The 72,089-nt window shown below is 40.2% G+C and overlaps 3 protein-coding genes across 3 annotated transcripts in view; 1 reads left to right on the forward strand and 2 right to left on the reverse strand.

The window, feature by feature from the left end:
• Positions 1-27,201: 27,201 nt before the first annotated feature.
• On the reverse strand, positions 27,202-28,148 carry LOC138909969 (uncharacterized). The gene is made up of 2 exons (XM_070201186.1): positions 28,089-28,148; positions 27,202-27,624 (listed from the first exon to the last, which is right to left on the reverse strand). Exons 1-2 carry the CDS (start codon positions 28,146-28,148, stop codon positions 27,202-27,204), a joined length of 483 nt encoding a protein of 160 aa, XP_070057287.1.
• An 18,513-nt stretch (positions 28,149-46,661) lies between these two features.
• Positions 46,662-47,129, forward strand: LOC104118280 (protein SRC2-like). The gene has a single exon (XM_009629496.1). It carries the CDS (start codon positions 46,662-46,664, stop codon positions 47,127-47,129), a length of 468 nt encoding a protein of 155 aa, XP_009627791.1.
• A 22,187-nt stretch (positions 47,130-69,316) lies between these two features.
• The window catches only part of LOC138909970 (uncharacterized), a 6,455-nt gene continuing 3,682 nt past the window's right edge, over positions 69,317-72,089 (reverse strand). The window contains exons 5-6 of the mRNA XM_070201187.1: positions 71,821-72,089; positions 69,317-69,652 (exon numbers count right to left, since the gene is read on the reverse strand). The exon at positions 71,821-72,089 is cut by the window's right edge and continues 476 nt beyond it. Coding sequence (XP_070057288.1) covers positions 69,317-69,652; positions 71,821-72,089 — 605 coding nt within the window. The remainder of the gene's footprint in view (positions 69,653-71,820) is intronic.

The following is a 72,089-nucleotide window of genomic DNA, read 5'->3' on the forward strand; positions in this document are numbered from 1 at the left end:
GTTAATACTTGTCTTATCTCTTTCTTGCTAATTGCCTTTACATGCTTAGTTGAAGTATTGTTCTCTCAATTTCTTATTCATTATTTAACTGTTGAGTTTCTTTACTTGAAGTTGTTATTGCTTGGAATATCTTATTGTTGAATTATGGAGTTGAAGTTATAAAGGCCGTGATTCACATCGAGGCAAAGTTGTAAATTTGTGGAAATACCATTCTTGTTGAGTTATTCACTTTCGGTTGCTATTGTTGAGACTCTTGTTCTTGTTGTGGCTGAGCCATGGGCTATTTATTGTGGAAACACTATTATTATTAACTTTTTTGGCAAGTCGTGTTATTGGGCACTTGAGGTATGATTTGTGTTATGTTGTGATATTGATATGCATGCGGTGGTATAAAGATAGGGTTTGATACGCATGCGGTGAGATAAGGTGGGCTCGATACGTGTGTTGCTACTAAGGAAACAACTTGAAGCCACGTGGTATGATAAGGTGGGCTAAAACGCGGGTACCTAATTCGGAAAAATGATTTTCAAAACTAAATGTAAGGCTCCCCCGGTGATATAAGAAAAGATTGTGATTTAATTTGTGAAATGAGACTACGAAGCGGTACCTCGGTAGTGATTCTTGTTAGTACCTTTCATTTACATCACTTGTGATTTGGTTGCATCATTTCTTTTGCATTCTTATTATGTGTTTCTTTTGTGATGTCTTAATTGCCTTAGTCTCAGTGTAGCTATTCTTGTTATCTATCTTCCTTGTATCATTTCCTTTGTTTTCATTATCATACTATTCTTTACCTGCTCCATTTCTTTACTTATTCCAGTAGGTGTCTTGACCCGACCTCGTAACTAATCTACTGAGGTTAGGCTTGATACTTAATGGGTACCAATATGGTGTACTTATGCTATGCTTCTGCACATTTGTTTGTGCAGATCTAGGTATTTCATATCAGCCTAAGCACCAGTGAGTCAAACTTAGATCAGAGACTTCAAGGTATACCTGTTAGCGCCCGATGGCCTTGGAGTCACACTCTATCTAGTTCTATTTCATTCTCCTTTTATTAGATATTGTTGTATAGGGATGTTCAGTATACTCATGTAGAGCTTGTGACTCGGTATAACCGAATTTTGGGATATTGGTTCAGTTGAGTTGCGGATTCCTTTTGTGATAGCTATTGGTTAAATTGAAAGTTTGATTACTATTTCAGTTAAATTCTGCATGTATGCTTGGCTTACCTAGTCTTAGAGACTAGGTGCAATCACGACATCCTACGGAGGGAGTTTGGGGTCGTGATAAGTTCGTATTAGAGCTCTAGGTTCATAGGTGTTATGAGTCACAAGCAGATTTAGTAGAGTCTCGTGGATCGGTACGGAGAAGTCTGAACTTATCCTCGTGAGATTATGGAACTGTTAGGAAACTTCACTTCTTTGATTCCTTATTGTGTGTATTTGTTGACTTCGAATTATGAAATTTTGTCTTTCTATTCTCTCACAGATCGTGAGGACAGGCACCACCGGATCCGACGATCAGACACCCGCGCCCCCTGCTAAAGCCGCGAGAGGCGGGGCCTGGGCAGAGGCCGATGAGGGTCACGTGGTGCAGCCAGAGCACCTGCCCAAGCTGCGACAAAGGAGTCACTAGTAGCTCCAATTGGGAGCAGGCACCTGAGGCGCCTGTTGCCACCCTTGCACTTTAGGAGACCCTCGCACAGTTCCTGAGCATGTTTGGTACTCTAGCCAAGGCAGGGTTGATTCAACTTGCACCAGCCACATCTCAGGCTGGGGGAGGAGCACAGACTTTCGTGGCCCGTATCCCAGAGTAGTGGGTCCATGTTGACCAGGTCCCAGAGGTTATACAACTACAGCCGGTTGTCCCAATTCAGCCCGAGGTTAGGGTAGCAGTATCTGAGGAGAAGCAACTTTGACTCGAGAGGTACAAGAAGTACCACCCTCCTACTTTCAGTTGCCTAGCTGTAGAGGACGCACTGTGATTTTTTGAGAAGTGCCACTGTATTCTCCGTACCATGGGTATAGTGGAGACGAATGGGGTTGCTTTCACTACTTTTCAGTTGTCAGGACCAGCATACCAGTGGTGGCGGGCTTATGAGGAGGGTAGCCCAGCCGAGGCAGCTTCACTCACATGGGCTAAATTTTTAGAGATGTTCCTGAGAGAGTTTGTTCCCCAGGGCCTTCGGGATGCATGGCATAGAGTTTGAGTAGTTGCACTAGGGTGCTATGACCGTATCAGAGTATGCTCTCAGATTCAGTGAGTTGTCTAGATATGCACCTGCCTTGGTTTTCACAGTCAGAGAGCGAGTCCGTCGATTTATCGAGGGCCTCATCTATGGTATTAGATTCAGCATGGCTTGGGAGTTGGAGACAAATACCCCATATCAGCAGGTGGTAGAGATCGCATGGGGATTGGAGGGTATGCTGGGTCGGGAGAGGGAGGCCAAGAGACCTCGTGATTCTAGCAGATGTAGTGGTGGCCATGCCCCAGTTGCAGCCCATCATGGTAGAGGCTTTGTGAGTCATCCAGTTCATTCAGCACTTCAAGTTTCTAGTGGTACTTCGGCAACTCTCAGGCCTCAGGTTGATCATTATGCACTGCCATTGTCTAGTGTACCTGCTGCACGGGGTGCTTTCAGCGGTCAGTCCGGCCAACCAGGCCGGAGCCAGTTTCAGCAGCTACGTCCTCCGAGAGCTTTCTTTGAGTGTGATGATACTCGTCATATGGTGTGGGACTACCCCAGACTCAGGAGGGGTGCACCTCCATAGACTACCCAGGCTCCACGTATTCCACATGGTCCCCAAACTTCTTAGGTCATGGTTACCGCACCAGTTGCTGCTCCACCTGCACAACTAGCTAAGGTAGAGGTCATGCAGGTAGGGGGAGGCCAGGTCAAATGTAATGCTTTTTCGCGTAGGACATAGGCGATTGCATCAGACATAGTTATCACAGGTATTGTTATGGTTTGTCATAGAGATGCATCAGTCTTATTTGATCCAGCCTCCACTTATTCATATATATCATCTTACTTTGCTCTGTATTTGGGTATATCTCGTGATTCTTTGAGTTCTCTTGTTTATGTGTCCATGTCTGTGGGAGATTCTATTATTGTTGACCATATGTATCGGTCGTGTTTAGTTGTTATTGGTGGTTTTGAGACCACATTCGGTCTATTGTTGCTTAGTATGGTATACTTTGATGTTATTTTTGGCATGGACTGGTTGTCGCCCTATCATGCTATTCTTGATTATCATGCCAAGACGGTGATGCTGTCTATGCCAGGTTTACCACGATTGGAGTGGAGTGGTACTTTGGATTATGTTCCTAGCAGGGTTGTGTCCTTCCTTAAGGCAAAATGGATGGTTGGGAAGGGGTGTAATGCATATCTAGCCTTTGTGATAGATGTCAGTTTTGACACTCCTACAGTTGAGTCAGTTCCGGTAGTGAGAGACTATCCAGATGTATTTCTGGCAGATCTTCTGGGCATGCCGCCTGATAGGGATATCGATTTTGGTATTGACTTGTTGCCGGGCACTCAGCCCATTTCTATTCCACCATATTGTATGTCCCCAACAGAGTTGAAGGAGTTAAATGAGCAGTTGCAAGAGTTGCTGGATAAGGGCTTCATTCGGCCTAGTGTGTCACCTTGGGGTGCTCTAGTCTTGTTTGTGAAGAAGAATGATGGTTCTATGTGTGTTTGTATTGATTATCGGCAGTTGACCAAGGTTACAGTGAAGAATAGATATCCATTGCCCCGCATTGATGACCTACTTGATCAGCTACAGGGTGCCGGAGTGTTCTCAAAGATTGATCTGCGGTCAGGCTATCATCAACTGAAGATTCGAGATTCGGATATTCCAAAGACTACTTTTAGGACTCGGTATGGTCACTACGAGTTCCTTGTGATGTTATTCAGGATGGCCAACACCCCAATAGCATTCCTGCACTTGATGAACAGTGTATTCCAACCCTATCTTGATTCATTTGTCATTGTGTTTATTGATGACATCTTAGTGTACTCCCGGAGCTGGGAGGATGAGGAGCAGCACCTGAGAGAAATGAAGTTGTATGCAAAATTTTCAAAGTGTGAATTCTGGCTTAATTCGGTGGTGTTTTTGGGTCATGTGGTGTCCAGTGAGGGGATCAAGGTAGATCCGAACAAGATTGAAGCAGTGCAAGAGTTGGCCCAAACCGTCTTCAGCTACTGAGATCTGGAGTTTTCTTGGTTTGGCAAGGTATTACTGTTGTGTCGTAGAGGGTTTCTCATCTATTGCTGCACCTATGACCAGATTGACCCAGAAGGGTGCTCAATTCAGATGGACCGAGGAGTGTGAGGAGAGCTTTCAAAAGATCAAGACTGCTTTGACTACAACCCCAGTGTTGGTGTTGCCTATGGGTTGGTTGTCTTACACTATGTATTGTGATGTGTCAGGTGTTGGCCTCGGCATGGTATTGATGCAAGACGGTAGGGTGATTGCCTACGCGTCTAGACACCTGAGGGTTCATGAGAAGAATTATCCGGTCCACGACCTGGAATTAGCAGCTATTATTCATGCCTTGAAGATTTGGCAGCACTATTTGTACAGTGTCCCTTGTGAGGTCTATACCGACCACCGGAGCCTACAATATTTGTTCAAATAGAAGGAGCTTAACTTGCGGCAGCGGAAATGGTTAGAGTTGCTTAAGGACTATGATATCACTATTCTATATCATCCCGGGAAGGCCAATATGGTGGTTGATGCCTTGATTCAAAAGGCGGAAAGCTTGGGCAGTTTAGCATATCTACCGGCAGTGGAAAGGCCATTAGCATTGGATGTTCAGGCCTTTGCCAACCACTTTGTTAGACTGGATTTTTTGGAACCGAGTTGAGTTCTGGCTTGCGTGGTTTCTCGGTCTTCTCTATATGATCGTATCAGAGAGCGCTAGTATGATGACCCCCATTTGCTTGTCCTTAAGGACACAATATAGCACGGCGATGCCAAGGAGGTGTCTATCAGAGATGACAATGAGTTGCGGATGCAGGGCCGATTATGTGAGCCTAATGTGGATGGATTACGTCAGTTGATTCTTCAGGAGGCCCGCAGTTCAGGGTACTCTATTCATCCGGGTGCCGCTACGATGTATCAGGATTTGAGGCAGCACTATTGGTGTAGGAGAATGAAGATCATCGGAAAAGGCCAGCGCTCTAGCATCAGCTTCATGCTCTTTAGCCTTTATTATCTCGTCGGTAAGATCGAAACATCGAGCATGGATCTCCTCGAGGGTTTCCTTTCAAGATTGGCATTTGGCGAGTTCAGCAATCCAATGTGCTTGAGTTTGAGTGGTCTCGGATGCCTCTCTCGCTTGGACTTGAGCGGCTTCAGCATCGGCCCGGTAGACGGCCATGATCGCCTCTACCTTAGCCTTTGCCTTTTCGGCTTCAGATTTGGCCTTTGCAAGTTCGGAAGCCAACCGAGCCTCGAGCTCCTCTATTTTCTTTGCCTGAGCTGAGCTTTTCTCCTTCATGCCTCGAAACTTACTTTTAACCGATGACAATTGGGCTCGAGCAGCCTCTTTTTTAGCAATAAAGTGTTCTATACTTTCTTTCCACCCCAAGGTCTCCGCCTTCATCATGTTGACCTCCTCGCGGAACTGCTCGATCCTCTCGACCTTCTGCTGCAGTTGTGATTGAAATATTAGCCACCATTCCCGAATCGAGCCCATGAGCTTTTAAGATTTTCATTACCTGCTCGATCAGGTCGGTCTGATCTTGGTGAGCCTTGGCCAACTCGGCTCGAAGGTCCTTGATCTCCTCTTCTTTTTGCCCACTGAGAAGTTTAAGGGCATTTCTATCTTTCGTGAGCCCTCGGAGGTCGGCCTCACATCGGCTCAGCTCTGCTCGGTACTTTGAAAATACCTCCCGATGGAGCGCCAAAGCCTATACGGAAAAAATAAAGGAAATTAGACAGGAAGAGAAGAAATAAACTAAGTATGATATCGACAAAGGGAGTTGAGACTCACCCGATTCAATGCTTGTTGAGCCTCATCGAGTAGACTCGATACTTCACTCAGGTCGGTAGCATCCTCGACCCCGATAAAGTAACCACGGAAGGGATCCTCCCCTCCATGGGCCCCGTCTACTTCGGGAGTCCTCGTAGCTTGGGCCTCCCGAATTGCCTCCTTGAAAAATGTAGGGAGAATCGGTGAGTATCCAATATCTATTGCCCCAAGTGAGCCACTTGGGGCGTTCTCCTCGTTGCGAAGGGTCTCAGAGCTGGCCCCTTCAGACATACCCACCTTTTGCTCATCTCGGCGGGAGGCATCTTATATCTTTTATGACTCGGGGACTTTGTCCGTGTCCTTTTCCATGACCCCCTTGGCTCGAGGTGGAATCTCCTCAACCACCACCGACTCAGCGGCATTTGGGGCCTCGATGGTTTTCTTCACTCGGGCCGCTAGTTCCGAGCCATCGTCTTCATCTTCTTCTTTTTCCTCCCTTAGCCTTTGAATCACATCCATAGGTAGGGCAACGTTTCCTTTCTTTTGCTTACGAACCGAATTCTTCTTAGGCTTTCGATCCTCGGAGGTTGAGGTCCTTTTCCTCTTCTTATCCTTCACCATCTTCTGAACCGGGGTCGAAGTCTCCTTCTCACCAGACAGGGGCCTCATGACCGCATCCTTGCCCAGGATTGTACACGAGAAAATTGAATAAGTAGGAGAAGGGCATCTTAATCAAATCATCAAATACATAAAAAGTGGGCTTACCATGATTCTTGGCCTCTCATCGGCCCTTTTCTAAATCGCGCCATGAGCGCTCGGCGTATGTAGAGGTCGAGGCTAGGTTCCGAACCCAGCTCTCGAGGTCGGGAATCGCATGGGGCATCCAAGCGACCGCTACATCATGGAAAAAGACATCAATGAGAAAAGACAAAGGAACAAATAATACATTGAAGCTAATAGGGAGACAGTACTTACGATTCATGTTCCATTTCTCAGGAAATGGAATCTTCTCGGTTGGGATTAGGTCGGAAGTCCTCACTCGAACAAAACGGCCCATCCAGACTCGATCCTTGTCCCCGTCTATGCTCGAGAACAACACTTTGGTAGCCCGACATTGGAGTTTTATTAACCCGCCTAGATAGAGGCGGGGGCTATACAATCTGATAAGGTTATCGAGGGTGAAAGGGAGCCCCTCAACTTTGCTCACGAAGAATCATAGCAGAATAATATTTTGCCAAAAGGAAGGATGGATTTGCCCTAGGGTTATTTGATATTGACGGCAAAAATCAATGATGACGGGGTCAAGGGGGCCCATCGTGAAAGAGTAAGTGTAAACACTTAGAAACCCTTCCACATGGTTGGTGATGTCTTCTTCGGGGGTCGGGATTACCACCTCTTTACCCTCCCAATTGCAGTCTTTCTTTACCTACTTAAGGTATCCCTCGGTTATCGAGCATATATACATCGACATTGGCGCGCATCGACCAAGAATCGACGAGGCATTATCGGTCTTGAAATTGGAGTTTAGAGCGCACCCCCCAGGAATGCATTCCTCAAGATGGGGTTCCACCGGCGTTTTCCCGCCGACCGGTTGAGAAGATGAAGCAGCTTCTTTTTGTGATACCGTTTTTGATGTTTTTTCCATTTTTGTGTGAGTTTGAAGAAGAGGAAGATAATAGGACTTGACGTTTGAGAAAGGATTAATAGTAAAACCTGAAGATTTGTAAAAGGGAAGAACTTAAGAGATGTAAAAGCTTTGGAGATTAGAAGGAAGTGAAAGTAAAGTTTGAATCAATGAGGAAGGGGTCTATTTATTGGATTCACGGCGACGGTTCAAAGGCACTAGTGGCCGACCACCAACTAACACTCATTAATGACTTGGGGAACTGTACCGACGGGATATTTCGGTCCCTCCCGCTGCTTACATCACGAGGATGACGTCATGACAGGTCGAGGTAGAAAATCTAAGGCTCAATTCATTTCTTGTCATTTCACTCCAAAAAATGAGGGGACTATCTGTATACGGTTACAATTGGGCCCACCCGATTTTACTATTTGACCAAAACCGGGAGATTGCATCGAAGGATGGCCTCGTGTTGGAACAGAATAAATCACGAGGATAAGGTACCGAAATCAGAATGGAGATACGTATCGAGATCGAGGCTAGTAGCGATTGAAGCCAAATGAGACAGACATTGAGCAAGATCGAAGATAGCACAATAACAGAAAGGCGAGATAACCGTGACTGGTCGAGGATCATGGCGTAAATCTCGGAATGGATCAAATTAGAAACGGTTAATTAGCTAATCATGGGATTTCCTTCTGTAATTAGAATTATACCATAAGTGAAATTCCTCTACTATTTAAAGGGGGGGTTCTAATCATCTGTAACAGACATGGTTCACACATATCAAAGCAATATAATTTTCTTTCTCGTTTATACTATTGTTCATCAGCTTGTTATATTTTAATTGTTCTTACATCGACCAGTTTGAGGGTATCCAAACTCGAGGGCTGAGTTCCATTCTAACGCTGGTTTGCTTTACTTTATAGTTCATTTATGTTATTAATCTTCATATTTATCAATTGGTATTAAGTGAAATCACGTGTCCTTAGAACCACATTATAAGTTTAATTGTTATCCAATTTTAAGGGAAAACAATTCTATTTGAAAAGGATTTCTTATTTGTTTATCTCAATAATCAAGCGGGCATTTACATACATATACAGTTTGAAATTTTATTTTTTAGAAAATGAATAACTTAGAAGTCCTGACCTTATGGATGAAGTAGTACATAGGAATTTTCATCATGAAAGGGATTTGGAATTAAACGTATAAAATCAATTAGGAGACTTTAGCCTGAAAATTCTTTAATTTTAACCTGATTCGATGATTTTACGATATTCCATTTGATAGGAGACAAAATTTAACTTTATGTACTTTTCATGAGCATCTTTTCAAGATCTTTGTTACCTTTTTAAAAAGAAATTAGTATAATATATGTTACTTTGAACTAAAAAATTGATGAACTTGTATACGGTCGAAATAGATTTCGACCTTCCTACGTTCGATCGAGTTCGAGTGTTAAAAAGCCGGAATGAAGTTTTGGGAGTGAGCTCTGTGGTCGGTACTAATGAACCTCGATCCCGAAGGTCACTCGAGGAGGCGGCTCGATAATCCTATCGAGCCCGTGACCGAATCGATCCGCAAGGCACTGCTTCGAGGTCAAAAATACGCGACGTCCATCTCGAAGGTCGAACTCGATCCGAGACCAAAGGGCCCGACCCAGTAACGAGTTCGAGTTAGTATCGAGCTCACAGACAAGAGCCGTTGCAACCGCACCAAGAGAGAGAATCTTGGCGGGAATCGAAAAAGAGACAAGTCATCATGGGCCTTCCACTATATGTTTTATTATTTTTTATAATAATCCTCTCCTATAAAAGGGGGATCCTTGTAAGCCAAAAGGGGATAGAGGAAAAAGAGGAGAAAGGAAGATCACTTCTTATATTGATAGTTATCCCCTTATGTTTGTCTTACTTATTCATTCTTTTTTGATTATTATTTTCATTCTCACAGCCAACAATACATATATTTCCATTTTTATATGCGATTTATATCAAATTGTATCGCATATCCTTAGAACCATACACAAATCTAACGTTATCCGATTTTTTCAGTAAATAGTTTGGCCCCCACCGTGGAGCTAAAGGTAACAGTAATCGTTTGATATACATCTAAAGTACACGCCAGTTTGCAACTTCAAATCAGCAATGGCTTCATCTATCGACCACGAAGCCGGCCTTCAAGATGAAGCCAACAACTTAGCACCCGGGGCAGGAAGGTCACTCGATGATGGCAATAAGGCTCGAATCGAAGCACCCAAAATTCGAGCCGAAGTACCATTGGATTTTAATTCACAAATAGCTCTAGGGGCGAATCAACGTTCCGAACTGGAAAGAAGCATTCAGGGCGGTACTCGATCTGTAGCTCGAGACACCCATAACGTGGAGGAGATCGGAGTCAGCTTATGGATGATCTTCGAGAAGTTACAAGCCCAACAAATAGCGATAGCTCAGTTGCAAAGCCAAACTCAGGTACAAAGCAGGCCGGAGCCCAATCCGCTTCGAGAAGTAACCCACAGAACGGAACCAGCCATAGAGAAGTCAAATGAGCAAGAATCGGGGACTACTCCCGAAATTACTAAATTGCTCGAGGAACTCACAAAACGAGTCGAAGCCAACAATAAAAAAATAGAGACATATAATTCCAGGGTCGACCAAATCCCGGGAGCTCCACCAATAATAAAAGGTCTAAATTCGAAAAAATTCATTCAAAAGCCTTTTCCCTCGAGTGTAGCCCCAAAACCAATCCCCAAAAAATTCCGTATGCCCGAAATACCCAAATATAACGAAACGACCGACCCCAACGAGCACGTCACTTCTTACACGTGTGCCATCAAGGGCAATGATTTGGAAGATGATGAGATCGAATCTGTATTATTGAAAATATTCGGTGAAACCCTGTCAAAGGGGGCAATGATATGGTATCATAATTTACCATCTAACTCCATTGATTCTTTTGCTATGCTTGCAGATTACTTCGTAAAAGCACATGCCGGAGCCATAAAGGTCAAAACCAGAAAGTCGGACCTGTTCAAGGTAATGTAAAAGGATAACGAGATGCTAAGGGAGTTCGTAGCTCGTTTTCAAACGGAACGAATGGATCTGCCACCAGTCACAGATGATTGGGTTGTTCAAGCTTTCACTCAAGGTCTAAATGAGCGAAGCTCGAGGGCTTCACGGCGGCTGAAGCAAAATTTGATTGAGTACCCAGCTATTACTTGGACCGATGTGCACAATTGATATCAATTCAAAATAAGAGTCGAAGATGATCAATTGACTTCCAGGTCCATCACGAAAAAGCAAAAGTGGACCAGAGATCGATACCAGCCATATAGCGGAAACGATACTACTGCTGAGTATCCGAGGCCTCTTTAAAATCAACCTCGTACATAGGGAGGCTTTATCATTGAACGCATCTGTGATGATTATCAAGTTCGGTGCGAAGGAAGTTACTTCGTTATTTCATGACAAACAATGTCTCAACGGGAAACGTCGTAAGGGCCAAATGGTCAAAACGAACCATGCTTATACAGTTGGCCCGAGCCTTGACGCAAAACATGAACCCATGTATAATGACTTGCAAAGAAAGCTCTCTTCTTTACCGATATCCTATGTTCAAGATTTATTATGCAAACAGGATCGAGTTCGAATCATTCGCTCGACCGCCAAGCCTACGGGCTACCTTTATTTCGAGTTTGAACTCGACCATTATGCCTACGGGCTACATTGCATCGATTTCGAACCATTCGCTCGACTGCCAAGCCTACGGGATATCTTTATTTCGAGTTCGAGCAATCACTCACTCGACCATTAAGTCTACGGGCTACTTCGACTATTACGCCTACGGGCTACATCGCATCGAGTTCGAATCATTCGCTCGACTGCCAAGCCTACGAGCTACTTTGACTATTACAGCTACCGGCTATATTGCATTGAGTTCGAATCATTCGCTCGACTGCCAAGCCTACGGGCTACCTTTATTTCGAGTTCGAGCAATCGCTCACTCGACCATTAAGCCAACGGGCTACTTTGACTATTATGCCTACGGGATATATTGCATCGAGTTCGAATCATTCGCTCGACTGCTAAGCCTACGGGCTACCTTTATTTCGTGTTCGAACAATCACTCACTCGACCATTAAAGCCTATGGGCTACTTCGACTATTACGCCTACGGGCTACGTTGCATCGAGTTCGAATCATTCGCTCGACTGCCAAGCCTACGGGCTACTTTGACTATTACAGCCTACGGCTACTTTGACTATTATGCCTACGGGCTATATTGCATCGTGTTCGAATCATTCGCTCGACTGCCAAGCCTACGGGCTACCTTTATTTCGAGTTCGAACAATCACTCACTCGACCATTAAAGCCTACGGGCTACTTCGACTATTACGCCTACGGGCTACATTGCATCGAGTTCGAATCATTCGCTCGACTGCCAAGCCTACGGGCTACCTTTATTTCGAGTTCGAGCAATCGCTCACTCGACCATTAAGCCTACGGGCTACGTTGACTATTATGCCTACGAGCTATATTGTATCGAGTTCGATTCATTCGCTCGACTGCCAAGCCTATGGGCTACCTTTATTTCGAGTTCGAACAATCACTCACTCGACCATTAAAGCCTACGAGCTACTTCGACTATTATGCCTACGGGCTACGTTGCATCAAGTTCGAATCATTCATTTGACTGCCAAGCCTACGGGCTACCTCTATTTCGAGTTCGAGCAATCACTCGCTCGACTATTACGCCTACGGGCTACATTATTTCGAGCAAAACTACTCATTTCTTCGAGTTAGAACAAACACTTGACTATTTAAGCTGAAGGACGCTCGAGCCCGATAAAGCAAAGGGGACTACCCACGAGGCCCGAAGGCAACAAAGATTTAAATTCAAACTATCTATTTAGTTTGAAAGGCCATTTTTCTTCAAAAAGAAGAAAGATTTGTATTTACAAATTTTTTGTACAGAGGCGGTGAAAACGCCATCAGAAGTTACCCGATTCAAAGCATGTTGGGCCTCGTTGAAAAGACAGGCGGGCCCCATCGCATTCATCACTGATTGATCTTCTGCGGTCACCAAGGACCGAAGGTAACTGACAATTCCCACAGAGGAAGAAAAAATTCGGGTATCCTCGATAAAGTCGGGGACTGTAAAGACGCATAAGATGATCGAGCATTACATACGTCATGGTCGGATCGATAAAAACATCAGTGTATATCTGATCGAGCTGCTGGGAAATCATATCGTTTCTCGTCACATCCTTTTCCGAGAAACGAGGGGACTATCTGTATACGCTCGAAATAGATTTCGGCCTTCCTACGTTCGATCGAGTTCGAGTGTTAAAAAGCCGGAATGAGGTTTTGGGAGTGAGTTCTGAGGTCGGTACTAACGAACCTCGAGCCCGAAGGTCACTCGAGGAGGCGGCTCGATAATCCTATCGATCCCGTGACCGAATCGATCCGCAAGGCATTGCTTCGAGGTCGGAAATACACGACGTCCATCTCGAAGGTCGAACTCGATCCGAGACCGAAGGGCCCGACCTAGTAACGAGTTCGAGCTAGTATCGAGCTCACAGACAAGAGCCGTTGCAACCGCACCAAGAGAGAGAATCTTGGCGGGAATCGAAGAAGAGACAAGTCATCGTGGGCCTTCCACTATATGTTTTATTATTTTTTATAATAATCCTCTCCTATAAAAGGGGGATCCTTGTAAGCCAAAAGGGGACAGAGGAAAAAGAGGAGAAAGGAAGATCACTTCTTATATTGATAGTTATTCCCTTATGTTTGTTTTACTTATTCATTCTTTTTTGCTTATTATTTTCATTCTCACAGCCAACAATACATATATTTCCATTTCTCTAAGCGATTTATATCAAATTGTATCGCATATCCTTAGAACCATACACAAAGCTAACGTTATCCGATTTTTCGGTAAACAGAACTTCTTGTAGGAGTTCCTCCCCTCCCCCCCCCCCCCCCCCAAAAAAAAGCAAGTTGCATATATAATCATAAATGATATATTCAAATGTTCGAAATATTACACTTTGATTCATCTGGATTCTACTTGTTCGTATTTCCGTGAACCAACCAGGTGACAACTAAGCTTATATTATTCATCCATCTTTATTCAATAAAGTAGAAAAAAATACTATTTAGTTAAATGAGATACATAAAGTGAAAGTTGAGAAAATGTTTTTTGTCCCTTTTATATTAGGCGGCTTGTCAAGGAACTTTCTCAGAAGATTTTTCAAATTTACATTGAAAATCTATTGGATAGCTAGCTCAAAGTCTCCTCAATATTCCGTCATTGACCTTTACATATTAGTATACTAATTTATTTGCTACTTGTATCATCGCAGTAGAAGAATTTATACCTCCCTCTCAATGTGTTATCTGCCAGGTCGTCGACCTCGGGTCAAGATTTTTTAATATTTACAGATCAGGAGTAGTAAATGGTAATTCAGCACAATAAGAAAGCAAGCATTAATAATAAAAAAGTAAGCAAACATAAAAATGTGAAAAATAATATTTCTCTCTTTACCAACAACAACAACAACAAATTAGAAATGGAATAGTTGACTTGACCAAGTGCATTTTTTAGGACCCGTAGCGAGATGACAGCCGCTAAAGACTTTGTACCTATCCGTCAACTTAGTTTATTTCGTTAAGTCTTCCTTGATAACGTATAGAATTTCCGTGCAGTTTGGAAACTACACCGAACTTCAGAATAGTTGTCGTAATTTCAATGATGACCCATAAAAGTAACATAAAATTTACGGTACATATGTTAAACAAATAATTGAATGATTAAAAATTATCTTTCCAATTGAAATTAGTTGGTATGAGATGCTAGTAATGGTCACGTGGTCGCACAAATAACCAAATGATGAATAGAATATCGTATTCCATTTAAGCGACAAGAAACCAATCTACATATATAAAGGAAGGTCTAGAGAGGAGTGACCAAAAAATACATTTATCTATTATCTCAGTTTTTTCTGGCATTTTCCCTCTCATTTTAACACAACCAATCACTGTCAACTGTACCCTAATAAATATGGAAAGAGCAAAAAAATATGTCGTTTCAAAATCTTACCAACGCCAAAAATGATAGGATTTTCAATTTCTAGCCACCATAATAACTTCATTTGAAATTCTGAAAAGTTTTGGGATGGATTCTATGCCAGCTTCGTCTCTGCGGAGACTTGTGATTGGGGAATAAGTCAAGAAGATGTGAGTAAGAACGATCACTTCTGTTTCCTGTTTTACTTTGAATATATTTTGATGGTAACTTACGATAATTTTTCAATATATTCTTCATTGGCATGCGCCTGAATCAGGTATGAGTGTAATTTAATTTTCTTATTCTTTATTTACATGTGTTTGAGACGGGTATAACTGTAACTCAATTTCCTTGAAAACTAGATTTTGTGAATTCAAAAGGTGCACGAACCTTAATAGCTATGGTCTTCAAGTTAACAAATCGGGTGCCTAAGTTTCAACCTTATAAGTTTACAAGGATTTTTGACAGAGATAATATATAAATGCCCCCTATTGTAAAGCCCCGACTATTATAAAGTTTTCTGAAGTCTTGAGTAGACATTCAGACTATGAAATTTTATGGTAAGATTGATTTCGAAGTCTTAAGTTGGTAGAAATATTTAAATATGTGTTGAGCAATGATTTAGAACTAAGTTATGTGAGTACACTGGCCAAGAAGATAGGAGGAAAGTATTAGAGGCCAAGTATAGAAAACAACTCAGTTTCGCTTCGCTATGCGACTCCACGCGGTCGCCTATAAATACAAAATTTTCTTTTTCGGGAAAGACTATTCTTTTAGGGTTTTGAACATTGGGTCTTCTTCCACGAAGAGATTACGACCTTGGACGAGCTCCCTGTAATGATTCGACCAGTTATTTTGAGCATTTGTATTCCGTTCGGTGGTTTGAGGTCTTAAGTAGCTTCACATGATATATTATGACTTTCGTGTATGGTCGGTTTTAGTTTTTGAGTGGTTCGAGATTAGTTTGGAAGAATGATTCTCAATTTGGAAGTTTTAAGTTGGAAGAGTTGACCAAGTTTGACTTTTGTGTGTTTGACCTCGAATCAGAGTTTTGATGGTTCTGTTAGGTCCGAATGGTGATTTTGTACTTGGGCGTATGCCCTAATTTGCATTTGGATGTTTATAGAAGGTTTTGGCTCTAATTAGCGAAAGTTGGCAATTTGAAGGTTTGGAAAGTTTATACATTTGACTGGGAGTTGACTTCGATATTATCGAGTTCAGATTACTATTTCGAGAGTTAGAATAGTTTCGTTAAATCATTTGGGACTTGTGTGCAAGTTTGTTTGGATTCTGGATTAGTTAGGCTTCAATTAGACGCTTGGTTTGAAGTTTGAAGTTTATGAACTTAAGAGACTAATCATGATCGACGATTCGTGGTTTTGATGTTATATTGTGGGATTTGAGGCCTCGAGTAGGTCCATGTTATGTTTTAGGACTTGTTGGTATGTTCGGAAGGGGTCCCGAGGGGCTCGGGTAAGTTTCGGGGTGGTTTCACACCATTTTCTCTCATGTTTGCATTGCTGGTTTTCCCTGACTTCTGGTGCTATGTGCCTTCTTCGCGATTGCAAGAGGGAGAACACGATCGCGATGTGTAAACTAGAGTTGGGTGATTTTTCCTCCTCGCGTTCGCGACTGGAGGATCGCGTTCGCGGAGGTTCAGGGGGCTTGGGCATCACGTTCGCAGAGATGGTTTGCGATCGCAGTTCAGTGAGGGAGCTGGAGGAGTTTATCTTCGTGTTTACATGGACGAGGACACATTTGCGAAGGTCTATTACATGTGGTCATCACGTTCGCGAAGGTAGTGACGCGAACACGAAGTGTATTCTCTGCCAGTATTCATTTATTGCTTCGCGATCTCAAAGTTTTTTCTCGAGATCACGATGGATACACCTCAAGCAACTGTATAAGAATCTATTTTCGGGCTAGAAATGCATTTTATCACATTTTAAAATAGGGAGCACGGATATGGACGATTCTTGAGACGATTTTCATGATTGGGATTAGAGTAAGTAATTTTGACTCGGATTTAATTATTATACATGATTTCATCTTCGATTTTGGCATTTGATTAATGAATCTAAAAGAGAAATTAGGCGTTTTTGGTGAAACATTTCTAAAGTGAATCTTTGAGATTTGAACATCGATTCGAAGTCAAATTTGAGCGAAACTAGTGCGGTTTTACATGTATTCAAATGGATAGTTGAAATTTGTGGGTTTGGTTGGATTTCGGGGTGCGGGCTCGGGTTGACATTTTGGTTGACTTTGAGTATTTGATTAAAGATTTGTCCTTTCGCGTTTGGGTTTGATTCTTGTGGCATTATTTGATATTTTTCAGTTGCTTTTGGCTAGATCCGAGCCGTTCTGGGGCCGATTCATGCGGGAAGGCATTTTTTGAGTATCTTTTTGGCTTGTTTGAGGTAAGTATCTTACCTAAACTTGGTTGAGGCACCAGTTGCCAGAGTTATTTATGATAGCTACGTGCTATGGGTGGCGCGCATGTGTGGGGTTGAGCTCATGTGCGTGCACCAAGGTATTATTCATGATCGGGGTAGTGCTTAGACTATGATATACCTTGAATTGATTATTAAGATATCCATTGTTCATGTACGTGTAGTATTGTATATCTGCTTTTTGTGTGATATGGATTGGACTGATATCACGTAAACATGTCGTGCGATTCATAACTATGGTACGTGAACATGCCGTGCGGTTGATATTCGTCACGACCCCAAAATCCTACCTTAGGAATCGTGATGGCACCTAGTCTCTAAGACTAGGTAAGCCTAACATACATTGAAATTTTAGCAGAAATAACGACTAAGCTATTAGTTTAAACTGATAAATACATAATGAAACCAAAACGAAACAACAGTCATACAATTCCAAAACCGGTGGAGCTGAGTCATAAGCTCTACTGAAATATACTAGGAAATGTCTATTATAATACTATTTGGAAACAAAAGAAAATGGTAGCATAAGATCACTAGAAAGGGACTCCGAGGCCTATGAGCATCAAGCATGTATACTTTGAATTCTTCGCGAAGTCAGAAGAAACTCACTAGCATCCAGCATGGGCAAAAGTACCTGGATCTGCACAAACATATACAGAAGCGTAGCATGAGTGCTCTATAATGGTACCCAGTAAGTATCAAGCCTAATCTCAGTGAAGTAGTGACGAGGTTAGGTCAAGACACCTACAAGACATAGAAACCTGAACAGAATATTAATAAAATCTAACAACGAAAAATAAAAGCAATAAATGACAACAAAGTAGAATAATAATATAAGGCTAACAACGGAAGTAAAAGCGATAAATGACAACAAAGAGTGAACATATGATAAAAAAAATAAATGATCAATTATACTCAAAATACAAGTGAAGTGAATTAAGAAAAAAACAATAATCGTTCAAATCAACAAGCCGTTCCAACATAAAATGTACAACAAGAATCACACCGAGGTACAACACCTCATATTCAAAGTTCATAAGTCACAATCACAATCTTCCTTTGTCACGACTCCAAACTCCCTCCGTAGGATGTCGTGATGGCACCTAGTCTCTAAGATTAGGTAAACCTAGCATACATGCAGAATTTAACTCAAATAGTAAAAAAACTTTCAATTTAACCAATAGCTATCATAAAAGGATTCTGCAACTCAACTGACCAATCTCCCAAAATCCAGTAATACTGAGTCACAAACTCTACATGAGTATACTGAACATCCCTATATAGCAATACTTAATAAAATGAGAATGAAATAGAACTAGATCGAGGGTGACTCCGAGGCCTGCGGGCGCCGGCAAGTATACCTTGAAGTCTCCAATCCAAGCTCGACTCACTGGTGGTTAGGCTCATATAAAGTACCTGGATCTGCACAAAGAGATATGCAGAAGCGTAGCATGAGTACACCACAATGCGGTACCTAGTAAGTATCAAGCCTAACCTCGGTAGAGTAGTGATGAGCTCGGGCCAAGACACCTACTGGAATAAGTAAAGCAATGGATCATGTAAAGTATTGTATGATAATGAAAACACGGGAAATGATACAAGGAAGAGCTATAACAAGAATAGTTGCACTGAGACTAAGGCAATTAAGACATCACGGAAGAAACACATAAGAAGAATGCCAAGGAAATGATGCAACCAAAACACAAGTGATATAAATAAAAGGTACCAACAAGAATCACTACCAAGATACCGCCTCGTAGTCTCATTTCACAAATCAAATCACAATCTTTCCTTATATCACCGCGGAAGCCTTACATTTAGTTTTGAAAATCATTTTCCCGAAATAGCTACCCGCATTTTAGCTCACCTTATCACACCGCTTGGCTTCAAGTAGTTCCCCTACTAGCAACATGTGTATCAAGCCCACCTTATCTCACCACATGCGTATCAATACCTATTTGTATACCACCACATGCATATTAATATCACAACATAACATAAATCGCACCTCAAGTGCCCAATACCACAACTTGCCAAAGAAGTCAACAATAATAGTGTTTCCACAATAAATAGCTCATGGCTCAACCACAACAAGAACAAGAGTCTCAACAATAGCAACCGAAAGTGAACAACTCAACAAGAATGGTATTTCGACAAATTTACAACTTTTCCTCGATGTGAATCACGACCTTTATAACTTCAACTCCATAATTCAACATATGCCAAGAAATAACAACTTCAAGTAAAGGAACTCAACAGTTAAATAATGAATAAGGAATTGAGAAAGCAATACTTCAACTAAGCATGTAAAGGCAATAAGCAAGTAAGAGATAAAACAAGTATTAACAATGTCAAGTAAAGCATTTGAAGATAGACTAATGATGATGAATATAACATGTTATGGCAACTCAATTAAAGGCATGGAAAGAATCTACATAGCTAAAATAGGTCAGTTACCACATTTAGCCCGTGTATACACTTTTCACCTTGCGTACACGGCTTCCACATACCATAATTAACACAAAACAATACCAATACTACGGGGTAATTCTCCCACATAAAGTTAGGCAAGACACTTACCTCAAAACACGCTACGCAATCCACTAGTAAGGCTTTTCTACGATTATCCGACTCTGAACGGCTCGAATCTAGCTAAAATAACTTTATACCATAAATGCAAACCATAGGAAACTATTCCGAACAATAAAGTTACAATCTCTAAAGAAAAACAAAAAGTCAACTCAAAAAGTCAACCCCGGGCTCGCATCTCGAAAACCCGACCAAACTTACAAAATCCGAACACCCATTCGATAACGAGTCCAACCATACAAAAATTACTTAAATCCAACCTGAAATCGCCTTTCAAATCCCCGAAATTTGGTCTATGAAGTTTCACAATTTTTCCCCAAAATTTCCAACTCAAATCACTAATTAAGTGACAAAATAACGATGGATTCATGTATAATAGCTAAATCCGAGTTAGAATCACTTACCCCGATGATTTTCTTGAAAATCCCTGGACAAATCGCCACAAACCGAGCTCTCTAGGCCAAAAGATGATAAATGAGATAAAATCCTTGTTTTGCAAATTTAACATTGCTGCCCAGTTATCCTCTTTCGCGATCGCGTAAAACACTTGCGGTCGCAAAGGACAAATCTCCCCAGCTCATAAAACCTTCTTCGCGATCACGTGAAGCCAGTCGCGAATGCGATGACCAGCTTTCTCAACTTACGCAATAGCGTCCAAGGCCACGCGAACGCGAAGAACACTGCTTGCCTCAGCCCCAGCATCACTTTCCTTATATGCGAACGTGGTCCACCTCACGCGTTCGCGATTCACAATCTCCTAAAACACTATGATCACGACCCATACTTCGCAAATGCGAAGAGTAAATTTCCATCTGCCATAAACTACTCTACGCGATCGCGGCACCTCCTCCGTGAACGCGATGAAGGAAACCAGACTCAGAAAAACCAGCAATCCCAAATCAAGAACATTTGGTCCGAACTCAATATGAAACACACCAGGGGCCCTCCGAGACCCAGTCTGAATATACCAAGAAGTCCTAAAATATGATACAAACTTGCTCGAGGCCTCAAATCACATCAAACATTACTAAAACTATGAATCGCGCATCGATTGATACAACAGACCTATTCCAACTTTCAAAACCGAAATCCAGACCCGATATCAATAAAGTCAACTTTGGTCAAACTTCTTAGCCTTCCAAACCTTCAACTTTCTAATTTTTGCGAATTCAAGCCGAAACGTCCTACGGACTTCCAAATAACACCCGGATACACTCCTAAATCTAAAATAACCATACGGAGCTATTGGAATAGTCCAAACTCCATTTCAGAGTCGTCTACACAAAAGTTAAACTCCGGTCAACTCTTTCAACTTAAGTTTCCAACTTTGGGACTAAGTGTCCCATTTTACTCCGGAACTCAACCGAACTAAAACCAAACACCCCGGTAAGTCACATAACCACAATATAACATAAAGAAGGCAATAAATAAGGGAACAAAGCTAATATACTCAGAACTCCTGACCGGGTCGTTACATCCTCCCCCTCTTAAAACAAATGTTCGTCCTCGAACGAGTATAGAGACATACCTGAAGTGGTGAAAAGATGAGAATAATGGCTACGCATATCATGCTCAGTCTCCCAAGTCGCCTCCTCTACTGGTTGACCCCTCCATTGAACCTTCACTGACGCAATGCTCTTTGACCTCAAGTTTCGGACCTGCCTATCCAAGATGGTCATCGGCTCCTCAACATAAGACAAATCCTTATCCAATTGGACTGAGCTAAAATCCATTACACGGGACGGATCACCGTGATACTTTCGGAGCATAGAAACATGGAATACCCGATGAACTGCAGCTAGACTAGGTGGAAATGCAAGCTTATAGGCCACCTCACCAATCCTCTCAAGAATCTCAAAGGGTCCGATATACCTGGGGCTCAACTTGCCCTTCTTCTCGAACCTCATAACACCCTTCATGGGTGAAAATCGAAGCAAAGCCCGCTCTCCAACCATGAATGCAACATCACGAACCTTTCGATCTGCATAACTCTTCTGTCTAGATTGGGCTGTACGAAGCAGATCCTGGATCAACTTGACATCCTCCAAGGCATCTCCAACCAAATCCATGCATAATAACTTAGCCTCTCCCGTCTCAAACCAACCAACTGGGTAACGACATCGTCTCCCATATAGGTCCTCATAAGGAGCCATCTGAATACTTGATTCGTAACTGTTATTGTAGGCAAACTCTGCAAGCGGCAAGAACTGATCCCAAGAACTCTCGAACTCCATAACTGTTATTATATCCTCCAATATCTGAATAGTGCGCTCGAACTATCCGTCCGTCTGAGGGTGGAATGCTGTGTTCAACTCAACCCGTGTGCCTAACTCACGACGTACGACCCTCCAGAATCACGATGTAAACTGCGTACCCCGATCAGAGATGATGGATACCGGCACGCCATGTAGTCAGAAAATCTCGCGAATATAGACCTGAGACAGCTGCTCTGAGGAATAGGTAGTCACCACTAGAATGAAATGAGCCGACTTGGTCAACCTATCCCTAATCACCCATACCGCGTCAAACTTCTTCTAAGTATGTGGGAGCCCAACAACAAAATCCATAGTAACTCGCTCCTATTTCCACTCAGGAATCTCAAGCCTCTAAAGCAACCTACCTGGCCACTGGTTCTCATACTTCACCTGTTGATAATTTAGGTACCGAGCTACATATTCCACTATGATGATGGCAGCAAGAGCGGGTCCAAGAATGGGGAGGACCTCGATGGAGAAAAAGCTTCCCCTGAGGAAAATTAGGAATCTTAGGCTTTTTCTTTTTTGATTTTTTGTGCAAGACCCTGGTCGGTCCTTGTAAATATTTTCGTATAGATAAAACATCTTTTTTCCCTTTGACTTATCTTTATTCTATTTCATGCCTCGTGAAAATTCTATTTCATTCATGCCTTATAGAGATTTTTCTCACAAGTTTGGGACTTTAGGCAACTAGACCGAAGTCGCACCAGTGTAGTTTTTAAAATCGAGTGAGTACTTGCTCGAACTCAAAGTAGAGTGACCTTTAGGTTTTAGTTGAGTAAGGACGATTTCTCGAACTCAAAAAATAAAATGGCTCTTAGGCTCTTGAATTAGGTCGATATGGCCTCAAAATAATGGCTTTTCCCTTTTTCGGCTTGAAAAATTAATCATAAAAATTTTTCATGCCTTAGCACGAGATAAATTTGTACCCATTAGGTTTTTCGAGGATTTATCGAAATCCTTTGCTTTGTTATGCCTTAGCACAAAATTGTCCGGAAGTTCGAACAATTTGCTACCCCTTAGGATTTTTCGAGGGTCGATATTATCGAGACCATTAGTAATTCAGCCGAGGGTTGCCTTTTTTAACGAGTTTATGAGAATATTTGAAGGCATGTTTTATAACGGAATTCAGACGTCTCCGAACCGTGTTAATTTGGCTGTAGCCTTTAGTTTAGGATTTTCCCCTTAGGCTTGTTTCCCTGCTATACTTTGAACTCATTCGAAGTGTCAATCCCCGAGTGGGGTGGCCGTGGCCTATAAAATCGAGGATTGCCTTTTTAAGGTCTTACGATTTCGAGGTTTAGTAATTCGATCATGTCGATATTTTGGACGGCAGTCCCCGAGTATAGGGTAAATTGTTTGAACTTCAGTTCATAAGCCAGTTTGAACTTCCTTAAGCCAGTTTCCACAATAGATCATAAGTATGAAATTGTAAAGTATAATAGATCATAAGTATGAAATTGTAAAGTATAAATTTCTCAAAGGAATGGAACATATGGTAAGGAAAAATACTTCTTTCAATAGATTATACATGCGTTTAGGTTTTTTCCATTAAGGCTTCGAGTAATCTACATGGACACGAAATATTTTCCTTGTAATTATCCGAGGGTGATGCCCCCCAGTATTTGAGGTTAATTGTAAAGGAGCCTCGGATACTATTGAACTGCTCTAAGTTGGCACGAACAATGGTTGCCTTATTAAAAACCTCACAAGAAAAACCCATTTGGGACAAAAACCGGCCTAAGGGAAAAAAAGTGCAACGCATGCTTTCAGACCTAAGGACTTTGTGTTTGAAGAATCCTTTGGTGTCTTCGATGAAACACCTGCAAATGGTTAGTATAAAATATAAACGAAAATGGAGAAGGTCGTACCTTCGCAGTAATATCATTTGAGGAGTGATATGTTCCAATTGTTTGGTAATTGTTCGTCGTTCATCGTGCCAAGTTTATAGGATCCCTTTCCGATGATATCGAGGACCCGATATGGTCCCTCCCAGTTCGGGCCACGTTTTCCTTCGTTTGGGTCTCGATTATTGAGGGTGACCTTCCTCAGAACCAAGTCCCCGATTTTAAGATGTCGAAGATTGGCTCTTCAATTGTAGTACCTTTCGATCCGCTGTTTCTGTGCGGCCATTCGAACGAGGGTGGATTCCCGTTTTTCATCTAGCAATTCGAGGCTTGTATTCATAGCCTCGTGATTTGATTCTTCCGTTGCATATCGAAACCTGACGCTAGAATCCCCGACTTCAACCGAGATCAGAGCTTCGGCGCCATATAATAAAGAGAATGGTGTTTCCCCTGTACTGGATTTTGATGTTGTTCGATACACCCAAAGGAATTCGGCCAATATTTTTATCCATTTTCCCTTAGCGTCATTCAATCTTTTCTTTAGATTTTGAATGGTGGTCTTGTTTGTCGATTCGGCATGTCCGTTCCCGCTAGGATGATATGGCATCGACAGGATCCTTTTTATTTTATGATCTTTGAGAAACTTTGTCACTTTGCTACCGACGAATTTCTTTCCATTGTCGCATACGATCTCGGAAGGCATCCCGAATCGGCATATAATGTGGTCCCAGATGAAGTCTATGACTTCTTTCTCTCTCAATTTTCTCTAAAGCCTGTGCTTCAACCCACTTGGAGAAATAGTCAGTCATAAACAAAATAAATTTAGCTTCACCTAGGGCCGATGGTAGAGGGCCGACGATATCCATTCCCCATTTCATGAATGGCCATAGGAATAAGACTGAGTGGAGTTGCTCTCCGGGTTGGTGAATCATCGATGTATACCTTTGACATTTGTCACACTTTCGAACAAACTCTTTTGTATTATTTTCTATATCGGCCTAATAGTATCCTGCTCTGATGACTTTGTGAACCAATGATTCAGCACCAGAATGATTTTCGCAGGTGCCCTCGTGGATTTCTCGTAGGATGTAGTCGGTATCTCCTGGTCCCAAACATATTGCCAATGGTCCATCGAACATCCTTCTATATAGTGTTCCATCTTCGGCCAATGTGAATCGTGCGGCCTTCGTACGTAGAGTCCTCGATTCCTTAGGATCCGATGGAAGCTTCCCGTTCTTTAGGTACTCGATATATTTATTCCTCCAATCCCAGGTCAGACTTGTGGAGTTGATTTCGGCATGGCCTTCTTCGATTACTGACCTTGAAAGTTGTATGACAGTCCCCGAGCTAATCTCGTTATCTTCGACTGATGACCCTAAATTTGCAAGGGCATCGACCTCGCTGTTTTGTTCTCGAGGCACATGTTGTAGGGTCGATTCTTTAAACCGATGTAGAGTCACATGTAGGTTGTCCAAGTACCTCTGCATTCGATCTTCTCGAACCTCAAAGCTTCTGTTGACTTGGTTTACCACAAGCAGGGAGTCATATTTGGACTTGATGACCTCTGCTCTCAAACCTTTAGCTAGCTCGAGACCTGCAATCATGGCCGCATACTCGGCCTCATTATTAGTTAACTTGGAAGTTTTGATGCTTGTCTAATTGTATTACTCGTGGGTGGCTTCAAAACGATGCCTAGCCCGGACCCCTTCACGTTCAAAGCGCCGTCTGTGAAGAGGGTCCACACCCCCCGATAATGTACCCAATTTTAATAATAGTTCGTTTTTGACCTCGGGTACGAGGGCTGGCGTAAAGGCGGCCATGAAGTCCGCTATGATTTCAGACTTGATGGTCGTTCGGGGACGATACTCGATATCGTACCCACTGATCTCGATAGACCATTTGGCCAATCGGCCCGAAAGTTCGGGCTTATGCAAAATATTGCGAAGGGGATAAGTAGTCACCACACAGATCGAGTGACACTGAAAATATGGTTTTAATTTCCTAGAGGCGCTTATTAGGGCAAGCGTTAATTTTTCTAAGTGTGAGTACCAGGTCTTGTCCTCACTTAAAGTTCGACTAACATAGCAAACAGGAAATTGTGTACCTTGCTCTTCTCGAACTAAAACCCCACTTACCGCGATTTCTGAGACTGCTAAGTACAAGTAGAGTTGCTTGTCCGCTTTCGGAGTATGACGCAGTGGCGAGCTCGATAGGTACCGCTTTAATTCTTCCAATGCTTGTTGGCATTCCGGGGTCCATGCAAAATTGTTCTTCTTTTTGAGTAGTGAGAAGAACCTGTGACTTCTATCTGAAGACCTTGAGATGAATCGGCCTAAGGCGGCTATGCGCCCTGTTAATCTTTGTACGACCTTAACATTGTCCACGACTGTGATGTCTTCGATTGCCTTGATCTTATCGAGGTTCATTTCGATCCCCCGATTTGATACCATGAAGCCGAGGAACTTGCCCGAGCCTATCCCGAATGCACATTTCTCCGGGTTGAGTTTCATGTAGTGTTTCCTTAGTATATTGAAGGTCTCCTGCAAATGTGTCAAATGTTCCTCTGCTCGCATGGACTTAACTAGCATATCGTAAATATAAACCTCCATTGATTTACCTATTTGTTCTTCGAACATTCGATTTACTAAGCGTTGATAAGTGGCACCAGTATGTTTTAGTCCAAACGGCATTACATTATAACAATAGGTGTCGTACTTAGTGATGAACGAAGTCTTTTCCTGATCCTCCGGGTGCATTTGTATTTGATTGTACCCGGAGTAGGCATCGAGAAAACTAAGGATCTCGTGGCCGGCCTTGGCATCGATCATGCGATTGATATTCGGCATAGTAAAGGAGTCTTTAGGACATGATTTGTTTAAATCTTTATAGTCTACGCACATTCTACGTTTATTTCCCTTTTTTGGGACTACGACTATGTTTGCTAACCATTTGGGATATTATACTCCCCCGAATGGATCCTATTTTAAGAAGTTTGGCTACCTCGTCCTTGATGAATGCATGTTTTACCTCGGACTGGGGCCTTCTCTTTTGTTTTACCGGGCGGAACTTCGGGTCCAAGCTCAATCGATGTATAGTGATCTCCGGCGGGATCCGTGTCATATCTAGGTGGGACCAAGAAAAACAATCTATAATATTGATAAGAAATTTAATGAGTTTTTCCCTGAGCTCGGGGTTTAACCCCGTACCTAGGTATACCTTTCGATCGGGTAGATGCTCGATCAGTATGACTTGCTCCAGCTCTTCGACTGTCAATTTGGTGGCGTCGGAATCCTCGGGGATTATGAAAGATCGAGGGGTCCAGTAGTCATCATCCTCGTCCGTTCCCTGCTTCTCCGACTGAGTCAAGGCTGGTGGCTGTAGTTGCTATTTAGATTCCTGTTTTTCTTTGAACTCTGATCCCTTTGTTGATGAAAGCGCCAATACCGGTATTACTTCATCGACCGCAAACATCTCTTTGGCAGCATGTTGTTCCCCATACACTATTTTTACTCTATCCGGTGTTGGGAACTTCAACATTTGGTGTAGGGTTGAGGGGACCGCCTTCATGTTGTGAATCCAAGGTCTTCCGAGAAGTACGTTGTATCTCATATCTCCCTCGATCACATGGAACTTTGTTTCTTGAGTAGTTCCGGCTACATTTATTGGTAGGATGATTTCACTTGCCATGTTGAAGCCATTAAGAATCCAAGCTGCGGGTACGATCTGATCTTGTAGGCCGAGCTGATTCACGAACCTCGATCGAATAATATTGGCCGAGCTTCCTGGATCAATTAAAACACGTTTAACCTGAATTTTATTCATAAGGATGGAGATTACCAAAGCATCATTGCGTGGTTATGAGATCCCTTCTGCTTCCTCATCATTGAATGATAAAGTGCCTTCTTCCACATAGTCTCGAGTTCATTTTTCCCTGATTATTGATACTTTAGTGCGTTTGAACACGGGCCCTTGTGGAATATCGACCCCACCAACGATCATGTGAATCACGTGTTGTGGTTCTTCCTGCTTGATTTTCATATTTGCATCTCTGTCTCTGAAATGGTTTTTAGCTCGGTCAATCAAGAATTCTCGAAGGTAACCCTCGTTGAATAGACGGGCCACCTCCTCCCTTAGTTGTCTACAGTCTTCGGTTCTATGACCATGTGTACCATGGTATTTGCATATTTGATTGGGGTTTCTTTGGGATGGATTGGTTTGTAGGGGTCTGGGCCATCTAGTATCTTTGATTCTCCCAATGGCTGACACAATACCTGATGCGTCGATGCTGAAGTTGTATTCTGATAATCGTGGTGCTTTTGTGGGATCGACATGTTTATCGAAGCCACTTTTGCTCATAAGCCCTCGAGAGCTCTGTCCTCGCTCGTTCCTTCGATCATTTTGGATGGGATTGCATCCTGGGCCACTGTTTCTATGATCTATGTTGTATGGCTGATACCGACCTCTGTTCGACCAGGGTTCTCTGTCGATATCCCTTTGAGTTCTGCCGACGGTCCTGTTTGGATAAACGGAACCGGAAGGGGTCCCTAATTGATCATCCTCGACCCTGATCTTTGACTAGTACTGATTATTTACATCGGCCCAGGTTACCGCTGGATATTCAATTAAATTCTGCTTTAGATGTCGTGATACCACCGAACTTCGTTCGTTCAAACCTGGAGTAAAGGCTTGAACAACCCAATCGTCTGTGACCGGTGGAAGTTCCATGCATTCCATGTGGAACCGAGATACGAATTCCCTCAATATTTCGTTGTTTTTTTGTTTCACCTTGAAGAGGTCAGACTTCCTAGTCGCAACCTTTATGTTACGCCCCGCAGTATTACATCGATGTTACACTCTGCAGTATTATATTACGACGATGTTATACCCTGTAGTATTGTACGCTGAATTTGTCGTAAGATAATTGACATCAGTTCAAGGACAAGATTATTTGGAGATTATAAGTATTATGCTATTTCAACTAAGTGACGAGTAAATTCGTGAAGGTGAGAGGGTAAGCAAATCGAAGAAAATGAATTTCGTTGAAGTTTGACACTTTGAGATAAAATACGGTCCAAGCTACAATACCCCGTATTTATAGATTAGCGTCATACAAGGTACTACATGACCATGATAGTAAGGTGTATAAGGTATGTTAAAAGTGAGTAGTGTTTTAAATAAGTGCAGATAATTCTTAATTATGTGGGTAATTGGTTAATTATTGGGTAATGGGATATTACCTAATTAATTAAGGAATTAAATGGATAATTGTTGAGTGGGAATTTTCCCCCAACGTGGCAGCCATGTAAGAGCCATTAGGTGGCTCTTAAATAAATTTGCAAGATGGCAGCCTTTAAAGGGATAAGCACTTTATCTCATTTGGTTAAAAAATGTTATCAAGAAAGCCAAAAATGTTACGGCCATAATAATTTCCTTGCTTGTTTTAAGCAAACATTCCATTCCTACTTAATAATATTATTCATAAGCTTTAAAGAAGAATGCTTATATTTGCTAAGTTATGGATGAAGCTACAACAAATTCATACGAGATTTCATAAGGTAATAGCAATAGGATTTTGCGATTCTAATGGAGTATGGTGCAATCTTTCTCAAGAATATCATATGAATTTTTCCCTACTTCGATCTGTCGTTACATGTTGCTGCAATTGACGTGTGTTGGAAGGATTGTCAAGAGAATCGGCTCAGTTATGTTAAGGCTAATCCCTTCCTTCATTTTTGGCATGATCTCGTAATTACACGAGTTTGATAACGAGGCATAAAGAGAATTTCATATTCTTGAACTTATGTACATTATCCTAGTCTCATAAATTATAGTATTCTCCCTTATCGGGACTTTATATTCAATTAAGTATTGTCTTCTTCCAATCAAGAGAGAATAAGAACAAAGCCTAGTATGGTCGAGCGCCTATGAGCGAGCCTACTACGGCAGAGCAGTTATATATACCGAGCCCTATAAGGCCGGACAACTATTTTACTTACTATATTGAGAGAGTTGAGTCACTATCAGCAGATAAGCATATCTTTAGATTATCTTTGACTCCCAGTTACTTTCAGTTATTATATTATTAGTTCAATTTCAGCTTTCACTTATTCTGTTGCCTTACATACTCGGTACATTATTTCGTACTGACATCCATTTTATCGGGGACGCTGCATTTTATGCGTGTAGGTTCAGACAGACAGACGAATAGACCTCATCAGTAAGTGTTGCCCGAGTTCAGTTTGATCAGTAAGCTCCCCGTCCTTCGGAGTTGTCGGATCTAGAGTTTTATGTACATATTGTGTATAGATGTATATATATGTTATGGATAGGTCGAGGCCCTGTTCAGATCACAGTACATCCATCAGTAGAGGCTTGTAGACATATCCTGCCAGTTAGTGCAGTATGTTGGGCTTGTAAGCCTTGTATATATATTTTATTGGTTTGCAAGTTGTAATAGTTATGATTTCAGCCCAGCTTTATATTGATGTTTAGTCAGCGTTCACAAATTGTCTTGCAATGTGGCCCATGGCCAAACTATGATATTATATGTTCAAAGTCCCTTAGTCGCAAGTTGGTACGCAAGGATAGGTGAGGCATCGGGTGCTGGTCTCGCCCCCCAAGTTCGGGGCATGACAGAAGTGGTATTAGAGCAATTCTGTCCTAGGGAATCTACAAGCCGTGTCTAGTAGAGTCTTGTTTATGGGTGTGTTGTGCACCACACTTAAAAGCAGGAGGCTATAGGGCATTTAGGACTGTCACTCTTTCTTCTTACAGTAGATCGTGTGGTAGAGCTCAGTTGTAAGAACTCAATTTCCTAAACTCTATCTTATTCATAATACGACGATGCCTACATCTAGAAAGACGGTTGGTAAGAGATTGCAGGTGGCTGTGAAAGAGTTGAGTCAGAGGAACTCGATTTTGCATGATGCTTATGATGAGTAAATGTAAGCTCTTCAGTATATCATGTGTGTACTAAGACGTGTAAGCCTCTTGATAAGGAGCCTTAAGGCAAAGAATATCTATCCACCCCTATGGTGAAAGGCAACGAGATATTCAGAAGATAGATACAAGCTTCAACAAGTAAAAGGAGCAAGATGAGAAGGGTACGAAGTACCTAATTAATGAAGTTTATCGGTTTTTTCAACTCCGGCAGAAAAATATAAGCATTGTGAGTTACCTTCAATAGTAACAGAGGTATGTAGAATTGGCCACACCCATCTCAGTTATACCCTATTAGGGGCTAACAAGTGTAGTTTAAGAAAAAGACGGGATATTAGGATTCGGCTAGGGTTAGAGTAACCCAAAATGGTGAATGGATTGTTTGTGTTAGTTGACATTTACGAAGGATATTATAAAGGTGCTAATAGATCTCCTTGTGAGGCACCCAGATGGTGCACTCTAGAATATTACAACTAGATGTGAATACTAGCATGATAAAAAAAAATTCAGAAGATAGGCACTGAAAGCCTGAAAGGGATAAATATTACCTTTGTGTGGCTCGCGTCCCTAGTAGAACGAGAACGTTAAGCAACCCGAAGAGCCACTGGATGGAGCAAAGGGGAGCTAAAAGCAAAAGAATGTCTTGTTCGAGTTTTCAGAATAAAGTGATAGACATAAATGTTTGCTCGAAATAAGAAAAGAGTTAATGAAGCATTATGAGTAACATATAATACATGGATGACAACGGTAGATCAAAAGATGATAGTATTACAGAGTCTATAGTCAAGTGAAGGAAAAGATGAGAGGTGACAGGCCTTGGGAAAATAAAAGAGTATAGGCCATAAAGTCATATCCTCATTTCGAGAAATAAGTTTGTGACTCCAACGCGACTACCAGAAGGAAAAGTTAGACCCCAGAGTAATAGAAATCAGTATGGGCTGGTGAACAAGATAAACTAAACATGAATTAGGGACTGAATGATTTGATAATGGTCGACGTCATGAGAATTTCAGATTTCATTCCGGCGATAATAGAATGGACAATAGAAGAAGATTCATGAGAAATTTAGAGAATGGTAATTCAAGAAGATGCTTCCCTAAAGAAAGAAATGTGAGCAAAGTTCAACTTAAGGGACTGTATGTGCCAGTTATACTAAGTGTCACCCTCACGAGTAAGGAAATTTATTATCCTTGGTACAGAAGGATTACCGTGAGGCGAGTAAGGGTCATCGATGATATAAAAAGACGCCAAAGATGAAGAGGTAAAGCATCTATACGTAGATCATCGTAGAACTAAATCATAGTACTCCCCAAAAGGGGAGAATATGGAGTGATGTGGCATTAAGTCAGAATTAAGTGGTTCTAGTAACTATGCAATGGTAAAGGAAGAATGCGATAAAAATGAGAAAGGGGTGAGATTGTACTTATTCAAATCCTACAGATATGCTACGATTCCAGAACATTATGCAAGTACGATGTCAAGGAGAGTAAGTAAGGGTTCCGGCCCGGGATATTTTTGATAAATAAGGAGCCAGTATGAGAGATAAGTTAAGACAAAAGGAATAACCCAAGAAAGATTACGTGGAATATTTATATGAGAATGGGCCAAAGAGTAGTTAGTAGTTGACTCAGGAAGAGCCTAGTTATGGATAGACAGGTAGTTACAGACGAATCAGCAGATCATGCAAGATAAATATAGTAACACCCAATATAGTGAATTCAGTCTCGCAGATATGACATCGTAACCTTGAGAAATATTAAGATAGGAGTTGGGGTAGTTAAAGGTATCGTATGAGTGTTATGGAGGAAAAAGAGAGTGCCACTGGGAAGACAATTAAAATATCAGCTCAAAAGCAACCCTACGAGCACAAGGGCATGAAGGTAAGTAAGTAAGGATAATTACAAGTAGGAAAGAACATCAAAAATTTCGCCGGGTAAATGATGTAATAAGCTCGTAGCCTTGTAAGAATCAGAGGGTCCACCCTAAGTACTACAATGAAAGAATAGCTGAGGAAGTAAGGAAGAAGGCTTCGACCTAAGCTTAGTGACCTAAAGAGGAAGTGATCTTATAACAACAATCTCACAATAATGTTGTATGTACTCCATAAGAAAGTGGCATCTACCGTGGCTAACGGACAGGAAGTAAAAATCAGAAGCGATATTCAAGATCATATGAGTGGTATGGAATTCCAATATATATGGGCACTAAGATAAGTTAAGTATGCACGCAACAAAGGGGCATAAAGAACAGGAAAAGTAATTGCCTACATTTAAAGAAAGCTGAGAAGGATCGAAAGGAATTATTCGATCAGTGATCCAGAATTAGTTACGTCATGAACGAACTTACGATTTCAGAATATTATCCATGCATCATATATACTGACATTCATACAGCCGTAGAAGACTCCGGTATAAGTTAAAAGAAAGAATTGAGCCTAGGGTATAAACAGAGGATTGAATTGTTAGAAGATTATATCATGGATATTCTATAGCGCCCATCGAAGGCTAAAGTAATAACTAATACCAGGAACTGCAGATCGGAAAATAGCTCAAGCCTACATAAAGGCTGATCAGAAGAAAGAGCAAACTGAAGAGTTACATCAACCAAATAAATCAGGAGTCTGATTATTAGACCCAGAAAATTATAGAAATCGTGATAAAGAATATTGTAGACTTACTCTAATATCAGAGGTACAAGAGAGATAGTACAACAACCATATTCTATAACGGCTTTACAATAAAGCTAGTTAGAAGAAGTACCATCCTCCTAAGAAGTTAGTATGAAGCTCCCACCGGATTGTGTATGCACCAAAGGTGCAAGTATTATAATAGAGCTTCAAGTTGTGGATGCGAATTATACCTATGTGGAAGGAAGGTTATGAAATATATAAAAGATGTGATAATAGTCCATACTTCAAATAGAAGGCTAGAAGCGCTGGGATAGTATCCAGGAATGATACCAGCATCGTTAGTGGCATACCTTCCAGCCTATGGTTTCTATGTATCGAGAGGTCTAGTTAAGAGAGTAAATAAGAGTTTGAAACGATGTGATATCCCGCTTGATGTTCCAGAATGACACAAGGAAATCTATGGTGCAAGCAAGTTGAAGGAAGGTTGCGAGTAGTATAAATGAATATGTGTATGTCGCAAGTTAAAGTATGGTAGAGCGACAAGGTTTTAGGAAGACATGAGTAAGGATAAGAAAAGGCGAGTGGGAAGGTGACGAAAATGGATAAGTCCTCGGGATTAAGCCCAAAAAAACAAGAAGAGTTGATGGTTTCTCTAAGTTATAGAAAACTCAGTATAGCCTGAATAAACTCAAAGGAGTCTAAGACTAATAGCATTTAGAAGAGATGGAATGCTGCCCTGGTAGTAGAATGAGGGTGTGATTGTGATAGATAAGGGATGACGTTTGGGCCTTCAATTGAGTAATGACTTGAAGAGGATTTCATGAATTGTATGGGATTAAAATACCCATGTAAGGTGAGTCACATTGGGATGTTATAAAATACGGTTATGGAAGTATAGTATCGCCCCTAGATGGATCAATCTAATCATTTAAGATGTTCCCTGATGAGACGTAAGCCCTAGCGGCAGTGTTACATAAAAGGTCAAGTTATAAATGGTAGATTATAGATCAATATTGACGTGAATCAACAATGGATGGATAAGAGTTATAAAGTATGAGATGAGAGTAGGTTGTCATTATTAAGATAAACAGTAACGAGGAAGCATTAAAGGACTTAGATTTATACATCTATGATAAGAAGCAAGAGAGTAACCTGGAATTGGGTAGCAGACCTCGATAATAATAAAACCAAGGTAAGAGTCATTATATAGTATGACCTACCTAGATGTAGTAAAGTCGTACGGATGAATAACTAGGTCTATGAAATAAAATATAACAATATTCGTAAGTTCGACAAAGTACCGAGCGAAGAATTTCAGTATACCTATAGATGCCAAGAGGGACATCTTATTAAGCTATATATATGTTTACAAAGTGAGGCCTAGAGATTGGCTAAAAGCTGGAGGAAAGAAAAGGAGAGAAGAGTCGCATAGGCACACTTACAAAGTCAGAGTCGTATAGGCTGCATGATAAAAGGTAGCAACAGTTACAAGATTGGAAGGATTCTGACCACGATTCGTGGTGTGAGAAAGAGGCCTAAAATGGGGGAATGCCCTGGCCTTTGGATTTATTCACAGAACAGTTGCCTAAATGGAAAGGACGGTATTAAAATCATTTGTAAGAGCCATCCGGTTATGAGACCGATAAATTCATTAGTCAACATTCGAGGACGAATGTTCCAAAGGGGTGAATTATGTTAAGCCCCACAGTATTACGTCGATGTTACGCTCCGTAGTATTATATTACGACGGTGTTATATCCGGTAGTATTGTACGCTGAATTTAACATAAGATAATTGACATCAGTTCAAGGACAATATTATTTGGAGATTATAAGTATTATGCTTTTTCAAACAAGTGACGAGTAAATTCGTGAAGGTGAGAGGGTAAGCAAATCGAAGAAAATGAATTTCGTCGAAGTTTGACATTTTGAGATAAAATACGGTCCAAGCTACAATACCCCGTATTTATAGATTAGTGCCATACAAGGTACTACATGACCATGATAGTAAGGTGTATAAGGTATGTTAAAAGTGAGTAGTGTTTTAAGTAAGTTGAGATAATTCTTAATTATGTGGGTAATTGGTTAATTATTGGATAATGGGATATTACCTAATTAATTAAGGAATTAAGTGGATAATTGTTGAGTGGGAAATTTCCCCCAACGTGGCAGCCATGTAAGATCCATTAGGTGACTCTTAAATAAATTTGCAAGATGACAACCTTTAAAGAGATAAGCACTTTATCTCATTTGGTTAAAAAATGTTATCAAGAAAGCCAAAAATGTTACGGCCATAATAATTTCCTTGCTTGTTTTAAGCAAACATTCCATTCCTACTTAATAATATTATTCATAAGCTTTAAAGAGGAATGCTTATATTTGCTAAGTTATGGATGAAGCTACAACAAATTCATACGTGATTTCATAAGGTAATAGCAACGGGATTTTGCGATTCTAAGGGAGTATGGTGCAATCTTTCTCAAGAATATCATATGGATTTTCCCCTACTTAGATCCACCATTACATGTTGCCGCAATTAACGTGTGTTGGAAGGATAGTCAAGAGAATCGACTCAGGTATGTTAAGGTTAAGCCCTTCCTTCATTTTGGTATGATCTCATAATTACACGAGTTTGATAACGAGGCATAAAGAGAAGTTTGTATTCCTGAACGTATGTACATTATCCTGATGAACAATAGTATAAACGAGAAAGAGAATTATATTGCTTTGATATCTGTGAACCATGTCTATTACAGATGATTAGAACCCCCTTTAAATAGTAGTGGAATTCCACTTATGGTATAATTCTAATTACAGAAGAAAATTTCATGATTAGCTAATTAACCATTTCTGATTTGATCCGTTCCGAGATTTATGCCCTGATCCTCGACCAGTCACGGATATCTCACCTTTTTGTTATTGTGCTATCTTCGATCTTGCTCGATGTCTGCCTCATTTGGCTTCGATTGCTACTAGCTTTGATCTCGATAGGTATCTCGATTCTGAACTCGGTACCTTATCCTCGTGATTTAGTCTGTTCTGTTACGAGGCCATCCTTCGATGTAACCTCCCGGTCTTGGTCAAATAGTAAAATCGGGTGGGCCCGATTTTAACTGTATACAAGAAAGAATATTTAAATCTTGATTTATCTCACTATAAAATTAAATACGACTAACTTGGCATTGGATTAATTTCGAACTAGACTCAATTGTTTTAACCCAAAAATTTATTTTAGAATAAAAAATTAAATTTATATTTTTAAGGCCTCTAACAATCGGATCAATCCAAAGCGTATACAATAAAATAAATGTAATGAGATAAGATATAAATCAAGATAAAAGGAATTTATTGATCGTAGGCCTCAAGAGGGTATGATGATGGAACGAGGTACAAACTCAACAACCAAAAAGACTATGTTACTGATAAACACAATATAAACTCAATGAAACTAGTAGCAAATGCTACTTTCTTTCAGATCATCTTTACAAAGGATATCGATAGGATATATATAGTCAAGGTGGAGCATGGCTGTTCCGAGCTCAAAGCCTGCACGTTAGGGGTACAGTTAGTGGAAGATCAAGATTTCTGCTAGTTGGAACTGCTTTAACGTAACAGATGGTGGCCACGATCTTAGCCGGGATCCAAGTACCGTTGAATACGCCTTCGAGAGTGTTTGACCTGCTTTGGGCACTTGCTCCTTCAACTTTTTTTGCTTCGGAATAAATGGAGGGTTCCGGTCATAACTCCCCTATTCCCAGATGTTGATTCCGGATCTTCACCCTCCACGTGTCGTCACTTTGTTGTGCCACGGGCCGGGGCCGAATTTTGTCAATGTAGATAGTCCTCCCACTTGTCAGGTAATTCTCGAGATGTGCCCGATAAGTGATAATCTTTTGACATGAGTCAATCTTGCTCTGAATTCTTTTTTAACAAGGAAGGAATCTCAACATTATCACGCCATTAAGGTGACAAAATTTGTGTGCAGTCTACATTTATTATTTGAGACACATGATAACTCTCAATTGGCTTTTTCGTTAATTACAAACTGCAAGTTCATGATGACTGTTTATAATAGAAGTTTTTTTTCAAGTTTGACAGTTATGAAAAGATGGGCTTCCCGCCTATATATAGATATGAGACCCATTCGTTTTTCAAATACTCTTCTGCTAATTATTCCCTCCAATTACACTTGCAATTTTCTCGGCATTTTTGCTAAATTTTCTTTGTTCTTCTATCTTTCTCTATATTGTTCTTATAAATTCTCAGAATTTTAATTCTCCAGTAGAAACGTATTATCCTGTATCGCCCCAACTAGGCGATACTTCTATACTTTTACAAGAAACCATTCCTTCTTCTGTTCCTATAGAAGAAACCCCTTCTACAGAGATTCCCTCCACTGCTCATGCGGATGATAGGAAAAAAGCTCTGAAGCCTCACAAAGGAAGGAAAGAGAAGCATGGTTCTGAGCCCCAGTTTAAGATATTCTTCCTATACACATAGACCTTGAAGCATATATCAAGTTGTGGAGCAAAGAATCAGAGCAACTGGTGGACATTAATGTGAACAACATTGATTCTCTCGTCCATGAAGACCATATTTCCCTTATCCAATGGTATTGCCACTGGGATGAACATGTTGTTATTTATGTCACCCATAAAAATGATAGGATTAATAGTCATCGGACTGGTTTTTCCTTTGTATACACTTATCCATTCACTTTTGGGTTCAGGTCCCCAATCAATTCCATAAATTTAGATTTTTGTCGGCATTCCAACATCTATCTAGGCTAATTTGGGCCAAGAGTTTGGAGGTTGGTGGCATGTTTCTGATTCCTGGCCAATTTGGCCAATGTTAATTTTTCTCTTCAACACCTTCTTTACCTCTACTCTCTAAAGCCGTTCAGAGGTAGCATTGTCTAAGCCATCAGTCGTGGAAAGCGAGCACTAGTAAATGTAGAAGATGACCACGATAGGGACTGATTTAATCGAATTATTATGGTCCCTACCCATGAGCTGATTTCTCTTGAGGATAGGAACGTCCCAAAAAGGTAGAATGACAAGCATAAGAATATCACATTTAACTCGGGTCGGTATATAGCGTCCATTTTTGGACTTTATTGCTTTTGTATCGCAACGGTTTTGGCAGTATCCAGGGAAGTGCCAGACATTAAAGAATGGATTTGAAAGATCTAGTCTTCTTCCTCGGTAGCTGAGAGGTCCTGGAGGCATATTTCAGAGGTTTGAGGATTGAGGGCAAGGACTATAGTAAGCTCTTATCCCAGTTTCCCCTTTCTTTAGTGCTTCATGTTTTCACATCTTTTTCTTTCATAGGCATTGCTCCAAGGAAGACCCCCGAAGTTCTAATTAGTCTCCCCACTTCCATCGACTCTGTTCAAGAAAGGATCAAGCAATTGTACATCTTGGAAAGGAAGGTGAGTTCACTGGCACCTATTTCGGTAGGTTGTTCTATGGGCCTTTAGAGGAATAGGACAAGGTCCACTTTCTGGATAGGGCCTGATGGTATTCGGGGCAGTCTCCGAGTTGACCTTCAAATCGCACATCATCAAGACAATATGCCCATAATTATCGAGGATGAAGAGGTGTAATCCCCAGGTATAGATCATGTAAGAGTTGAAACTCCTCTTTTAGATTGGGGGAAAGGTGTTGCCGGCTACAAACCTACCAGAGTGTCTATCCCCAAGATTTCCTAGCCTGTTTCTGCATTCCCATCGAAGCCCCCAGCCTTAAATTTTCCTCTCATTCGACTCTTCATCACACATTGGTGCTCGGAAGTTTGTGATTAAGTTTCTAGAGGGGGTAAATCTCTTGGACCATTTAGGGTAAGATATGGCATGGTTGAAGGAATTGCTCAGGCCCTTAGAAGGAAAAGATGGATAGACAATCTGATGCTGATCTTGTGAGTGACATTTTTCATTGCACCCTACAGATATGCTTCAGAGTATTTCACCCTCTTTTTTTTTATTAGAACTTTATTGTCCTTTTGTGAATGAGATTATGTTGTAACTTTGTTGCAAGATAACTTAGTTTTGACCAAGATCAAAAAGAGATTCTTGCTCTATGAGCAAACAATAGAAGAGCTAAAAGGGAGAATTAGGGCCTGGGAGACTCGATTTAGGATAGTGTTTGAGACTAAAGAGACTTGCCGGTTCTTGGCAGAAGGATGAGGTGAAGGATGTGAAAGAGGAGCTTATGAAGAAAGTTTCCACGTATACGGAGAGGGTCGACCATCTTGAGGCATTGCTTGCTCAGAAGTAGGCGCATGCGAATTAATTGGCCGACGAGCATGCAAAGATTACATATGAGCTTGCCCGGGCAAAAGTGTGGGAGACATATCTTTAGCTGGACCTCAGGTCATAGAAGGAGTCCACCAATACTCAATAGGCTGAAGTATATAGGCTATGGGGAAAAAAGGATAAGGCAATCCAAGAGCTCGATAAGTTGAAGGTGAAATTAGAGCTAGCTTAGAATGTTATCTTCTTCGGATCTAAATTGTCAACATTGGATGTGTTCATCCATGGATCCTTAACTTGGAGGAAGAGATTGAGAAAATGAAACACATAGTGGAGATGTGGCTCGACAAGATTTTACTACGTCCTCCCACAAGGAAGGATTCACTGAGGGCGAATAGTTTTTAGACCTCCTGAAAGAGGATATCTAAGAGGGGCCTACTGAGTCGCATACTGGTCCTTCGATCCCTCTAGTTGATCTGTCTCCCTCTGGCCCAGTACCTCAAGATCCGCAATCTCCTTCTCTCTCATTTGGGGTTCACTGAAGCCTCGGTATATGCAGTGACTAGAATCTGGCGTTTGTTAGAAATTTTAGTCTTCTATCAACTAATGCTCTTTTTTTGTGTTATATGGGTAGTTGTGGGCGTTTGTGGCTATGCCTTATTTTGTAATTGGAAGGGTTTCTTAATGAATAAAAATCATCATTTCCCTTACTTTGCGTTTCTTTGGCATATTTTGTATAAATATTTGTAAATTCTCGAGTGCCTCTGATATGTTGAAAATATCATTGATTCATTGGGGATCCTCATTTCGGAGGAGTCTTCCACAGTCCCTGAGTGTATGGTCTCGTAGGGCGAGCACCGTACTCAAATGTCCCGAGATTTACTCGCATCAGAATTGTGTCTTCGTTTGGTACTTTTGTGCCGCGTGTAGCCGAATCAGACCTTTATCCAGATGGTTCTAAAGTACATTGGGAGTAGAGTAGTCCTTTGAGCGGGAAAAATGCATTGCTTCTACCAAACGTCCTTTCAAATCCCTGATGCTTGACATCGCATTCATTTAATGTATGCGACATGTGGTTGGTTCCAGTTTTAATCGGGGCCTTCATCGGATGCCAAGAAGATGACGATGACTTCTTATAAAAAGAGTAGTCTTTGTCTATTTTCTTACCTTTACTCCTTCTAAACTCTCTCTCTAGCAACAAAATATTTCATCTTCCTTTATTTTCAAAAAAGCTTTCTGCATCTTTTCTTAAAACTCTTTCAGTTTTCTCTAATGGATTCCCAAAGCCGATACCCCTCAAAAGAGCAAACTTCCTATGTTCCTTCACCCAATGCTATGGAGAATGTTCCCATTACCGGCGATATAGAAAAGACGATGGTCTACATGGAATCCCCTCTGGCAAACATGAAGAGGACCTCCAAAAAGTTTGGACCTGGCATCCGTGCCTGAATGGACGGTCTCCAATATCATGTCGAAAGAATTAAAGAAGGACAACGACTTCAATGTCAGGGAGAATACTGAGAAGCAGATGGGGGAACGGAACTCCCCTGTGTTTATTTATCCTTCCCTTATTACTAGTGCTATTCTTTAATGAGTTCGAATGGATTATGGGTGGACCGACAAAACAAATCTCGTCCTCGGGATTCCCCGGGAAGGTAAAAGGCTTACTAGTCATCATCCTAACCACTCTTTCATCTCTACATACCCTTTTACCATGTTTTTCAAACTCTCAATGGATGAAGTTATAGCCAAGCTTTACATCCTCTACAAATTGTGCCTGGCTCAATTCAGCCCTCAAGTTTGGAGATTAGTTTTATGCCTTCGTTATCTGGAGGAGAATACTAGTGACAATTTGACTTTCTGATACCTTCTTTGTCTCTACTTCCCTAAGAATTATCATGGTAGGATAATCAACCTGACTAATCGGGATTTGATGACCCTGATATCCGATTGAGGTGATAACTTTGATCGAAGATATTTCTAGAGGTACTTGGTGGCGCATACCAAGTTTCTTTGCTCGAACTAGAAAATTAACTTCCCAGAGAAGTGGAATCTCAACCGTAAGAACTTTAACCATTCCCTCTTAGTGTAATTTTAGGGTCGTTCCTAGCTTCTTTTTGTTGCAGTTGTTGCAGTCGCTCTTTAGAGTGCACCTGATATTAAAGAGTGGATATTTAAGGTTCTACAGGTCTCCACCAATTATTCAAAGACCTGAAAGCCATTGCGATCGAACTGGGAGGGTATCGGAGGATTTACCATGGTAATCTCTTTACTGATTTGAGTGTTCCTCTTCTTATTTTACCTACTTTTTTTCCTCTAAAAAAGATAAGTTTTTACAAGTGTAGGTCTTGACAAAAAACCCTAGTCCCGAGTTTGGGCTCCTATCCTTTTGTCTGGGGTATACGGTTATCGAAATATCCAGTAACTACTTATTGAAGCCCCGCATGAGGGTACTGGCAAGTTCCCTGTTGTACCACCCCATTCTAGGACCGCCAAACCGAAGAGAACTCCTGAAAAGAATACATAACGCTCTACGACTGATGGAAACATTTCTCAGGTCAGTCCCCAGGCCGCTCGGTATGGTTTTATCGAGGGGTTGGTGCATCCTGACCCTATCATGGTCGACTCCAATGAGGAAGATTCTTACCCTATCGCCATACTCGAGGAGGAAGTGACATGTTTAATCCCCGAGGAGGGATTGGCTCTTGGGCTGTGTGTAACGACCCAACCGTTCGTTTTGTATATTTGAGCCTTGTTCCCCTATTTAATACTCCCCCGCATGTGTATTTATTATTATATGACTTACGGATATGGTTGGTTTTATTTCGGAAAGATTTTTGGATTGAATTGGAACACTTAGTTCTTAGTTTGGAAGATTAAGTTGGAAGTGTTAACCAAGTTTGACTTTTATGTATTTTACTTCGGAGTAGAGTTTTAATAGTTTCATTAGGTCCAGATGGTGATTTTGGACTTAGGCGTATGCACGGATTTGAATTTGGAGGTTCCTAGGTTGATTTGGCTCTAATTAGGGAGAGTTGAAAAATTGAAGGTTTAGAAGTTCTTAGGTTTGACCCATAGTTCACTTTGCGGTTATTGATGTTCGTTTGGGATTCTGAGCCTTAGAATAGGTTTGTATGGTGATTTATGACTTGTGTGTAAAATTTGATGGCAATTCGAGTTGTTTAGACGTGTTCGGCATAAGTTTGGAATTCAGAAATTTGAATTACTTCATTAAGCTTGAATTGAGGTATGATTCATAGTTTTGATGTTATTTTGTGTGATTTGGGACCTCGAGCAAATCTATGTTGTGTTTTAGGACTTGTTGATTTCTTTGGATGGGGCCCGGGGGGCCTCGGGTGTGTTTCAGATATGTTTTAGACTATTTCTCTCATGTTAGGAGTTGTTGGTTTTCTAGTGCTGGTGCCTTAATAGCGGACGTGAATAGCAAAAAATTCTAGAAACCAAACCACGCGAAGGCGAGGGTATGGGGGGATTTGTCCTTCGCGAATGCGGCAGCCCTCATGCTGGTAGATAGGTCTTCATCACAAACGCGACCGGTGGATCATGAATGCGAAGTCTTGGGAGAGATAACCTTCGCGAATGCGATGGCCAGTTAGCCGATGACCTTCGCAAAGACGATAGGTGCTTGGAGAACGTGAAGAGAACCTAACGCCGAGGTATACTAGGGCTAAAAATGAGATTCAAACACTTTTCACCATTTTTGAGACCTAGATCGCGGATTGTGGAGAATTTTGAGAGGAGTTTTATCCCAACTTCATAGGTTAGCAACTTTAACTTATTTTTGATTTATTTCTATGATTCTTCAGAGATTTTTATACCTAAATCTAGTACTTTTAAGTGTAGAAATTGGGATTTTAGGAAAAAACTTATGATGAATTATTTTGGGGATTTGAACCTCGATTTATGGTCCAATCTTGATATAAACCACATATTTGGATTTGGGGGAGAATGAATAAATGGGAATTGGTTGACATGTGGGCCCAGGTTGACTTTTTGTTGACTTTCCCAAATATGTTAAAGACCGATCCTTTTTTATACTAGGATAGTTTCTAAAGTCTATTTTGACTTATTTGAGTTAATTAGCTAGATCCGAGTAGTTTGGAAGCTTTTGCTAAAGGAAAGGCGGTATTGGAGGGTTAATTTAGGCTGCCAAGAGGTAAGTATCTTGGTTAATATTAATTTGAGGAAATTAGAATATAATTTATCTATTTACTACGTGTTATATGCGTTGTGGGCGGCGTATATGCAAGATGACAAGTATATATGCGTTTGCTATAGGTTAAGCATGTGGATAGAACTAGTTTACGTACATCTTGTTGCTTCATGTATACTTTAAATAGATTGTGTGATTCATTGGCTATTCCTATTCATGTTTAGTAGTCGTGTTGAGCTTGTTGTGATATTGGGTAGTAGAACGATTAAAATGTTGATTTGGCTATTGGTACAAAGTGATGACTATTTTTCATGTGGCAAGTTATGTTCAATCACTCTTCTTGATATTATTTGTGCTTTCCACCTTATCGGATACTGCTTTACATGTTTATGCTTGGTAATGAAGAGTGAATTGTACGACGGGTGTTTTCGTGCTTGTGAGGAGAGTAATTGTGCACGAAAGATATTTATGTGCTTCTTTATATTATTATTATTGCACGGAGAGTGTTTTCCGTTGTGAGGAAGTGTGAATATGCACAAAGGGTATTTTCATACTTGTGAAGATAAGAGTAAAAGCATGAAGGGTGATGTTGTGACATTCGATTGTTATCTCTTATTCCTTGCTTTTACTATACTGATTGAGAGCTTGGCTATGTTCTTTCATGGTTGTATTGCAAAATTACTAGGACTTGAATTATTATGAAAGGCTTGTTTGGTGTTATTTTGAGGTTATTGTCATTATATTCCTTAGTTACTCCTTTCCTTTTTTCGCGTATTATTTCTTCTTGCTATTACATTTGTTATCTCACTTGTTACCTATTTTGTTTTCTTACTTACTATTTTTCTTGTTCTCTTAATTGTTATATCTCTCGTTACTTTCTCGTTACTTAACTGCACAGGTTTATTGAAGGTGTCTTCTCTCATCCTTGTTACTACCTCGTCGGGGTTAGGCTTGACACTTATAGAGTGCATTGGGTCGGCTATAGTCATACTACACTTCTGTACTTCTTGTGTAGATTTTGGCATCAGACCTAGTAGCACACAGAGGACGGACCACCTCCCTTGGTTGTGGAGACTTGAGGTAGTGCTGCACTCTCGTTCGCAAGCCTTGATGTCTCCCATCTTTAGACTTTCTACTATTTATTCGTATCAAATAGTGTATTTATTAATACAGATAAATTGTATTTAGTAACTCTATAAAAGTACTCAGTGACTCCAGTTCTAGGAAGTAATAAACAGTTGTTGGTTTAGTTCTGTTTTACATTACCGAGCTTTGCCCTTTATTTATGATTTCATGTTATTTTTATGCCTAATTTTATTCCTTTATTTTCTCATATGTGTTGGTTTGCCTAGCAAGAAGCGTGAGGCGTCATCACGACTCCTTGATTGAAATTTTGGATTGTGACAATTATCGATAGGATATTTGTAGTCGAGGTGGAGTATGGTTGTTTCGAGCTTCAAGCCTGCATGGTAGGAGTACAGTTAGTGGAAGAACGAAATTTTTGCTAGTTGGAACTGCTTCAGCGTAACGGACGGTGGCCATGATCTCAAACGAGATCCAAGTATGGTTGAGTACGTGTTCGAGAGTGTTTGACCTGCTCCTCCAATTGCTTTTGCTTCGGAATAAAGGGATGGTTCCGGTCACAACTCCCTTGTGCCCAAATCTTGATTCCGAACTTCAACCACCACGTGGCGTCTCTTTGCCGTGCTATGTGGCGAGGCGGAATTCCACCAATATATCAGCAACTACTTAGTAGTTTTACAATGATATATCTCCTTATCTCACAAGAAAATAGTGTCACATGGAAGTTTCAACCGTCGAAAATATGCATATAGTTCTATTATTAATTCATCAACAAGAGTAGGTATTTAATACACTTGTAAGTAGTTGCATTTTAATATTTTGAAAAGTTCATTTCAACTTCCACTAATTTATACTCCCTCCGTTTCAGTGTATGTAAACCTATTTCCTTTTTGGTCCGTTCCAAAAAAAATGACCCCTTTCTAAATTTGGAAGTAATTTAGCTTAAACTTTCAATTATGCCCTTGATGATAAACTTTTAAAACTACACAAATATTATGTACCCCTTTCTGACATGTTTAGGACCACAAATTCCAAAAGTTTTTATTTTTTCTTAAACTCCATGCCTAGTCAAACATGTTCACATAGATTGGAACAGAGGGAGTAATAGTCTACAACTTATCACAATTCGTTCATCTTCAATAACATGTATTCTTATTCTTATCTTCTTTCTTCACCAATATTAAAATAATTCTCTTATTAATTGTGTTATTTGAAATCAATTTCACTTCACCATAACTCAATACTACATTTTTACATTAAGAGAAGTTCAAAATCTTCGAAACAGTATAGTCATGGTAAAAACTTACACATCAAAATAATAAATACATTTGACATGTGTTCACACATACATTTGTTTTTACTTAATTACCCATAGTTATTTATTTTCACCTTATTAAAAATCTTACCCACTGTAAGTTATCTAGTTTGAAAGATTACACGTAAATTTCTTCACTTCTTTTTAAGATTATAAATTCAATTTAATGAAAGGTTACCAGTAAATATTTTTTGAATGACCTAATATAAAAAATCTCTTTATTTACTTATCAACCAAGTCACCGGAAGATGGAAAAATTTAGGAGTATTAAACAAAGTAGGGGACGTAACCGTAGAGACGACTAGGCCTTTTCTTCGTTTTTTCCTTTATGCAAAGTCTCCTCTCTTGAAAAAACCAAAAATGTCACCTCTGTCCATACCCCACATATTCTATGGTATTTTAAATAGTTGTACGCATGACCTCAAAAGAACACAACTAAAAAGAGTATACCAAACATGGACTGCAGAAGATTTGAAATTACACTAATATCAGCAAGTGATCTTGAAGATGTTCGAAAGCTATTCAAGATGAAAGTCCACGCTAGGGTTTCCATAGGAAGCAACCCCAACACCGAAAAAAGAACGCCGACGGACAAACACGGCGAGATAAATCCGGCGTGGAACTTTAGCATGAAGTATACAATATCCGAGTCAATGATACAGTACCCTAATGATATGCTAGTTATAAAGTTATATTGCAAGAGGAAGCTCGGGGATCGGTATATTGGAGAAGTGCATACTTCAATGAAGGAGCTTTATGAATATGCATACCCTAATGGAGGCAGTGCTGTAATGAATTATCCTGTACAAAAAGGCTCTGCTCAATCTCAAGGTGTTTTGAGGTTTTCTTATAGGTTTGGAGAAAAAGTTACCGTTGATAAGTTAGTTATGGCTGAGAGCGTTGCTGGTTGGAGTATGTGCTAAGTTCTGAAAAAAAAAGAAGAGAGAGTTTAATTTCCATGTGAAATTATTAATGACTTGATTTTCTCTGCCTATTCTGTGGGTCAATAGTCTTTTTGCGTTTTAATTTTCGGATTGTTTAGATCACCGTATAATTGAAATAGTTTACTAATTTTCGGATTTTGGGATGTTCTACAAACATTAGCAGATAATTTACTAATTTTGTTTGTTCAACTAGTATTGTAGCTTGTTCTACTAGTATTGTAGATTTTGTTCTAAAATCTTTGATTAATGGAGGAAGAAATTTTACCATCTACCGTACCCTTAGGTAAAGATAATTCTATTGCTTGACCCCATACTTCGTATCGAAAAAGAAATACCGTCAGCCACTGAAAAGTTCACCAAATGACCCTGGTGAATATTTATGATTTAGAGTCAATGGACTTGAAATGAAACAATATAATATACTCATTCGGACATATCAAGTGAATATTTTTTACTGCGATTTTTTTATATGTCTTTTAATTAAATATTCTGACATATAGTACTTTTATATAATTTCAAATAAATTTGATTTTAAAAACAATTAAAGATTCTATACGATCAAAATTAAGAAATTTTAACTCTCGAAATTCAAACTATGACAGATGGAGTATCATATACTATTACTTTGAAATTTTATTATATGCTTATACAGTATGGTATGAGTTAGTAAAAGCAGTGGTGATTAATTTAATAAATTTTATTAGGGAAAAGGCTTCTAGGATTTTGTTACTCAATACACCTTAGAAAGGGGTGAATGAGCAATATATGGATAAAGATGGATGTAGACTTTGCTCTGGTTGGGTGTGTTTGGTACATATAAAAGAAGAATCTTTGGCCCGTCAGCTGTTTAATGTATAGAAATTCATTACTTATTTTTCATTAATATATACCTATACTAGTTGGTGAATATCTTATATTTCTTCAGTCCAGCGCAGACACACTTATCTTGAGATTCTTTTTAATTGAGATTACTAAGTTTGTAGTCAAGTTAGTTAGTTACGCTTTGAGTTGTCTTATCTTGATTCGCTGTAAGTTTTTCCTTTTCTTTTTCTTCCTTTTGTTCCTACAGAAAAAAAAAAAGTAAAATCAAAAGAAAATACATCGAGGCAAAGGCCTAGATAGTCCCTCAAGTATCAGGACATGAGTATCTTTGTCCCTTATTTATACTGCTATAAGTTCCTTCCGTTTCAATTTATGTGAACCCATTTGATTGTGGTGTAAAATGAAGCATATTTATTTTGTGTGATTATAAATAATTATATAAAGGTAAATTATTTTCAAATAGGGAAAGAGTTCATTCCACGCACTAAAAAAAAAATGGATTCGCGTAAATTCAAACATAAGACTAAAAGCAAAACTAAGGGTAAAAGTTCCCACAGCTTGCAGCAGCTGTTAAACTAAACGTAAATAGTGACTGATGATTCTTCTCATAATTCTTCCACTCCATCCCCAACTCATATCTCTCTAAAGCAATTATTAGAAGATGGGATTTTGATGGCTCCTCTAACAATTCTTATTGCAGAATGCCAAATTTTTTCCAAGATGGTCGGGCAGAGGCTAATAATGCAAATCTCCATGAAACTTGAAGCTTCTGAAAAACGCGATAATGACGATGTTGAAAGAGTCTCCGTGGTTGTAATATATAGCGAATCTAAAAACTCTTGCTGTTTGTATGATTGAACTGGGTAAGTAAAAGAGAGTGAAGATTTACAAACTCAATGGAAAATCAGTTACCGATCTAGAAGTCATTGTATTACATGGAAATTTGAAAATTTTAGCTCTTCACAGATTCAGACAATGGATTGGGAAGAAAACAAAAAAAAAATGGTTTTCTGCTTTAGTCGTTGCTGTTAATTAATACCTTCTTTTATGGGCGGGGACTTTCTGTGACCAAGCGACAATAGAGAATCCAGCAATGCAAAGAAGAAAGGTTTCTCTTGTGGTCGTTCTTTAGGTTTTAATTTAACAGTCGCCATTAGGTTTGAGACTTCTACCGTTAGTTTTACAAACACTGTTAAATGTTAGACTAAAGATGTCCACTTTGACAAACATAAAGGATAATATTTTATATTTAGTAGTATATATAAGGGATAAAAACAGTCCTAGTTACTTAAGGGATTATCTTTTCTGTTTATGGCCCTAGACAGACCCTTACAACAAAGGAGTATACTAGAAATATAGAAATATGCCTAAATATTATAAGAGGAACTCATATCATATATAAAATCAATCGGCTGACAGAAACCTTAGTGAAACAATTGGTGAAATGGACTAACCCTAGTCTTGTCTACATAATTAAATGGTTACTTTCCACCAAAATTAACCTACCATTGTAGTTATATTTAGTGAAGACAATTAAAGAGTAAGAACAGGAATTAAAATCATGTACCTATTACGCAGCGGAGTAAAATCACAACCCAGAAAAATTGCCCCTAAGTCCAACTTTGATTCTCTTGGAAAATAAAGTTTAGTTCCACAAACTAAATGCTTTTCTTTATGTGTATTTTACAAAAAAGAAGAGAAATCTTCTCTGTTAAGGAACAAGCGGATTATAATAGCGAAGGGAGAGTAATTCCTTTAGTTGTTCGTTCTTGTCCATCTAAAGAAGAAGACCAAATCAGTTTTTAAAGAGAAAGCAATTAACTGCTATTGGAAAACTGCTCTCAACTACACTTAAATGTATAGTATAACTTCTCCAAAGAAGTTATTTTACTTTTCCCAAATTCTATCTCTCCCCAAATGGACTGGGTTAGCCCACATAGAGCGACCCGGCATCCGGATTCAATACGCAACATCTCCCACTTCTCTCATGATGGACTGAACTCAAATTAGTATCATGAATAAACAACACACTTAATTCATACAGACAAGTAGTCTGTGCGACCTCCGAGCATCAAGAGCTATAATATATTTCAAACCTATTAAGGATATTCTAAAGCTCTATAGAGAAATCTGATCACATTCGAGAAGGATTCACTAATAACATGAGGATCTTATTACTTGCTATACCCCAGACATCACTCGCCACTCCAATAGCTAATTATTCAATCCCTCATCCTCAAAAGAGGTGAACTCGAATTCATGTTTAACTTTGTATCCATAATTACATTTGATACTCTAATGGTAAGTGCAATGGTCGACCTATGAATGCAAGTTAAATTACTAAATTTTTAGTTGTCTTCCCTTTCTACTCGAAACTTTTCATTCCAAATCAACTACTTTCCTAGACATGCATTACATTGTCGAATCACTCATGGCTCTTAGTGACATGCTAAAGTAGTAACACTGATTGGCACTTCAAGAGACAGTAGAAAGTCAAAGGGTATTCCAATAAAAGTTAACATAACTTTTTTGGGATCTCACACAATGAAGAAGCAGGGATTCATTCTTCCATTATCCCACTGGTCGATAGCACACGTGGTATGAAACACATATATTACGGTGTTCTCGCCTTATATTGGTGCATGTGTCTTATTCTTTTAATCATTCAACACAATATAGATCTTGGTCTAGACACCTTCAAATGTCTAAACCTAGTTTCTCACTTTAATAATCCTCAAATCCAACTTTTTGGAGAAACTCTCATCTGGCTTACAAAACAAGTCATAATTGAATGGTAAAATTCGTAAGTCTGACTAGTTATCAAGACCGATCTTTACAAGTAAATATAACCTCGAATTATCAAAGGTTCTATAAGGTCTCATCTCTTCACGATTTTGAACGTAAGAGGTGATTTCTCGTGTGAGAGAGCCAATCGCGCGACTTATTGGGCACACTTTATCAACAAAACATCATCACATGCATACGAGATATAAGCATAAATTTAAGAGTCAAATATTTGATGAGCATATTATAATAATCAAGTTATTTTACAATATATAAATATATTCATATCTTTTGCAAACCTAGAGCCATAACATGTTTCCAGATTTTGACTTTGTAAAGAGATCAGCTATCATGCTTCGCGTAGAAAATCTCTCCACTTACTACCATATCTCTCACAAAGTTATACTTGATGTCAATGTGTTTGGTCTTATTGTGATACTTAGGATCTTTTGTGTATGCAATAGCCGCTTGACTATCACAATATAGAGTCATGGGACCCTTTTGTGATATCCAAATGCTCAAAGAATCTCTTCAATCAAGCAGCTTCTTGTACTACAGGCGCACAAGCCTCGAACTCAGCTTCCATTGTCGAAAGGGCCGTACAAGTTTGTTTCTTACTTTCCCATGAAATAGCACCACAACTAAGTAAGAAAGCATAACCCGATGTTGACTTTTTATCATTCCGGTCACCAGCCCAATCAGCATCTGTATATCCTCTCAAGTATAAATCATTTGCACTATAACATAGTGAATAATCTGCAGTTCCCTTCAGGTATCTGAAAATTCCCTTCACAGCTTTCCAATGATCTCTTCCAGGATTGGATTAATACCTGCTAACTAGACATATAGCATAACAAATGTCCGGACGAGTACACATCATAGAGTACATCAAGCTCCCGAAAGCATTTGAACACAGAACTCGAGACATGTCTTCCTTTTCATTTTCAGTCTTGGGACACATTTCAAAGCTTAAAGTTTCACCTCTCACTATAGGAGTATCCATGGATTTGTAACTATACATGCGAAAATGTTCCAAAATTTTCTTTATGTAAGTTTCATGAAATAGACTCAATAACTTTTTGGAACGGTCACTTTTGATCTTTACTCTAAGGATATATTCTGCTTCACTCATATATTTCTTGTCAAATGACTTCGAAAGCCATGACTTGATAGATTTTAAATAATCCAAAGTGTTTTCGACCAATATAATATCGTCCACGTAAAGAGAAAGAATTAAAAACATCCTATTGGACTTCTTCACATAATTGATCATGGTGAAATCATACGAGATCACCTCCTTGTAAAATCTAAAATACCATTGCCTTGAAGTTGCTTCAGGCTATAAATAGATGTTTTCAATTTACAGACCTTCTTTTCTTGGCCTTTAACGATGAAGCCTATAGGTTGTTCCATGTAGATTTCTTCGTTTAGTTCTCCATTAAAAATCTGTCTTCATGTCCATTTGGTGTAATTATATGTCACAACCCAAACTTCCCTCCGTAGGATGTCGTGACGACACCTAGTCTCTAAGACTAGGTAAGCCTAACACTTACTGAATTAAAGATATAATTTAACCATAACAACTACGAAGCATGAAACTTAAATTTCAATAGTAATACCAATGATCCAAAGTGTAATACAATACCCCAAAATCAGTAGTACAAGTCATAAGCTCTACTGAGTTTGCTAGAAAATTTCTAAATACAACTGTTCAGAATAGAATTAAACAGTACGAGTACAATATCAGAAGGTGACTCTGAGGCCTGCGAACGCGACGACAGGTTTACCTTGAGTCTCCACAGCAATGCTCGACCAGCTAGCTAATAATCAACAATATCCGAGGCACTTGGATCTGCATAAAAATGTGCAGAAGCGTAGTATGAGTACACCACAATGGTACCCAGTAAGTATCAAGACTAACCTCGGTAGAGTAGTGACGAGGGACAGTCATGACACCCACTGGACTAAACAACTTGAACAAGTATAAATATAGAACTAACAGGGAACAATGTCTCTATAAAGCTAGGCATGATGACAATAATAATACAATGCTTGTAATAGGAAGCTAAAAGCAACAATTAACAATAGGGAACAAACAGGTAATAACTTTGTTGAGTAAGCTGAACACAGTTTAAATTCGGTGAAACCAAATAAAGGAAAACAAGTAACAACTCAATAAGAATAACTGCTTTCACACTAGGTTTTTCCAAGAATTTCCACGAGGTACCAAACCTCAAATCACTAATCACGGGTCCCAAATCATGAACCCTAATCACTAAGCACCTTGTGCCCACATTACAACTTATAACTACACGGGCGACTCACATGCCAAGAAAGTGACAACACAGACCACTCACGTGCCAACAATAAGAATGACTCATGACTTCACGGACAACTCACGTGCCAATAGGAAAACTCTCACACAGAAGAAAAGTAGACGAGAGCACATGTAAATGGTCAATAACATCAGGATTCATCTTCTTAGACCGATATGGCTGGTTTATTTATGTGTATGCCTGTGCAAGTGTTCTACCATAATTCAAGTCAACAAGCAAGAGTACAGACAATGAATGGCACATAAGAAGCGATCACCACAACATGTACAGTGTAATAAAGATGGCAATAAAATTAAAACAACGAATAGTACAACAAGGTTAGCTACACAGAACTAAGCAAATAGTGCAACATGGAGAAAGATAATTAATAGTATGCTAGGGAAACAACAATCAAAGACAAGTACAAAAGAATGGGAAAATGTTAACAAGAGCCACTATCGAGGTACCGCCTCGTAGTCTCAAATCATAAAATGAATCACAATCTTTCCTTATATCACCGCGGGAGCCTTTACATTTAGTTTTGAAAATCATTTTTCCCGAAATAGCATTCCGCGTTTTAGCCTACCTTATCACACTGCATGGCTTCTAGTAGTTCTCCTACTAGCCACGCGTATCAAGCCCACCTTATCTCACCGAATGCGTTTCAACACTCAGACCTTATACAAACACATGCATATCAATAGTAACAATAACACGGCAGAAACCTCGTGCAAACACCCAAACAATCCTCTTAACAATAACACTTGTGCCAAAACATAACAACTCAGTAATATGACATTCACAATATGTGCCCATATGCCACAACATTTCCTCAAAACAGTTTCAGTACCACAACCACGCATAGCCCTCGGCTCAACAACACTGAATATAATAGCAACAACATCAATAACACGAGAATACGGCAAGTAAATCAACTCAGGAACTTCAAAATCCAAAGAAACGGTAGAACTAGCTCACAAAGAAAGACACAACAGGGAATAATGGTCTCAACAAGAATAGCTTAACAAGGAAGAGATAATGTGTAGCAATGATTCCACAAAAGTACAATTCGATGATAAGAGAGACAACATGAATCAATGATTCCAAATAAGGATAAGTCAACAATGATAAGGGATAACAAAAATTCATTTAAGGTTGAGCAATTACTGAAGAGATACAACAATTCAATTAAGGATAAGCAATTATGGAAAAGAAAATAATAAATTCAATTAAGGATAGACAATTATGGAAAAGATAATAATAACTTCAATTAAGGATAAGCGACTACGGAAAGGATAGCATGGCAATAAAAGAGGCAACAACTTCACTTAAGGCACATAAGAGTTTAATCGGCAATAAGGGTAGAACATGAAGCAATAAATTCCAAATATGACACGTAAGGGTGAATTTAGTAAATGAGGTATTTAAGATGACAAAACAACTTCATATCTAATGAACTTAAGAACCTAAGAGCCCTAAACGGTCAAATTCCAACAAATAAGACCGAGCACGTACTCGTCACCTCACATACACGGCCTTCACATGACACAATTAGCACAAATGGCTCAAATCCTAAGGGGGTAGTTTTTCCCACACAAAGTTAGGAAAGATACTTACCTCAAAGAAGCTAGACCGATACTCTAAAATGACCTTTTTGAGTGAAACAAACGCCAGACGCCTCAAATCTAGCCAAAATAACTTCAAATCATAAATAAAACTCATAGGAAGCAATTCCGAATAATAAAGCTTCAATCTTTAACAAAAAATGTAAAAAAAAACAAACAAAAGTCAACCCCTGGGCCCGCACCTCGGAACCTAACAAAATTTACAAAATTCGAACACCCATTCGATAACGAGTTCAACAATACCAAAATTATCGATTTCCGGTATCAATTCGTCCTTTAAATCATCATTTTACATTTTGAAAGATTTTTACAAATTTTTCCCAAATTTCCAACTTATTTCACTAATAAAATGATGAAAATAGCAATGGGTTCATGAAATATAATAAGATTCAGGTAGAGAATATTTACCCCAATGTATTGCTTGAAAAACCCACGAAAAATCTCCCAAAGCCGAGGTCTCCAACTCAAAATATGTTGAAAATATCAAACCCTCGACATATATGTGATTCTCCGCAGCACTTACGCATTTGCAAATAGAAAAGCCGCATCTGCGGCCTCGCATTTGCGAGCAAAAGTTTGCATCTACGAACACAACTTACCAAGCCAGGATCCGCATCTGCGGAAACACAGTCACACCAGCGACATCGCAGAAGTGCCAAACAAGCCGCAAAAGCGAACAACTTCGCATATGCGGTTACTAGGCCGCAAAAGCGGCCATCGCTATGTGTGCCAATCTCCGCAGAAGCGGGCTTCCTCTCAGGCCTCTATAATCGCAGAAGCGACCAGGCTCGCGCAAAATCAGAGCCGCACCTGTGCTCCAAAATGTCGCAAGTGCGAAGCACCAGAACTAGACCTGTCCCAAAACATGAAAATGATCCGAAGCTCGTCTGAAACACACCCGGGGTCCCCGTCCAAGCATACCAACAAGTTCTATAACATAACACGGACCTACTCGAGGCCTAAAATCACATCAAACAACGCTGGAACTACGAATCGCACCTCGAATCGAAATTATGAAATTCCAAATCTTACAACTTCCAGAACTCGTGCCGAAACATATCAAATCAACCCGGAATGACGTCAAATTTTGCATGAAAGTTCCAAATGACATAACGGAGCTAATCCAACTCTCAGAATCGCATTCCGATCCCGATATCATCAAAGTCAACTCCCGGTCAAAGCTCTCAACCTTCCAAAATTTCAACTTTCTAATTTTCGCCAAATGCTCCAATTTACTCTACGGACCTCCAAATCCAAATACGGACGCACGCCTAAGTCCAAAATCACCATATGAAGCTATTGGAATCATCGAAACGCCATTTCAGAGTCATCTACACAAAATTCAAAACTCCAGTCAACTCTTACCGCTTTAGCTTCTAAAACAAGAATCCTTCTCCCAAATTGATCCTGAATCATCCGAAATCCGAACTCGACCATGCACGCACGTAACAACACATAATACAAAGATGCTCGAGACCTTAAGCCCCTGAACGGGACATAAATTCTCAAAACGACCGGCCGGATTGTTACATCCTCCCTCTCTTAAACAAACGTTCATCCTCGAATGTGCCAAGAATCATTCCGCAGTCATCAAATCACTGAGTGAACTACCATACATACACCCGCGTGTGATCCCACATCACCCCAATCCACATAGGCCCGACGACACTATCCCAACTGAAAATAATTCCTTCCACCCACACTGATAACCTTAGAACCAAATTTTTGACCATCCAATCATTTCCAAAAGACCCGATTTCTACATCAACACACGGTATCAGCCTCAACCATCTGCAATAACTTATGCCTACACCCACAAGATAGAACCACATGACGTAACACATCACACATATGCCCATAACCACATCTCTAATCATGATAGCTTTCCATAATCAAACCCAGCACCGATAATTAACCTCATATCCGCTAGAACCCTATTCCAAACCTCCACAACACCGACAACGAGGCAAGAAACACGAAGATTCCATGATTATTTACTCAAATCAACATGTCAAATCTAACGCCACCTGGGCACATACCTCGCAAGCTAAAACCCAATTAGCACATCACAAATATGACTAAATATACAAGAAAACACATGAAAGAACTATCAAACAAGCTCGACAGGCACCACTCCCTATCAGTACCATACTAGGAATCAATTTAATAAAGGAGAATCAAAACACATGAACTAATCACACGGATCTCATCCTGATTTAACATCCACCGCGACACGCAGCCCGGTTCAACATATCAAACCATATAAAAATGCGAGGATTCCATCCTCAGCTCTGAATTACTAGTATACACATCATACCAACCAAAACCTTCCACTAATTCAATTTTCGCTAACAGAGTCACAACACATACTGAACTCCCACACCGGTAGAGCATCTAAACCATAAATTGTGACCAACCATTCGGAAATCACATCAAACTATCGAAATGAGTAACAGAAGTCCACCTCTAGTCTCATAGCTCTCAATAATGAATAAAAACAAAATGGTAGACATAGGCTACCACTATAGAATCTCCTAACAGGGGTAAACACATAAGCGGAGTACAAAATCACGAAGCTCACCCACATGTGAAGTAAAATAGGAGGGCCCAACCTGATAAGAATAACCGAAACAAAATACGACTGAAGCTCCTCTATAACAAATCGAAACTATACTTGTACAACATCATCTGGTGCAGCGGTTCAACCCTACTGCAGAAAGCACATTAACGGGCCGGGCCTCCCCCCTTGGGCGCCCTCTACTCGCCTGACCTGCACCCCAAGCTGGCGGTACGGGGATATCAATAACTGGAGCAGAACTCTTTGCATGAATACCCTGTTGTGACACATCTGTCTGAAGTCTGGGACAATCTCTCACCATGTGGCTGGTATCTCCACACTCAAAGCAACCTCTCTGCTGATGTGGCTATGGAAGCTGTCCGACACGGGTACCCTGAGACCCATAGGTACATGGAACACCATGCGAAGCCTGAAGTGCAAACGGAACTAGCTTACCCACAAAACCTCTACCATGCCGTACTCTGCCCCAAAATAGGAACCAATAGATCCTCCCGGTCTACGAGGCCTCTTAGTCTCCCTACCCTCTCTCCTGACCCCGCATGTCCTCTAATCGGCGGGAGATCTCTACTTCCTGCTAAAATGAAACATCCGACTCTAACTCCCGAGCCATGCTGAATCGGATATCATGACTGAGCCCCCTAATGAACCTACAGACTCGCTCTCTCACTGTAGAAACCAAAACAGGTGCATGTCTGGATAAATCACTGAATCTAACGGCATACTCTACACTGACATAGTGCCCCTGGCGCAGCTGCTCAACTCCGCGCGCCACGCTTCCTGGGGGGTCTAGGGAACTCTCTCTCTCTCTCAAGAACATCTCTAAAACCTGCGTCCATGAAAGTGAAGCTGTATCGGCCGGAATACCCAACTCATACGCTCGTCACCACTGGTATGTCATTTCCTTAAGCTGGAACATAGTAAAAGCAGCCCCACTCGTCTCCAAAATACCCATAGTGCAGAGAATACGGTAGCACTCCCCTAGGAACCCATGCGAATCCTCTGAAGCCAAATCACTGAAAGTAGGAGGGTAATACTTCTTGAACCTCGCAAGTCTAAGCTGTTTTTCCTCAGATGCTGCTATCCTAACCACGGGCTGAACTGGGATAACAGGATGTGTCGGCATGGAACCTAGAACCTGACCAACGTGAACTCGCTGCTCTGGAGTACGGGCGGCGGGAGTCTGAGTTCCTCCCCCGATCTATGAAGTAGCTGGTGCAACCCGAATCAATCCTACCTGAGCTAATGTACCAAACATACTCAAGAATTGTGCTAAAGTCTCCTAAAGTCCCGGGGTAGCAACAGACGCCTCCTGTACCTGTTCCCCGACCGGAGCTACCGGAGGCTCCTCAACTGCTGCTCTAATAGATAATCTACCTGAGGCACGTGATCCTCCTCGGCCTCTGTCTTTGCCCTGACTCCTAGCAATACCGGCTCTGGGGTAGTATCGTCGGTAACTGCAGCTCGTGTCCTCACCATTTGTGAGAAAATAGAATGACAAAGGTTCAAAATTCGAGATCAATAAACTTGCACGATAGGAATGAAAAAAGTGAAACTGTCCAAAATATTTCCGTAGCCTCTTGAAGATAAATACAGACATCTCTATACCAATCCGCAAGACTCTATTAAACTCGCTTAAGACTCGTAGCACCTATGAACCTAGAGCTCTGATACCAACTTGTCACGACCCAAACTTCCCTCCGTAGGATGTCGTGACGACACCTAGTCTCTAACACTAGGTAAGCCTAACACTTACTGAATTAAAGACATAATTTAACCATAACAACTACGAAGCATGAAACTTAAATTTCAATAGTAATACCAATGATCCTAAGTGCAATACAATACCCCAAAATTAGTAGTACAAGTTATAAGCTCTACTGAGTTTGCTAGAAAATCTCTAAATACAACTGTTCGGAATAGAATTAAACAGTACGAGTACAATATCAGAAGGTGACTCTGAGGCCTACGAATGCGACGACAAGTTTACCTTAAGTTTCCACAGCGATGCTCATCCAGCTAGCTAATAATCAACAATATCCGAGGCACCTGGATCTGCACAAAAATGTGCAGAAGCGTAGTATTAGTACACCACAGCGGTACCTAGCAAGTATCAAGACTAACCTCGATGGAGTAGTGAGAGGCACAATTATGACACCCACTGGATTAAACAACCTAAACAAGTATAAATGTAGAACTAACAGGGAACAATGTCTCTAAAAAGCTAGGCATGATGACAATAATAATACAATGCTTGTAATAGGAAGCTAAAAACAACAATTAACAACAGGGAACAAACAGGTAATAACTTTGTTGAGTAAGATGAACACAGTTTAAATTCGGTGAAACCAAATAAAGGAAAACAAGTAACAACTCAATAAGAATAACCACTTTCACACTAGGTTTTTCCAAGAATTTCCACGAGGTACCAAACCTCAAATCACAAATCACGGGTCCCAATTCATGAACCCTAATCACTTGGCACCTTGTGCCCACATTACAACTTATAACTGCATGGGCGACTCACGTGCCAAGAAGGTGAGAATATCTAATATCCGCACGGACCACTCACGTGCCAACAATAAGAATGACTCATGACTACACGAATAACTCACATGCCAATAGTACAACTCTCACATAGAAGTCAAGTAGACGAGAGCACATGTAAAGTGTCAATAACATCAGGATTCATCTTCTTAGACCGATATGGGTGGTTTATTTACCTGTATGCTTGTGCAAGTGTTCTACCACAATTCAAGTCAACAAGTAAGGGTAGAGATAATGAATGGCACATAAGAAACGATCACCACAAAATGTACAGTGTAATAAAGACGGCAATGAAATTGAAACAACGAATAGTACAACAAGGTTAGCTACACAGAACTAAGCAAATAGTGCAACACCAAGAAAGACAATTAATACTATGCTAGGGAAACAACAATCAAAGACAAGTACAAATGAATGGGGAAATCTCAACAAGAGCCACTAACGAAGTACCACCTCGTAGTCTCAAATCATAAAATGAATCACAATGTTTCCTTATATCACCGCAGGAGCCTTTACATTTAGTTTTGAAAATTATTTTTCCTAAAATAACATCTCGCATTTTAGCCCACCTTATCACACCACATGGCTTCTAGTAGTTCCCCTACTAGCCACGCGTATCAAGCCCACCTTATCTCACCATATGCATTTCATCACCCAGACCTTATACCACCGCATGCATATCAATAGTAACAACAGCACGACAGAAATCTCGTGCAAACACCCAAACAATCCTCTCAACAATAACACTTGTGCCAAAACATAACAACTCAATAAAATGACTTTCACAATATGTGCCCATATGCCACAACATTTCCTCAAAACAGTTTCAGTAGCACAACCACGCATAGCCCTCGGCTCAACAACACTGAATATAATAGCAACAACAGCAATAACACGAGAATACGACAAGTAAATCAACTCAGGAACTTCAAAACATAAAGAAACGGTAGAACAAGCTCACAAAGAAAGACACAACAGGGAATAATGGTCTCAACAAGAATAGATTGACAAGGAAGAGATAATGTGTAGTAATGATTCCACAAAAGTACAATTCGACGATAAGAGAGATAACATGAATCAATGATTCCAAATAAGGATAAGTTAACAATGATAAGGGATTACAAAACTTCATTTATGATTGAGCAATTACGGAAGAGATACAACAATTCAATTAAGGATAAGAAATTATGGAAAAGAAAATAATAACTTCAATTAAGAATAGACAATTACGGAAAAGATAATAGTAACTTCAATTAAGGATAAGCAATTACGGAAAAGATAACATGGCAACAAAATAGGCAACAACTTCAATTAAGGCACATAAGAGTTTAATCGGCAATAAGTGTAGGAACATGAAGCAATAAATTTCAAATAAGACACGTAAGGGTGAATTTAGTAAATGGGGTATTTAAGATGACAAAACAACTTCATATCTAATGAACTTAAGAACCTAAGAGCCCTAAATAGTCAAATTCCAACAAATAAGACCGAGCACGTACTCGTCACCTTGCGTACACGGCCTTCACATGACACAATTAGCACAAATGGCTCAAATCCTAAGGGGGTAGTTTCCCCCACACAAAGTTAGGCAAGATACTTACCTCAAAAAAGCTAGACCGATACTCTAAAATGACCTTTTTGAGTGAAACAATTGCTGGACGCCTCAAATCTAGCCAAAATAACTTCAAATCATAAATAAAACTCACAGGAAGCAATTCCTACTAATAAAGCTTCAATCTTTAACAAAAACTGTAAAAAAAAAAAAAAAAAAAAAAAAAAACCGGGCCCGCACCTCGGAACTCGACAAAATTCACAAAATCTGAACACCCATTCGATGACGAGTTCAACCATACCAAAATTATCAATTTGCGACACCAATTCGTCCTTCAAATTATCATTTTACATGTTGAAAGATTTTTACAATTTTCCCCCAAATTTCCAACTTAATTCACTAATTAAATGATGAAAATAGCAATGGGTTCATGAAATATAATAAGATTCGGGTAGAGAACACTTACCCCAATAAATTGCTTGAAACACCCACGAAAAATCTCCTAAAGTCGAGGTCTCCAACTCAAAATATGTTGAAAATATCAAACCCTCGACATATATATGATTCTGCACAGCACTTTCGCATTTGTGAATAGAAAAGCCGCATATGCGGCCTCGCATTTGCGAGCAAAAGTTCGCATCTGCGAACACAACTTACCATGCCAGGATCCACATCTGCGGAAACGCAGTCGCACCAGCGACATCGCAGAAGCGCCAAACTAGCCGCAGAAGCGAACAACTTCGCATATGCGGCCATCGCACATGCGTGCCAATCTCCGCAGAAGCAGGTTTCCTCTCAAGCCTCTATAATCGCAGAAGCGACCAGGCTCATGCAAAAGCAGCACCGCACCTGCGCTCCAAAATGTCACAGGTGCGAAGCACCAGAACCAGACCTGTCCCAAAACATGAAAATGATCTGAAGCTCGTCCGAAACATACCTGGGGCTCCCGGGACCCCGTCAAAGCATACCAACAAGTTCCATAACATAACGCGGACCTACTCGAGGCCTCAAATCACATCAAACAATGCTGGAACTACGAATCATACCTCGAATCGAACTTTTGAAAATGCAAATCTTCCAACATCCAGAACGCGTGCCGAAACATATCAAATCAACCCGGAATGAAGTCAAATTTTGCATGCAAGTTCCAAATGACATACAGAGGTAATCCAACTCTCGGAATTGCATTCCAACCCCGATATCACCAAAGTCAACTCCCGGTCAAACCTCTCTACCTTCCAAAACTTCAACTTTCCAATTTTCGCCAAAATGCTCCAATTTACCCTACGGGCCTCCAAATCCAAATCTGGATGTATGCCTAAGTCTAAATTCACCATACGAAGCTATTGGAATCATTGAAATGCCATTTCGGAGTCGTCTATACAAAAGTCAAAACTCCGGTCAACTCTTACCGCTTAAGCTTCTAAAACAAGAATCCTTCTCCCAAATTGATCCCGAATCATCCAAAATCCAAACTCGACCATGCACGCATGTCATAAAACATAATACGAAGCTCCTTGAGACCTTAAGCTCCCGAATGGGATGTAAATTCTCAAAACGACCGGCCGGGTCATTACATTCCAAATCCAAACGAGCAACAATAGCCAAAAGTAAGCGAATTGAGGTAAACTTCACAACTGATGAAAATGCTTCCTTATAATCTATTCTAGCTTCTTGAGTTAAGAATTTTTCTACCAATCGTGCCTTGTATCTTTCTATTGACCAATCCGCTTTGTGTTTAACTTTGAGAACTCATTTGTTTCCAATGGCTCTATGCCCAGGCGGAAGGTCAACTAGATCCCAAACTTTGTTAGTTTTCATGGACTCTAATTCTTCTTTCATTTCTTTCATCCACTCATCTTTTCCAGGGCTCGATAAAGCCTCAGTCACAAACTTTGTCTCATCCATTTCTGTGGGAAAGGCCAAGAAAACGTAATCTTCAATCTCATAAGTACGTGTGGGTATATTTTTTTCTGGTACTCTTTCATAGTTGAAATTCAGGTTCATCAGAAGGATTTTGCGATTGAGAATTCCCACTCTCACTCTGATCAAGAACAAGATCCTGATCAATTTGATTATCAGTCGTGTCAGAAGACACTTGCTAATTATCTGGGTTCAACATTTCATAAAGAGTCTCTCCATTTTTTACCTCACCCTTCTTTGGAAAATCATTTTCCAGAAATGTGACATCTCGTGATTCAATCTCAATAAAACTTCTATCCTCTAATTTGCCAATGAACAAATACCTTTTGGAGTATTTTGAATATCTTAGAAAGATACAGTTCTTGCCTTTTGGAGCTAACTTACCAAACTTGTTAAATGAATCTTTTACATATGTAGCACAACCCCAAGGTCATAAATCATTTAAATTTGGTTTATGACCAATCCAAAGTTCATAAAGAGTAGAAGAAACTGATTTAGAAGGCATTTTGTTCAATATGTAGGTTGAAGTCAATAACGCATCTCCCCAAAAAGAGATAGGTAAATTTGCTTGCAACATCATGGACCTTATCATGTCCAGTAGTGTTCTATTCCTCCTTTCTGCTACACCATTTTGTTGAGGTGTGTAAGAAGTAGTTAACTGTCTGGTGATTCCGTTTTCCTTACACAATTCTTTAAATTTTTTTGATAGATATTCACGCCCTCTATCGATTCTTAAGGTCTTAATCCTTTTATTTAATTGATTATCAACTTCATTCAAATATTTCTTAAAGCATTAAAGTGCTTCAGATTTATGAGAAATCAAATAGACATAGCCAAAGCGCGTGAAATTGTCAATAAATGTAATAAAATATAAAGCACCAGACCTAGCCCTCACATTCATTGGACCACAGATAGCAGAATGGATTAATTGCAATGGAAAATCAGCTCTCTTAGCCTTTCCAAATGGTTTACGTATACTCTTTCCGGCAAGACAATTTTCACAAGTTGGCATTTCAATTTTAGAGAAAGAATCTATCACGACCCAAAATCCCACCTTGATAATCGTGATGGCACCTAGTTTCTATGACTAGGTAAGCCTAACACATGATGATAACGACAGAAATAAACAGCTTAACTATTAAATAAAACTGAAATATGCCATAACATAACCATAACCATCAACAGTCATATATCCCAAAACCGCTAGTATTGAGTCATAAGCTCTACTGCAAGTTCACTAGAAATCTCAAATACAACATTGTTTGAAAATAAAATAAACATTAACAAAAGAACACTCGAAGGTGACTCTGAGGCCTACGAGTGACATACAAGTATACCTTGTAGTCTTCAATATCTGAATCAACTCACTAGTGTCCAGCAGGTTGGAGGTACCTAGATATGCACAAAAGATGTGCAGAAGTGTAGCATCTCTGCAATTCATAAAACCTCCCTGGATCAAAACCAACCATCCCCACAAGTCATAAAACCTCAAATACACATACGGGAAGCCTCAAAAAGGGAAATGGGGCTCCAATACTCAAAATGATCGATTGGGTCATTACGTTTGATACACTCAAATTACACCTATATAAATGGTGTAAGGCGGTCGGTGTTAAATATAATAACCCAACTAGGTTGGGGTCGAATCCCACAGGGAATAGGTATGAAAGGTTACTTGAATAGTGTGAAACTTGACTTAAGCTGTAGTTCTACTTCGTTAGTTTAAAAAGAGTTTTGTAATTATGAATTGTCAAGAACATCTATTTTGTTAAGAGAATTTGATTAATTTAATTAAGAAACCAAGGTTGCATCCCCATCAATGGAATGCAATGCTATCGGTGTTAATATAATATATTTCTAATGGAAGGTCCTTTGATGTGAAAATAGTTCCTAAATGACTACCCAATAATTTCCAATAACTAGGTAGTATTTACTTTTTATGATTTTGCCAAATATAAAAGAGTTACAATTAAGAGCAACTAATTTATGCCAAGTAGAACCCGCTTATCCCTAAGCGATTATATTAAACAAGGTTTAAAGACTTGAGTTCTTGCTATTAAATTCTACCAAAATCTAACCCACTTTTCCAAGTAAAGATAGAGTAAAATGGCACTAGTCAATGTTTGCAACCATCAACCATAAATGAAGCATGAGAAATGAATAGAAATCAACCAACAATTATATATATATTCAATGGCAAATACCCATTAACATTACACCCACTTTAGGGTCTACAACCATAGTATATAAAGTTAGCTACTCATACTAGAATACAAGAACAAAGTAATAAATAAAGTCATAAAGTTTACAAAGAGAATAAAGTCTTGGATTCTCTCTCAAAAGCTTCCAAAATAATGGTGTATTCAATGCTCTAAGTGTAGCCTATTTTTCAGACAAGATGGTCCACAAAAACCCTAATCATTCTATTTATAATGGTCTACAAATCGTGGTAAAAAAGTGATAAAAATAACCCTGCAGATCAAGTCTACGACCGCAGAATGGATTGTAGAACACTTTTGCGGTCCAAACATATGCATTTATCACCGCAGAATTGATCATAAAATTTTCCAGTTTCCTATCACATTATGATTATGCGGTCCGCATATTAGTTTTGCGACTGCATAACGTACCGCAAAGTCATCTTTGCTGGAACTCTTCTTGCATTTATGCGATCACTATGCGGTCCACATAAGAGTTATGCAACCGCAAAATGGATCGCAGACTTGGCTCTTAGAAGCTGGAATGTTCTGCTTCATTCTGCGATGGGTCTGCAGTCAGCACATCATTTCTGCGGTCGCAGATCTGCCGCATTTTCTGCCTTTCATGGATTTTTATCATCTTTTTCATATTCTTAGTTCTTCAAGTCTGGTTTCCTGCAAAATACCAAAACTACATAAGAAATGACTTATAATGATTTAAAAGATGAGCTAAAGTCTATGTAATTATTATCAAAAGTGCCGCATTTCTACGGCACATCAACACCCCCAACTTAGACTCTTGCTTGCCCTCAAGCAACTAAAAAGTCAACCTAACAAATACTAATCTACTTTCCGACTGATCACAAAGAAGCAATGACTATGGATGGTACTGACTGTTTGCTAACAAGCATGTGACTTCTTTTATTCACCCTTCTTTGAAGACAAAGATCATTTAACCGTTCGAATAATCAGTTTGTAAACTTTGAGCCTCAAGAGCAATGACAGAGTGCTACCCACAACTAGATATGCACTTGTATCCTACTTCAAAAAGCCTAACTTCTGCTAACTCTTGCAATTTATGCGTGCTCACATCAAGGAAAATCCCCAACTCAACACATATGTACCGGGGATACAATCAAACACTCTTGCACTCAGAAAGAAGGCTAAGTGCTACAAGTATTAGTCTATATGCTTTCCCTTATTTTAACTCATTGCTACCTCAGGAATATTTAGTTGTAGATCAAAAAGGACTTTTTATGGGTTGTAGTGTAGGCTTCGGGATGGATTGGATGAATATTTGAGAATATAGTGACTGTACCCTCCTTGAACGCTACACACCATTTTTCTTTTGCACTTTGCTTCTTCTTAAACCACATAGCCCTTATTGACTTCTAGTTACCAACATAGAACCTCCTCAATGTATCTTTCTAATTTTTGCAAGACTCCACATTTTTTTTATATAATTTTTTTCTTTTGCTTTTCTTTTGGAGCTTGAGTACCTTCATATAGACAACTTTGAGGTCTATGCTGCTACACACAATGTACATCTTCACTATTTCCCAATTGATACCAACACCCCCAACTTAGGCTTTTAGCCTCATTCTTAACATTCAAGGAGGGATGGGTTCAAATGAGGGAATTATTTCTCAAAAGGGTAAAGGTTTGTAATGTCGTAGCCAAATAAAAGGTTAAAGGCTCAACGTGGGGTAACTAGGATGATAAGTGCACCAGGGAGGTCAGTTTGGTCAAAACTAGTTAGCAATCACAAAGAGAGCCTAAGATCATTTCGACACTAATTATCAACCTGAGATATGCATTGAGGAACCAACCGGGCAAGTTCGAGACATTACAAGTTGAGCACATGCATTATTTACACAAATTCTCACCACTCATGATGCATGAACTGCTCAAATCGATATAATTTCAGCCCTCAAGTGAATACAAGGCAATTCAATGCTTCATCACATGCTATTTGAGATTCTAAGTAAGCACAAAGTCAAAGGCGATTTCACAAGAATGACTAACTGTTTATTTACAAAAATTTGAAGGGTGCAATTTATTCCACAAAAACTTATCACATGCTTGAATCTAGAACAAAAGCACCAAACAAGTCAAAACGTTTCATGCTACGACCATGGTTCTACTATTACACCCTTGGGAACGAACCCAGCGAAGAAAAACCAAGGGGAATTCATTACTATATACAAATCTACATTATTAAGAGTAAGAGTTTATATACAAGTTGCAAAAGTTGACTACCCCATCCCAACCTAAGAGCATGCATTGTCCCCAATGCACTGAGAAAGTAAGAGCAAAGTTTAGGGGCTTCCTGGGGCACACTAGGCGCTTGGAGGGGTTGGAATATTGGAAGCGGCCGTGGGGCCGGGAGCTAACACTGTGGAGGCAGTGGGTGGAGCCTCTGACTGGACAGTGGTGTCCGAGACCAAAGTAGGAAGCTCTGCTAGTTGCGGAGTTAGGTCCTGGACCTGGGAGCTGATGGCCTCACCAAATGATGGCTGTGTGGTCGTGGTAGTGGGCCTGGCAACCATATCTGCAAGGGAGTGTGCGATGTCTGTCTACACATCCCCCTCCTCCTCACCCGATGCATCTACAGAAACGATAATCTGTTTGCCTCTGTTGTCCCTCTGATCATTACCCTCCTCAAGTATCTCCTCCTCATCAGTTTCCGCACAGGACTCTCTAGATTCCTCATCTGAATGATCATTGGTGTGTGCAACAGAACTCGGAGCTTGTGAGATGTAAGTGTTGTGTGCCTCCTCAACTGACAGAGGGTTTGTGAAATCCATATCGAAGCTTGGTACGTGGGAGGTGCCAGTGCCCTACTCCCCTTCCACTGGAAGAAGGGTGGTCAAAATAAACTCCAGTGTCTGCATCTTGTGCAGCTCTGACTTAAGCTCAGCTACATCCTTTTTGAGTTGAGGCATGTCCCCAACTTCACCTTGCTCAACCTTCTCAAGGCGAGCTTCAAAGTGCTTGAGTCGATCCTCATATGATAGATGTTGCTTCTGAAGATCACTTACTGAGGTTTGCATCGCGGCCAATACTTGCCGGATGAGCGATGGAAGTTCTTTTGTCAATTTGTCTACTTTGGCATTTGCATGTTGTACCAATAGACCAAGCTTGGAGAGTGCAGGCAGTGAGACCGATGGTGTCGTAGTGGCTGATCTGGGAGTAGATGTAGAGGTAGCTGGTGCGGAAGAGGTGTCTGGCACTGATGAGGCAGCAGGTGTTACTGAGACGGAAGAGGCTGGAGGGAGAGTGAGTGATTGCTATAGTGGATCTTTGACCACTTTATCAATGTCCTGGTGCCGAGTGATGTCAATGTCCTGAACAGCTTTTTCTATGCGGTCATGTTTGGGGAATGGAGAAACCGCCATGTCGTTACACAAAGCATGGATTAAGCATGGAAAAGGGAGCGAGGTTTCTTTCTGGTCTGACCTGATCCCAATATCAGGAAATATAAACTCTCCCACATTAATCTTGATGCCCGACATGATACAAGCGATAAGGATCGCCTTCTCGAACTGATATCGGTCTCATTTCTCGTAGGCAGTATACGGGAACAGACAAAACTTAGCCAATACCAGCCCTCTTGGGTGAAATCCCGCTTGTGAACTTTCTGGCGCGGTGCAATCCAGGGCGGGGTTCCTTTGGCAAATATAAAGGATACCCAAGCACGCTTAGATTCCTTATTTGCACTCTTTGCCTCATATTCTGCCATGCCTGACTCCCACTCCTCGAAATATACATCATTGATGGATGGGGAATCACAGAGTATTTCAACTCCTAGGACTAAGACAGATTTCAAGTATCGACGGTTTCTCTTTGTTCTGAGTTCCTGGAGGTAGCATATGCATCATAAAATTTCCTAACAAGCGTCTCGTTATACTCTCCCGGAACTTTAGTGAAGAACTCCCATCCCCTCTTTTTGATGTTTTCTAGCACATGGGGATAGTGTTCTTTAAGACCGTTCAAACTCAGCTGCTTTTGTTCGAGGATCTTTCTCTTTTCCAGACCATCTCTATACAGAGTCCAAGAGCCAGGAATCCTAAACCTGAGATCCTCACCACTCTTTCTGCGTGCTTCAGCCTGGAGGTCAACTGGTGGTAAAAGGTCAAGTTGTGCCTCCTCCTCTTCAGACTGGGAGGTAGGCTCGGATGAATTTCTGGATATGCCAGGATATTTGCGTTGGGATTGCTATGATTGTGGGCTTATAGTTGCAGCCCCTCTCTTTCCTCGAGTGGTGGGTGTTCGCGATGCTAAGGATATATTTGGTTCCATTCCTGCCAATTAACGAGGAATTAGTACAAGGTAGAGCATGTGTAACATATGGCATAAACATGAGAGGCACAAAATGTTCTGCGAGCAGTTATGCAATCGCAGAACAACTCTGCGGACCGCAAACCATAACGCAGAAGATAACCATCAGAAGTAAAAAGTATTATGCGGGCCGAATAAGTGGTCGCAGAACAGGTTTGCGACCGTAGATCGGTCGCATTTTGAACTTTGAATAAGGATGGTTTCTGATTAGGTCTACGACCATTATGCGGTCCGCAAACCAGTTCTGCGGCCGCAGACTCAACTGCATATTGGTGCTCAGAAAATTATCAAGCATACAGAATACAATGACTCTGTGGACCGCAAAACAGTTATGCGGACCACAAAGATCATCGTCTCTACTCAAAAATGCTCTCACAGGTAACCTTTATGCACACTCAATACAAAATGCTCAAGTTGTGAGAGAGCATTACACACACTCAACATTAGGTCGATTTCATTCTCAGCCTAGAAATATCTAATGCAAATTGTCACAAATTTCCTACCCTCTTACTCTATTCAAACCCCCTAATACTCACCCCCAAATGTTGATTGACCCACAACACATATTTTCCCCCCAGAGACAAGAAGTTGGGTAAATAGAAGAGGGTAACATGGATTAGAGAAAAGAAAATGAGTGAAAGCACACATCAATCCTTACATTAACTAAGTAAGAGAAATGTTGGAAATTTTACATACCAGATTGCAGAAGTTCGAGCAAGCTAAGTTGGTGTGAATCGTGAGTCAGGCGATCAAGGTGAACCGCAACTTTTTTTGTTTTGTTTTTGTTTTTAGTTATTTCTGTGTTTTTCTCTTGGATTTTGTTTTCGTGCATGGGTGCGCGAAATGAGAGAAGACAAATAGAAAGGAGAGAGATACAGAACTAGGGTTTAATACCTGAAGGTTCTGCGGTCAAATGACCATCGCATAACACATTATGCGGTCGCATATGTTTTTTGCGATGGATTAGTACCTGGATGGTCGGTTACAGATATGTGTTCGATTCTGCAGCCCGCAAAAGTTGATTTTTTCCCACATTTTTAAGACCCAATTTTATTGGTGTTCTGCTTGTGTCTGCGACCATTATGCGGTCCGCATACCATTTATGCAGCCGCATATGTTGCCGTAGAACAACAACTGAAGCTCAACTTATTTTCCTTCATTTTCCCTCTACCTTTGCACCTAATTTCTTTGTATTTTGGGTGACCTGCATTCTAATACACATGTCAAACTGTTCAACACTTACAATTAAACCTACCAAATTTAAAATCTAACCAAAGAATTGTTACCAACACATGGGTTGCCTCCTAAGAAGGGCTTGATTTAACGTCGCGACATGACGATGTTGCCCCCAATTTGGCTAATCAGTGGTGGAAATTGTTACCGGGCCATCTTTGAGTGCGAATTGTTGTACTAATTTCCTTTATCCAATGGTTCCAAGGTAATGCTTGACTCTTTGACCATTTACTTTGAAAGTTCTGGTCCCGTCGTCGGATACTAATTCAATAGCGCCATAGGAAGACACATTCACAACTTTGAACGGGCTAGACCATTTGGATTTGAGTTTTCCCGGAAAGAACTTCAATCTTGAGTTGAATTCCCGCTTCAAAATATTCTTGTCATGAACAAAATTCATTCTTTTTTTATACAGGGCAGCATTCTCGTAGGCATGAAAACGGAACTCTTCCATCTCGTTGAGTTGTGTCATCCTTAGATTAGCAGCTTCGGCCAGTCAAGATTTAACTTTTTCAATGCCCACATGGCTTTGTGTTCAAGTTCCACTGGAAAGTGACAAGCCTTACCAAAAACCAATCGGTAAGGTGAGGTGCCAATGGGTGTCTTAAATGATGTTCGGTAGGCCCACAATACATTATCCAGCTTCTTTGACCAGTCATTTCTGTTTGCATTAACAGGTTTTGCTAGAATATTTTTGATTTCCCGGTTGGAGACTTCAACTCGACCTCGTGACTGAGGATGATAAGGGGTGATACCTTGTGCTTAACTCCATATTTTTTGAGCAACCCGGAAAAAGCTTTGTTGCAAAAGTGAGAACCACCATCACTAAGGATGGCCCTTGGGGTTCCAAACCGAGTAAATATGTTCTTCTTCAAGAAGAAGGTTACACTTCTTGCTTCATTGTTCGGCAAAGCAATTGCCTCAACCCATTTGGAGACATAATCTACTGCCACCAAGATATATGTCATGTTGTAAGAGCTTAGGAAGGGACCCATGAAATCTATCCCCCACAAATCAAAGATCT

This window comes from Nicotiana tomentosiformis, chromosome 4 (assembly GCF_000390325.3).
Source record: "Nicotiana tomentosiformis chromosome 4, ASM39032v3, whole genome shotgun sequence".
Taxonomy (NCBI): Eukaryota; Viridiplantae; Streptophyta; class Magnoliopsida; order Solanales; family Solanaceae; genus Nicotiana; species Nicotiana tomentosiformis.

What these genes read in the sequence shown, in the direction of transcription:
- LOC138909969 (XM_070201186.1), bottom strand. Translation starts at nt 28,148, where the DNA reads ATGTCGATCCCACAAAAGCACCACGATTATCAGAATACAACTTCAGCA. An exon ending in CTTCAGCATCGACGCATCAG is followed by an intron (nt 27,625 to 28,088) that starts GTATTGTGTCAG and finishes AATAAAATTCAG; the next exon opens with GTTAAACGTGTTTTAATTGA.
- LOC104118280 (XM_009629496.1), top strand. Translation starts at nt 46,662, where the DNA reads ATGGACTGCAGAAGATTTGAAATTACACTAATATCAGCAAGTGATCTT.